Raw genomic sequence first — 52,885 nt, 5'->3', positions numbered from 1 at the left:
TACATTTCGGCGTGCAAAAAGCTACTTTAGTTTTATTTTTAGTCCTACTTTTCCGATAGCATAGCCAACATCTCTTAGAGGACTCTTCAAATTTAGCGACATGGGCTGTGTGGAGTGATGACGAAGGAGGGACTACAGGCTTTAGTGTATGCAAAGGGAAATTTGCATGAATATTGATACCTCCCAGCTGATGAGCCATGTTTTCTCTGAAATCTATTTGGGTTAAGTTCACTGGTCTATGCTCATCCCCTGGTGCTGCATGAATGTGTTGCCATTCCTTAAACAATATGAAACTATTGACGATGGCAATGTCTATGAAGTGAAAAAAAAAAGAGTCTTCCATCACTTGAGTTTTTTGTAGGACGTTGTAAGATTTTATCATTTGGTCTGACCTATCAACACTGACCATGTTTTTGTTGTAATCGCTGATGACAGTGGGCTGGAGGGCTACTTCTTTTGTCCAGTTGCCATCATTTTTTACAAACCTAGTAATTTCGGTTGAGCCATTCGCATTGTGGAAATTGGAGAGGCATGTAACTGCACGCGTTTCCTTCCAATGAATTACAAGTATATTCCCCTCAATCCTACACAACCTCATATTCCCAGCTGTCTTGCGTTCCCATCTTTTGATGTCTTTAAATGCACAGGCATTAGTTCCCATTTCTAACAACTTAACCATAAGAGCTGGGGACATGTAAAAGTTGTCAAACCAAACATTGTGGCCCTGGTCTTTGAATGGCTGCAGTAACGATTCAACTACTTTGGTGGCCAAGTCAGTGACACGCCCATCATGACTACCTGTGTAAACATTAAAGTTGAGAGTATACCCCGAGTCTGATGTTGCAATTACCCATAATTTAAAACCCCACCATGTATTGTTTTTTTTGTTTTTTTCACCCAATTTGGAATGCCCAATTCCCAGTGCACTTTTAATTCCTCGTTGTCGCGTAGTGATTCGCCTCAATCCAGGTGGTGGAGGATGAATCCCAGCTGCCTCCGTGTCTGAAACCATCAACCCGCACATCTTATCATGTGGCTTGTTGAGCGCGTCGCCACAGAGACATAGCGCGTGTGAAGGCTTCACGCTATCTACTGCGGCATCCGCGCTCAACTCACCACGCGCCCCACCGAGAACGAACCACATTATAGCAACCACGAGGAGGTTACCCCATGTGACTCTACCCTCCCTAGCAACTGGGCCAATTTGGTTGCTTAGGAGACCTGGCTGGAGTCACTCAGCACGCCCTGGGATTCGAACTAGCGAATTCCAGGGGTGGTAGCTTCATGTATTGTTTAAATCCTGACCGAGCATTAGACTTGACCATACATTTATCTATTGCGAGATTTTGGTTAGGCTGAAAGAGCTGCTGGCATTTTTGTTTGAGGTGGTCCATAAGATAACGCAACTTCCTAAGGTGATCCTGATTATCCTCTGTGGTAGGGTCTACAACACGTAGAGCTGCTAAAAAAGCCTTGTAGCAGTCACGCGACATAAATCACCTTGCCCACAAGCCCTGAAGTGACTTGGTTCCCCAATGACGATGGGAATCAGGGAGAATTGAAAACCCCATGTAAATGAGCAACCCAAGAAATTTGTAAAATTAATTGGGGGTCACCTCCATACAAGCTCCTTGGTAGCTGGAATATGACAGACAGTTTAGGACGAGCTCCCACCCCTGACGGTTTGTAAAGCTGCATATCTCATCAACTACAGCCTGAGTAAAAATCAGCATGAAAAAGTAAATTTTTCACAACATCACATTGGGGGTTGACAGCACAGCCTGACGCACGCTACCTAAGTCAATACCGAATAGACGGCTAGGCTTAAATGGGAGAGGTTTTGGTGCCTGTGAATCAAGGTCAAAGTACGAGGGATAAGATACAGAGTCAGGGAAGCGTTTACGCTTTCTAGCTGACTTGGGACCTGTGCGAGAATGGCTAGCCATACACAAAATAATAAGAGTAACAGTGTTAGTGTTACTGTGAGTATCAGTCATATGAGAAATAGAAACAAACAATACATACACATTCATATATACTCATTTGATGGTCTTGGCTGGGGATTAGGTTCCATCTCATCCTCCATCTCCTCGTGGTCCGGGTCTTCCTGCACTAGTTCCTGGTCCAGCAGATCTTCCTCCTGTGTGCTCATCCCCTCATGAGCCATGTCCTCCTCTGCTATGAACCTAAGCTCATCAGCAGTCAGCTGCCTCCTCCTCTTGAGGGTGCTGAGCAGGGAGCCATAGTCTCTATCCAACTCTGCAACAGAAAAAAAGTACACAATTGGTAGCCAGCAGTGTGTTCTTCACAAATCCGTACACTGAATAGTCACCAAAGGCTTGCAGACTAACCAGAGTGTCCAACTGCAGACAGCCCTCTCACACTTTCCTTGTGAACAGGAAGCTACACACAATCTAAAATCATGTCTGTGAGATGGATGGGTAAGGCTATCTGCTAAATTATAGAAAGATACACTCACAGAAATATTTAAGCCTATTTGTAAGATTTATGTAATTTAATTGCATATAACATTTCCATTAATTTGCATTACATAGTTTTAATATAAACATTTGTTTATATTAAAACTATGTAATGCAAATTAATGGAAATTTTATATGCAATTAAATTACATAAATCTTACAAATAGGCTTAAATATTTCTGTGAGTGTATCTAACAAGCTAGATAACTTATCTAACTAGCAGGCCAGTTTCCAGGCAAGTCTGAACAGCGTCTGCTCTCTGCCTCACATTACTTAAGGCGGCAGCAACAAAATTGGCCAAAAAAGTTATTGATATTTAGCTAAAAATGTACATAGTATTGCTAGCTAATGTTTATTTAGCATGTTTCACAGAAATAGCTGCTTGTCCGATGAACGCTGATGATCATGTCAATTTTTCCAGAAATAACTAGCGTTACTCCTACAAATAAATGCTTCGTAACTAAAATGTTTTGACTTTCAATTGACAATATTGACAACACATGTTAAATAACTTGTCTTACCTCGAAAGAACACCTCAGTTTTCAATTTGAAGCAGTAAGTCCAACACTTGAGGAAATCTCCCGGTGTATTCTCTCTGGCTCCGCTCAGGCAAATGGAGGATGATGCTGATGACGATACATTTATTATTCACGCCCAGTAACCCCTTAACCAATCATATGTGCTTTTAGCTTATATTGTCATGAGTATCTGGCAGTTTCCAGAAATAAAATCGGTGATTGGACGTCGAAGATATTGAGACAGGAACCATGGGAATAATTGTTCCCAAATTTGAACGCTCTGGCTGGAAAGGGATAATTATATTAGTCAATTATGGGAACACAAATGGCAAATTTCCTGAGAATGAACCTAGAATATTTAAATAATTTAATGTTCCCCATATTTTTAAGACAGAGTGGAGGAGTTACTGGAACATAACCCTTCATAAGCCTTTTGTTTGGGCTTTTGCATTCAGAAGGTCACCAATAAATATGTTCTAAAATATCTGATATATCTGTAATTAGACTGCTCATCTGTTTTGTCATTGTGAACTGCAGCTCAGTCCTTCTGCTGTGTGAACTGAAAAAGTCTCAGTGGAACGGAAGGGAAATTTAGCTGCCCCTCCGAGGCCCCACCAACAGAAACCCCAATTCACCTCATCTAAACTCTCTGCACATGAACACTTGGATGTTATTTTGGAGTTTCACACTTTTAAAAGGCCTCACTTCCCCATAGAAAAGAAAACTAACTAAGGAGATGTCTTTAATATCTAATTTGTTTCTCCTGTAGTCTATAACCTAGACAATATTAACATTAAATGGAGACTTCAGCCAAAAGCTGAAGTGTGTCATTTCTGCGCTACTAGCGCCACCGAACGCAATTGCAAAAATAAAGTGTTTCCCCACGTCTGCCACTGATCAAACAAACCGATAGCCCCACCCCCAACTCACGCCATTAGTTGAGTCAACGTTGTTGTGTCGTGCTAGACGGGTAGCTCAAAACAATCAGAGGAATTTTTATAGGTCCACAGAGACACAGTATTTACATTTTATATTCATTTTAGTATGAAATGTTCTCATTAAATTCTTCCAAGACTAAATTATCTGGACTGTGCTATTACATTAAATGAGCTATGCTATCCACAATAATTTTATAGCTCGGTACTCTAACTGCTTGTTAGTAATTGTCTCATTTGTATCTGTGGAATTTGAAGAGAAATATCTGAGACAACGTTGACACTTGTATCCTACTGAGAACTTCATAATATATTCTGAGCTATGAAAGAGCAACCTCTGAGTGATAAAATTGTCTTTTGGGCCATTATATTATCTGTAAAGCACAGAACTTGATTTTAACAGAACTGATGTCACAAGTTTAAAAAGTTTCTAAATGTTAATGAAGAAAATAGGTCAATATTTGCCACATCGGAGCAGTGTCCTACATCTGTGAATTCTAACCGCATGCATGCATGTTTAAATTCGGTCACCTCCGTAACAGTTGCTAGGGGTGTATTTGGTTGCTTTGTTGCTGCAGAAAGCAGGAAAAGAGAGGTGTTGCCACACGTAATCTGAAAAGGATAGTGGCTGACCTGTCAGTCTGGATTACTTTTGTCTTGATGCACTTTCATTTGCCATGACAGTTCGAGGCAGTCCACACACACACATTGCTCCCTGCCACTGCTGGCCTCTGTGTGCATGTTTAAACAAACTTTCTCCACACTAGAAAAGATTAGATGATAAATGTTATGATGCATTTGCATGCTAAATATAATGCTGAAAGGTGTTGTGACTTTAGAATGCTGGTAGAGCAGCTTTTCAGACATACAACCATACTGGACAGTGGCCCCATAAAATGTTTTGGAACTTAAGCCACACTTGATTTCAAACCAAGTGGCATTTATTTTAAAGAAATATTTCAACCAAAATTTAAAATTCTGTCCTAATTTACTCACCCTCTTGTCATTCCAATCCCTTATGACTTTCTGTCTTCTGTGGAACACAAAATAATGTTCCATTCTTTTCAATACAATGGCAGTGGATGATTCATTTTCAAGCTTCAAAATAACACAAAAGTATCATAAAAGATGCAAATCATGCATCATATTCTAAGTTTTCTGAAGGTGATCAATTTTGGTGAGAAACAAAAAAACTGAAAATGAAGTTATTTTTGAGTGAAAATCTTCATTAGACTATTCACAGTAGGGCTGGGTGATAAAACAATCTTGATATTTATTGCAATAAAAAAAAATCCACAACATCGATGATAAGCTTTTGAGTCATTTTCGATATTTAGACTATGTTTTACATCTAGACGGTCAGGTGCATCAGTTCGGCTTTTTCAGACTGTATGAAGCTGCTAACGTTAGCTGCCTTCCTAACGATTAGGCTACGCCGGTCACCGCGGCCCTGGTCCAGACTGGATTGATTGCATCTGGACTGCAAGACTTCATTACGACGGCTGTGCCCTCTCATCGTCTCTAGTGAGCAGCATGACAAAGCTGCAGTGCTGTTTACACCAGCTATGATCTTTCTGCACTGTATTCTTGAACATTTTTCTCTAGCACCGAACATGCTTCATTTATGCCTTGTCCCACTCCACACGTGATGCGCCTTTAGACCATATTATTTTTTCCTTCTAAGTTAAGCTTTATTAATCAGCATGTTACGAGCCTTTAATAATAAAAAAATAGATTTTCAAAAGGAAATGTGCAATGTGCGAATGTGAATGTATATCGTGATGAATATCGATATCGAACGATATGTAAATGAATATTGTGATAATATGTTTGGCCATATCGCACAGCCCTAATTCAGAGCGCTATGAGAGTGGCTTGTTTGCAGTTGTTTTGCATGCTTGCGCGAGAACTTGTATTCTTTTTAGTGCAGCAGAAAGAGAGTCATACTGTTTTGGAACAACATGAAGGTGATTCAATTATGACAGGATTTTAATTTTTGGGTGAACTAGTCCTTTAAAGAAACATGGAAAATGAAACATAGCAAGAGCGCACTTTTAAAGCAAATTATTTCACAATGACAGAAAAATTAGTTTGAGAAAAGGTATACCATCACTTGTTTGGAGATGCCACTTTCTTTTTATATTTTTAAATCAAGCAATAACATTTAGACAGTCAGACATTTGTGAATGCTTGTGATTAAATGCACAAACTTACCTCACTGACCGTTGCGTTCACTACAGTCATGAATTGGCTGTAGTTTTTCATTATACTCCCTGGGTTGATTATTGTTTGAAAACATTATTTCTTCAAGAGTTTTCTCTAATAAGCACATTTGCACAATGTGCTACAGCAACAGTCTAACTAGGAACATTTTCGTGAATTTATGAATGACATGCAAAAGGACTGTACTCTTGTCTCCATTGATAAATGGGTTTTTGATGTGTGCGAGAAGTGGAGTGCATGTGGGTGTGTAAGAGTGTGTCAGTCAATATAAGCTTTGTGAATGTTTTTACAAGGCAGCACATTTTGTTCTTTGTAGTTTACATTAACTTATGCAACCAGGTAATAGAATCAGTGTCAGTGTGAATAGAACATACCAAACTGGATTGGCCAGGTGTGGGGGAAGAGACGGTTTGCTCACACGCACACACATACACCAACATACACCCACATTACTGTTTTCTTTAATTATCTCTCATTTTATTCTGTGCTTGCCACCAAGACTGTGCAAACAATGAAATCAATGCAATGTGCAAAAAATAGCTGAAAGCTTGCACATCGACTGCATTGTGGCCTTATTCAAGCACATGAAAGCACATGTTGTGTGAGTCAGTTAGACAAAACTTTACTGTATTGTTATTGCTCATTGTCAGTGCACATGCAAGCTGAATTAAAGCTGTAATTGTGTCCTTATTGTCACAGTACTGCCATTACTTGTGTTTGCTCCGCCCTAGCAACTCCCTAGCAACTGTCTTCTCACGAAAGATTCAGAGAGGGAGGGAGAGGAAGGAATCTTTCTTCTATTCACGGTGTCATGGTTTTTGTGAATCTTTATAGACCAAACTGACTGACTGTCTATACATATACATACATTCATATATTTACATATATATATATATATATATATATATATATATATATATATATATATATATATATATATATATATATATATATAAAACTGCTGATCTCCTGGGATTTTCACACACAACAGTCTCTATAATTTACTCCAAATGGTGCCAAAAACAAAAAACATCCAGTCAGCGGCAGTTCTGTGGACGGAAATGCCTTGTTGATGAGAGAGGTCAACAGAGAATGGCCAGACTGGTTCAAAGTCTATAACAAAGTCTATGGTAACTCAGATAACCGCTTTGTACAATTGTGGTGAGAAGAATATAATATCAGAATGCTATTCTGAGATGCGGGTTTGCGCTGTTTTGGCAGCATGAGAGGGACCTACACAATATTAGGCAGGTGGTTTTAATGTTGTGGCTGATCTGTGTATATATATTGTATATACATTTTGCACATGCCTCAATTTATTACTAACGTAATATTTCTGTTTTTAATTTATGACATATTTATAGTTTTTCCGTGAAATTTGTGCAGTTATTTTTAGTGGTATTTGTTCTAAATAAGTTGTCCAAAAGTTTGAAACCACATTGAAAATGTGGGATTTTATAAAAAAATATATAAAGCTTTAGGATTTTAAAAAGTTTTAAACAAATAAAAGAAATATTTCAGATTCTGAACTATTTCTAGGCCACTAAACACCTTTCTCTTTGCAAAAAATGTCAGATTGCCTTGTTTACATTGAAGCACATAAGATACACTTTGGTTTAACATGGATCATCATGTTTTGCACAAACTTATGACGTTCATGCCAGCACGAATGCATGCTACTATTAAAGCAAAAAGAGATCATAGCAAATACTAAAAAAATGCAGTAATTCATGTACATTTTTAATTCAACTTTACAGTCATTGTTATCCTGATAACAGTATTTGTAAGAGTAAATTATATTGTATGTTTATATAATTATATATTTGTAAAAGTATATTAAATTAGAAAAAAGGTAAAATAGAAGCATTTTCACTAATGGTCTCATTTGCAAGCAAAAAGAGATCACGAATTTGAGAAGGGTAGTACAGTGATCTTCGAAAGTGAACTTCTTTTACCTCAGCCTCCTGTTCAACAACATAACTACAGTATCACATATCACAGTGTTTACAGTTATACAGACAGTGACAAGTAAAAAAGTCATGACTTGTATAGCCAACATCAACATAGTATTCCCACACTTTGTTACAAACCATTCATGTCACCTCTATTTACTGCATTTTTAAAAAAGTGTTTACTCTATCACTTGTGCGTCTTTGCTGTTTCCCATTTTAGAATGGCATTTTCTCATATGTTAATTCATACAACACTGAATGTTTTCCTTGGCATAACCTCTATTCACAAATACTATCACTCCAGACATCCGGTGGAGACAACAGTGGCAGCAGAATTACTTATTTTCTCAATTTCACTCAACTCCCTCACTCTTCATTTCAGGGCTTTTGGAACGCACAGGAATGATTTGCATTTTATTTAAAGTGTAGGGCCAGAAACATACTTCACGCAAGCATGCGAACACAGATGAGCACTTGGTCAACGCATTGCCAAAATGTTAAGGCCGAAACATACTTCATGCAAGTACGCAAACGCAGACGTGAGTGCTTGGCCAGCACATGGCCAACACGTCAGCTGCCAATGTTTCGTATGCAGCCAGGATGTGGTAGATGAGTCGATAGTTGAGGAGTGGGGAGAGACATGAAGTAAAAACAAGTTTGTTTGAATGGACTGGGGACAAAAAGTTGTATATATTTTTAGAAAATATTTCAACTCAAATTGCTGCCTGAGTTCGCCATGACAGTTGTTGATTGAAAGAAGAAAATCCACTCTAGAGGCTCTTGCTACAACGCTGAGAATGCAGCGCATACTTGCGTTGGGTTATGAACTGAGTGCTGACACAGTTCACAATGCAACGACGCGTGAAATCGAGCTTGTGTAGCAAGGTGCGTCTGCATTCACGTACATGCATAGAGTATGTTTGGGCCTTTAAAGTTGCTATTAACTTTAACTAACTTGCTTAGCAATATCTTCAAACTAATGCTCCGCCATTACAATAGTTGACTTGAAAGAGAAAACTCACTGGAGACAGTAAAGGTGGACATTTCACACCAATGTCCCCTATAGCGCCCCTTGAGGCAATGCTGAGAATGCAGCGCATATTTGCGTTGTGAACTGTCGCCTGACAAATTTCAGAACACATTAATGAACAAAATCAAGCATGCATAGCAAGATTGTGTTGTGTTCATATACTTGCATAAAGTATGTTTCGAGCCAAAGTGTGTAATTTCTGCACCAGTAGCTTCACTAAAATGGAATAGTAAAAATAATAATGATTTCTTTGAAACACGTTTCCAAAACACTCATTGATCGTGTTATTCTTGTGGTTTCTAATTACATGTTCATTCCAGAGCTTTTTTTTTGTTTTTGTTTTTTTTGAGGAAGATTTGATGGTTTACACAAAATCCACAACAATCGCTGTGCCAAGCTACTTTGCACTAAACGAATGAAGATGTAGATGCCTTACGGTTACCGATGTTTACTCTAGTTTTTTGCCTTTACCAGTCTTTCTGTCTTCTTGCTTGAAACAAGTTGCTTCAGACCTTTTTTTTGCTTCTTCGGCAGTACAGCTACTAGATCTCCCGTTGTCTCCACTGATAAAGCACGATAAATAAGTATGTTCCATTGTGTTCTGTTACCATGACAACTTCCTTGTGTGTGTAAGCATACTTGGCAATAAAGCTCATTCTGATTCTTTTCGCTCTTCGCATCACCAGACAACAATGTTCTAAGCATAACCAAGAGTATCTACACAGGAGGTAGCCAATGAGCACGAAGATTCTCTTCTTCAACGATTAGTGAAACACCGCGGGTCATGTGATTTCAACATGGCAAAACACATTGAAGGGGGTGACCCACACCATGTAGAATAAAACACTTTTTATTGAGAACTATTATGAGTACAGCCATCATCTCATGTGAGTGTACACCATTTGGATCAAACGTCACTAAAACACAATTTGTTCGTTAATGTGTAAAACTTTTTAAATTGGCTCCAAACTACTGAATTCACCTCAAGTCTCGAGATGTGTGTAACTGCAGAAGTGTGAAAAAGGCCATGTTGAAACAGTTGCAACAGTTACTATAGCACAGTGCAGACACCTGACTGTGATGTGCTGACATGCTAATGAGACACTCTCACATTTCACTTTCAGTGATTTCAAGGTCATCCACAAAAGGATGTAGTATTATCCATCTTTTCAATTTACCATCCTCTTTGCATCAGTTTTCATTGTAATTTATTTATTTTTTTATTATCCTCTGACTATATAATACTGGCCTTCCTTTTATTATTTAAGCTGTATGCTGTATTACCAGTTGCCATAGTGACAGATTTGCACTGTGTTAAATCTCTCCTCTAATTTACGGCAGGGTGATAAATTCAACACTTTCAGTTGGGCCTAGTGATGGATCTTTGTTTTGGCTTTGTTTGTGTGTTGCTAATTGATGTCAATGTCACAAGAACATTTGGAAAAAGAATGTTCAATAAAAAAAGAGAATGAACTTACTTTGTACACTGCTCTTAAATGACACTAGTCATGTGTTGCTGATCTAAGGTAGTTCATAAGACAAGTTATTTAGTATACACTGTTGGCCAAAAGTTTGGAATAATGTACAGATTTTGATGTTTTGGAAGGAAATTTTTATTTTAATTCACCAAAGTGGCATTCAACTGAACACAAAATATAGTCAGGACATTACTGATGTAAAAAACAGCACCATCACTATTTAAAAAAAGTATTTTTTGATAAAATATAGACAAATATATTTGATATTTATGATATTTACAGTGTTATAAATTATCTTGAGGTCATGCATTACTATAATTTTTCTGTGTTTGTGTAGTCAAGATAACTTGTATTGTCGAGATTTCTTTTGATATTATGAGACAATAGATTCAGTTAAATAAGCAGATAACTAAAAATCTTCTGAACTCGCAGGAACCAGAACAGTTATATGTCTTGCCTGATTAGGAGTAACACTCTAAAAAATAAAGGTTCCAAAAAGCGTTTTTTTTTTTTTTTTTTTTTTTGCAGAAATGCCATAGAAGAACCATTTTTTCACTAAAGAACCTTTTTGTAAAATAATAATTCTTAAAAGAACCATTTGGACAACTTTTTGTTCAATAGAAGGTTCCATAGATGTTGCATGCCAACAAAGAACCTTTATTTTTAAGAGTGATATGTTACTGAACCTTTGATTACACTATGTAACACAATTTTTGTTCCTGGGTAGTAAGTGTTATTTCCTAATTGCTTATGCCTCAAAAGTATAGAAAATGTCTATTATTCCCCACAAACTTTGCTTTTGTGACCAGGACAGTGATATTTAGAAATTTACCTATTTCCAAAGAGAAAACGGGCGAATTTGTGTCTTTTCGTTCACATAAAGTAACAACATATGAATCCAAAATCCTTCTTTATCTGTGATCCGACGAAGACACCAGCTTTAAGCTTTGCCTCAGACAGCTTAGGGAAGAAGTCTTGAATGTACTTGATGGCTGCTGACTCCTTATCTAGAGCTCTGACAAATTGTTTCATAAGGCCCAATTTGATGTGCAGTGGTGGCATCAGCACCTTCCGGGGGTCCACCAGTGGCTCCCACTTGACGTTGTTCCTCCCCACAGAGAACTCGGTCCGCTGTGGCCAGTCCTGCCTGTGGTAAAGTGCCTTGGTGTCCCTGCTGTCCCAAAGGCAAAGATAGCAGGGAAACTTGGTAAAACCGCCTTGGAGACCCATCAGGAATGCTACCATTTTGAAGTCTCCTATGACCTCCCAGCCATACTCATCATACTTCAAGGCATCCAGCAAGGTCTTGATGCTGTTGTAATCCTCTTTGAGGTGCACCGAGTGAGCCAGGGGAAGAGACGGGTACTTGTTACCATTATGGACCAGCACGCCTTTGAATATTACTTTAGTATAAATACATGTTAGTTTGGATTCATATGTTGTTTTTTTCTGACTTAAAATTCGCCCAATTTCTCATTGGAAATGGGTAAATTTCAAAATATCACTGTCCTGGTCACAAAAACAAAGTTTGTGGGGAATAATAGCCATTTTCTATACTTCTGAGGCATAAGCAATTAGGAAATAACACTTACTACCCAGGGAAAAAAATAAAATAAAAAATGTTACACAGTGTTATAAAGAAAAATCCATTCTTGTTTAAAATTAGCCTTGCATAGAAAGGTAGTCATTGTAATGGACTACAGACAAACAATTTTAGTTCATATTTTAAACTGATCATGCCTCGGGAAAATTATTTGCATTGACATCACAGTGTTTTAGGAAAATAACATTCAGCTAAAATTTTCCACGTGCATGTCATTAAGACGTCATCATTTAAAAAAATAAACACATTACATTTGATAAAACAAATGGTTTCTTATTCTGTTTTGAGCACAATATTCATCAGTGTGTAGGTTTCTTGGGAAATGAGCCAGTGATGTGATACAACACCAAGAAAGAGCATCATTGTTCCTGAACTGAAGTTCACAGTCACGACAGCAGCAGGAGTTTCCCTCATGTCAGGTTCATGTTTCTATCACTCAAGCTAGTGTTCACTGAATGGGACCCAGTGTCAGGAAGACATCTGTCATGAGATACCTTATCAATGTCCTTCTAAAAGCTCATAATGAAACATAGAGACCATGAGAACTCTAATAGCATCTGCCTGGTACCTCTTTCTTTGCCTCAATGTCTGCTGCATTTGGCTTAACAAGCTTTGAAAGAAAATATTTTCAAATTCCACTGTTTTATGTATATAAAAAGTTAAAGGTGATGTGTGTATTTTTTTTTCTATATTTTAAAATGATCAGTCCAATTTAGCAACATTTGGCTCAAGCAATGGCATGGATTTGGCGGACTCTTTGTTCAAGAAACCTTCCCTTGGACCAGCATGGAAGTTTATGATCTTTTCAGCAGGATCATGTACTGAAGATGTTTTTGGGTGCAATGTTGTTGGGAGTGTATGAGTGTATAGTTATTATCCATAACCCCATCTGGTTTATTATGTGCATGTATCACACTTGCTCCTTGACTATAATGGAAAACTTGACTCAGGTAGCTAAACAGCCTCAGAAAGGAGAAAACAGCCCATCTTTAGCTGGAGTGACTTAAGCGTTGAGTGATATACAATCACTGATCATAATGTTTGCAGGAACTTGCTGTCTGCATTCTCAGTCTTTGACTGTGGGCCTCCTTCACTTCTATGCAATTGTGCAGGTAAATAGTGATCATTTTTATTTACCTAACAGAAGCAATGACTATTACAACTAGACTTTAACATTTTCCAAATAAAATGTGAGGGGTGCCTGCCGATGCAAATCTCACTGGCATGATGCTATGGCAGATGCTAGGATGTTCTTGGTGGTTGCTTACTGGCCCAAGTCAAAAGAGCCCACCCTTAAGCCTCCTGATATTCTGTTCCCTACATATTGCTCAGGTCCCTCTTTCAATATAAGTACATGGGATTTTATTTGTTTTGTTTTGGTTTTTTGCCCATTTTATCATCCACCATGTGAAAAAAAAATAAATTCCAGTTGTTTTGAAAAGTAATAACACTCCTTAATGAGCCACATGATTTGAGGTATCATTCTTGTAGTAGCACAAACCGTGTGGAAGAGTTAAGCACCAAAGTGTAGTACTTCGAGTAGGGGTTTTGAAAGACCCCTAACCACAAGTATGAGCATCAGTAATAATGATGGGTGCTTTAGAAAGCACCACTAATAATAGGAGCTCATACATCAGTGATCACACCCTGATATTCTGACCACAGCTGGGGTTCAGTGGTTGGTCAGGGCAGCTCATCTGGAACAGAACTCTCTGTTGAGCAAAGGAAGGGACACGAGATAGGGGCTTCCACCTGGCAGAGGACCAACTGACTGAAAAAATGACACACACACACACACTTACTCAGTGACTGTCCATAAGGAAATTTTCTGGGAAGACAAATATTTAAAATTAGATTGATTGATCAAACCAGTACAAGGTTGCACTATGTTTTATCTTTTTCTTTTTTTTTTTTCTTTTTTGCTGAAAAAAATGCTCCCGTGAAAAGATGATCTCTCCTTGATATCTTAAAATAATCAATGCATTAGCGATGCATTATAACCATTCCGATCACCAACCCAGCACTTGTCAATCTACAAATGATCAATATCTATATTTATAAATGAATGGTGGGCCCCATTCAATCTAACATCTGCTCACCTATGTCTGTGTATAGAGCAACTCCATCCTCCGCTCCTTCATTGAGTCATATATGATACATGTATGATCCTGCTCCTCAGTCCTGTTTTAAGATCCTTCAACAATCTGGATTTCATTGATATTTTGGCTAAACTTTAAATTCTTCCTTCACCTGTTGCTTTGCGTTAACCACAAGCAGGCTTGATAATGCGCTAACATAATACTGAAAGCTGATTGGCTTGAAAGGTTACCTCTGATAAAGATTGGTTATAAATGTGGACGAAGGCACATTTTGCCTCCATTAGTCCTTTTTCGGACAAATTTTGGATGGAAGCAAATGATGTTGCGTTATTTGAATATCCATTCTGATTGGTCAGTTTACTAATGAGAGGAGGCTGTATGCCGTCGGCCTCCTCTGGTGTTCATATTAATTCATGGAGTGATTAAACTCGTCTGGGCTACCCTGCATTAAAGGAAGAAAAAAAAATACATTTTGTGACATTAAATGCATCTGAGTAATATATATTATTAATAAGTAAGTTGATTAAACAACTGTTTATTAAAACTGTTCATTTCATTTTTGTTGTTTCGTTCATTTTGTAATCATTTTTGAGGAGGCTCAGCCTCCTTAGCCTCCTCCGATGGGCCGCCACTGCACTGCACTGCCAATGCACTTGTTTATTTTTGAGAGACAACAGTGGTCTTCATCTTTATAATGACCCATACATCATCACTTGCTTTTGTCAGTTTGAAAACTGTAATTAATCTATTCCAAACTGAAGTGTCCGATAATAGGGGGCTAATGAGATAAAGTGAGGAAACTAAAATGTATCCTTATTTTGTCAAAAGTAGGCTACTGGTGTAAAACTTTTTTTTTGTGTGTGTGTGAAAAAATAAATAAAAAAATATCACTTTGCACCTTTAAGATTAACCAATGATATGCATTACCCATGAATTTCATAGGAAATATATAATGTTTGTGTGAAAGCAAAACATTACCATTTCAAAAAACAAAGGTCATTGCATGCAAATAGTAGTGTAAGTGACTATTTTTGGCATATTGTGTTACTATAATTATAAAATGGCATTAAGAGGCAGCAAAATCTGGAACTGCTTCTTCCAGTGCAAAACATTTTGGCGGTGACAATTGCATTTAAATGTTGAAGTGAACTTAACACATTTTCGCTCCCAAACCTGCAAAGTTTGACATAGTGCAAAAAAAAAAAAAAAAAAGGAAACTGTATTTTTGCTCTCCTTGGATGGTTCTGGCTTTGATTATATCACTCTTAAAGGGATAGTTCACCCAAAAATGAAATTTCTCTCATGATTTACTCACCCTCCTAGCATCCCAGATGTGTACGACTTTGTCTTCTGCGGAACACAAATGAAGATTTTTAGAGAAATATCTCAACTCTGTAGGTCCATACTGCACTGTTTGGACCCACAGAGCTGAGATATTTCTCTAAAAAGATGAATGGGTGCCAAAATATTTAAGCTCCAAAATCCACATAAAGGGAGAAACAAAGTAATCCATATGACTCCAGTGGTTAAATCCATGTGTTCAGACACAATATGATAGGTGTGGGTGAGAAACAGATGAATATTTAAGTAATTTTTATCATGAATTCTCCTCCCTGCCCAGAAGGGGGTGATATGCACAAAGAATGTGAGTCATCAAAAACAGAAGGAGAAAGTGAAAGTGAAGGAAAAAGGGCTTAAATGTTGATCTTTTTCTCACCCACACCTATCAGATCACTTCAGAAGATATGGGTTTAACCACCAGAGTCATCTGGAGTACTTTTATGTTGCATTGTATGGACCTACAGAGCTGAGATATTCTTCTAAAAATCTTTATTTTGTGTTCAGCAGATGAAAGAAAGTCATACACATCTGGGATGGCATGAGGATGAGTAAATGATGAGATACTTTTTTGGTGAACTAACCCTTTAATGTCATCGAATGACATTTATTGCAGAGTATTGCAATATTTCAACTGTGCAATTTAATGATTTAATTGTCAGCAATACAAGTTTTGACTTGCTCCTCACAAACAGACAGTGCTTTGTGTTGAGGCAAAATTTTCATGCTGAATACACTAGTTGTAGGTTTTGTCATGGACGAGAACAGATTTGTAAGTGTGCACTGAGATTCCTTCCAAAACCGCTAAGTATTCTTATATAAGGTGCTGAAAATGGCACGATTTCTGCCGATCTTGTGTTACATAAATGACACATTGACCTTGAGTGACACTGTCCTGTTGTTGACTGCTTGCTGTTGTTTTTGTGTGTACATGCAGGTCGCTAGGGATGGGCGATACCAGTTATTTTCTTTTTGATCTGATACCAAGTACTATCAAGGCCAGTATCCCAGATATCGATGCCAAAACAATACCTCTATTAAATGAAAAGCGTTTCATAATTTCTGGGGATAAAAGAGGTAATTATAGCCATTTAACATTAAAAAGCCATTATTAACAAGAGGCCTAATCTGAAAATGATCAGACTCCTTTTAGTTTTCCATTTATCAACAATTAAAGAACATGATCAATCAATCATTTAGCAACTCTTTTTGTTTAAAGTTATATCAAATACCACAAAAACTTTTTAACCTATAAAGAGTTGTGACCACACATGGATTTAGACTTTTTGTGATTTTTAGCATTTCTGAAGGAGGATATCTCCAATCCTACACAACTATTAGTAAACAAACGTTTTTTTTTTTCTTTTTTTACTTTACAGCTTCTGATGCTCATTAATTTTCCTACTAATGAATAATGAAATCATTAGTATTAAAAAAAAAAAAAATCTTTAGATTGATGTCAAGCTGATATATCAGCTGGACTGATTAATCTGATTATTGGCTCTGTCCGATCACCTGCATTGTTCTGATCCAAAAGAGAGAAGAACAGGGAATATCAAATCAGACTTCAAGAAACAAGATCTATGCCCCCATGCAACTGTTCGATCTCTTATTGCACAGGTGTTATCTGAGATATTTAAACATAAGGTGACCCAAACGCAGTGTAGTCTATGGGGGAGGCTTGTGCTGAACACAGAGATCGCGTGTGACTGGAGTCATGACCACCCACTGAGATCAAAGCAGAGCTCTGTGTGTCAGCTGGAGAAGACAAGCAAAACTATTTCCTGTGTCTTTTCTCATGCAATTGATATGCCAAAAATGTACAGTACAGCATGCAACTATGGCAAGCAGTTTTATTGCCCCTGGTGTTTCTGGTTGTAATGTAATTTTGACTAGTAATACTTTACATTAAAGATACAGTATCTACAATGCAATTTTGAGTATTTTTTTTTTTTTTTTTTAACTCCAGGCCAACATAAGCATGAATCTTTTTTTTTTCTTTCATTCTTTTTTTTTTTTTTTTTTATTTACTACAAAAACATGCATTTCTTACAAGTAAAATGTAATAATGACCATTTAAAATTAAAATTGCAGATATATTTATTTGGTATTCTTACTGGTTTACAAGTTAAAGTTTTGTATTTATTTTTATTTATTGTTACATGTTTATGTTGCCATCTGCAATTCAATTCAAGATATCTGCAACTCAGTTTTGACGAGTAAAAATGACTTTCTTACACAAATGAATCTATGACCACAGTTCAAATTAAACTGTATACTGTATAGCTATTGCATAGATTTTATTTTATTTTACTATTCAAATTTAAAATTTGTGGAAGTTTAATGATAAATGGTATAAACTGTAATTTTATGGTAAAAATGTTATTACAATAACTACAACCCCAATTCTGAAAAAGTTGGGACAGTATGAACAATGCTAATAAAAACAAAAATCACCCTTTGCTATATTGAAAGCTCTACAACTACACATTATATGATGTTTTACCTTGTGAATTTAATTGTTTGTTTTTTAAATGTACAGTAATTTCAAATCAGATGATTGCAACATGCTCCAAAAAAGTTGGGACAGTCGCGTGTTTTCCACTGTGAAACATCACATTTCTTCTAATAACACTTATTAAGCATTTAAGCATACAAGTTTGTTAAATTTAGAAAGTGGAATTTTTCCCCATTCATCCATTATGTAGGTCTTTAGCTGCACAATTGTACGGCGTCTTCATTGCCGGATGGTGTGCTTCATAATGCACCACACATTCTCAACTGGAGACAGGTCAGGACTGCAGGCCAGACTAGCACCCACAATCTCTGTTGACACAACCATGCACTTGTAATCCGGGCAGTATGTGGTTTGAAGGTATCCTGCTGGAAAATGCAGAGACGTCCCTGGAAATGACGGTGCTGGATGGCAGTATATGTTGCTCCAAAATTTGTACATATCTGTCTGCATTCATGGTGTTCTCACAGATGTGCGAGTTACCCATGCCATGAGCACTGACACACCCCTGGCCCATACAGACATTGGCTTTTGGACCTGACACTAATAACAGCTTGGATGGTCCTTTTCCTCTTTGGCTTGAATAACATGATGGCTGAGTTTTTCAAAAACATTTTGAAATGTGGACTCTTCGGACCAAAAAACACAGTTCCACTGTTCTACTTTCCATCTAAGATGAGACCGAGCCCAGAGAAGTCGGCAGCGCTTCTGGACAGTGTTGATGTATGGCTTCTGCTTTGAATAGTAAAGTCTTAACTTGCATCTGTGGATGCAGCAGCGAGTGGTGTTGACTAACAAAGGTTTACTAAAGTTATCCCAAGCCCATGCTCATGATATCCATTACAGATGAATGATGATTTTTAAGAGAGTGACGTCTAAGGGATCGGAAATCACGCGCATTCAGAAGTGGTTTTCGTCTTGCTCTTTACGCACTGAGATTTGACCAGATTCATTGTATCTTTTAACTATATTGTGCACTGTAGAGGGTGAAATGCCCAAAATCCTTCCAATTTGTCTTTGGAGAACATTGTTCTCAAAGTGCTGGATTATTTGCTGAAGCATCTGTCGGCAAATTGACAAGTCTTGAACGATCCTTGCTGTTGAAGGACTAGGCTGTTTTTGGTGGCTCCTTATATAGTATACAGTACTATGACACAATTTCCTCGCCTGTTTCACATCACCTTGTTATTTAAACTTGTCAAATTGTTATTAGTCTTAAATTGCCCGTCTCAACTTTTTTTGGAGAGTGTTGCAATCATCTGATTTTAAATTACTGTACATTTAAAAAAAAAAAAAAAAAAAATACCATCATATTATGTGTATTTGCAGTGCTTTCAATATAGCAAAGGGTGAATATAATTTACAAATCACTCCTTTTTGTTTTTATTAGCATTTTTCATACTGTCCCAACTTTTTTGGAATTGGGGTTGTAGTATATTATTAGTATTATACTAGTTAATATTATAATTATGTACAATTAGAGGGCTAATGCTGGTGGTGTAAAAAAAAAACAATGTTCTGTGTTAAATGAACATGTGCGTGCATCACAAGTCTATCAAGTCTTGGTTAGAGAGTCGAGATTTGAGCGTGCACAGCTCAGTCTGTGGTAGCAATAATTTCTGTTATGTTTGTTTTGGTAGCCATCATCAGACTCTCCAACTCTCTCACACTTCCACTCCCTGAAACCACTATTTACAGAACATGTTCTCTATGGGATGTTACATGAACAGGAATTGTTTAAACAGAGACTGGTATCCGTGCTATGAGCAGAATCCACATGCGTGAGAAATGCTCCAATTTCTGATCGTGCATAGAATGAGAGCAGAATGCAGTGACACATTTTTGCGTGTCAACATTTGGCGCCTGACCAGGTGTAAGTGCACGCAAGGTTACATAATGAGAGATACTTGAGAGCAAGTGAGAAGTGTCATTTTAATGCTTGAAGAAACAATACATGACACGTCCTCTGGATACGCTAACTGCTTGCAATGTCTTCCTCCATTCATGCAATGTTGCACATAAGTGATAAACAGATAAAAGATTTGCATGTATGTTTTCTTTTTCATAACACAGACAGGTGTTTTGATTTAGCACCCAAAAGAGTCCCAGAATACTTGCACATTCCTAGAGGATTTTTGTATGATTACATGAGGAAAAAACAACAACAACTGTTTATAACTTCAGAACTGAGCACTGATGTTGCTTTCAAAGTATGACCATTAGTATTTTTTTCCAAGCAAATCATCCATCCATCCATGAAGAAAGACTAAGCATGCAATTTTTACTAAGATCAAACCACAAAAACTGAATGTGAAAACATTAAGTGTTCATCAGAGGGAGTGAAGAGCCTTAAAGGTGTGTGTGTGTGTGTGCATGCGTGTGTGTGTTGATACTGCGAAGAGGGAAGATACTGTGAAATTCTGATCACAGTGAGGTCATATGAGGTGAGTTTTATCTGAGAATGCTGGTAAATGCACTGTGCTTGGCCACAACCTACTACTCTTCCTGAACATTACATGGCTTTGAATTTATAATAATGTGAAGATGTACAATTAACAAAACTAATATAAAACATGAACATATCTAACTTCCCTGGGTGTTCGTAGGGGGTACCTAAAATCAGGAGCTTGACAGAATAGATCAGGGGCTTAATCCCCCAAGCCTCTACCTCTTGCGATGTCACTGGTTAGGACAACACTGGTTAGTGTGGACAATATGGACTTAAAGGGCTTCAAATTAACATTTTGCAACCCAGATGTGAAACATCATGCAGTATCTGCGTTATTTGCTGATTTTCGGAAAATCTGCAGAATTCTCATACAGTTTGTTAAATGGAGCTTACAGCAGGGCTGGTTCTAGGATGTGATCTTTGGTGGGTCACTTGTATGTTTTTCGGGGGGTCAACGTTGATCATTTTGCTGTCAGTCCGGGAAGCGGAGTGCCCCTTGATCATTTTGCTGTCAGTCAGGGCCCCTTACCCCTATTTTATTTTTTATTTTTTTTTGCTGTGCTGTGCTGTGCTGAGCTAGGGTTAAGATTGTCATCTAGTAATGGCTGGAGGCCCTCATGTGGTCACAATTGCAAGTGCTTCTCAGTTGCTTGATAAAAATAACTGTAAGTAAATTCATCCAGACAGATGTCAATTAATTCCTGAATAACACACATTTGTTTCATGGGCTTAAATGAAAATGCTTTTTTTTAAAAAATGCATTTGCACGTTTCCAGAGGAAAATGAATGAATAAAATGTTATTAAGAGGTTGCTTTGTCACACTTAAAAAATAAATGTGAATAACATAAGCCCAGATCATTTGGTCCTGGAAGAATTTGATGGAAAAATATTGATGAGTTCATACTGAAATATCCTCAGTCTTTGGTATCTTGTTACCACTCCAGCTCGTCAGATCTGAGCACAGTATGAAACATTGTTGAGATCTCTTCTGAAGCTCTGAAGTTTCTGAATGCTGTTAACTATTTAATTTAGATGGTTTGGAAATACATTTACAGGAACTCAGACAGACATCCTCTGAATTCTTTGTGGAATGAAGACGTGCTTAGAATTTCTGTCATGCCGACCATTTATTTGAAATTTTTCCAACAAGACAAATGCATCCTATCATAGTTTGGTGCAAAGCAGCTCTGTGTGAATGGCAAGTGTAATAATAAGCGATTTGCTGTGAAATTGAAACTTTGAAATCAATTTTATTGATAATAAGGGTTCTAGTGTAGAGCCCTAAAGTACTGATTATATTGACAGATAATCTCTGGGATTTTACATGATTCTTTTTTATTAACATCAAGATTTTAGGTCATCATTTATATGAATGTACAGTGTGTGTGTGTGTGTGTGTGTGTATATATATATATATATATATATATATATATATATATATATATATATATATATAGTAGGCCTATATTAGGTGATGTGACTAGTTCCCATTTCTTTTTTCACCATTTTTATTCACCTAATGCCCTGTCTTCATATAAATTGTACAACTAACTCATCACATAGTAAAAAGTAGGGCCGATTTATCTGCATGAAAACAGCACATCTCACACGTACACCTTGATATGGAACCTAAGCCATTAGTTCACACACACACACAGGAGTTTCTCAAAGACCAGCTCATAATCTGATAAGAACCTGAAAAAGAGCATGTTTGTAGAAAGCCAGTCATCAGGGTGAAGGTTTACACGTAACCCAATTCATAGCTGCACGTATACCTACATCCAGCTGCTGTGAATTTTTCCACCTGATTACAATATTTTGTGCCATTTTAATAATGCTAGAAAAAAATATATCTCAAAAGTTAATACGAAAATACTTCAACTTCTGTTGCAGAATGCAGCTCATGGCAAGAGGCGAAAAATAAAGAACCATAAAAAGTCTAAAATTGATCTGATAGTCAGAATCACATCAGCTTCAGCAAATCCTGCCAATTTTGCCATTCAAATCAATTTAAAAGAAAAAATCACACATAATAATCTTCAACAATGCTGTTTCATGCAGGAGTGTTAGGTTATTTATAAGGCTGGGGAGCGTTGTTTTTGTCCATAACCTTAAAAAATATGGTGTTTCTTCTGTATGGTAGGTTAGATGGACAATCATCAGGATGTCCTCTATTAAAGGTCAAAAAACAATTTTTTTAATGTGCAGAACAGTTATTTTATCCTGTTCCGGTAGATTTTTCACGGGAACTACAGTTTCCAGTATGCAAAGTATACCTAACGTCATAACACCTGCAGTTGATAGATATTGGCTCGTGTGTGAAATATGATGGACAATCGAGGAGTTTTTGCGATCATATTTAATCTGGATAACACGCTGGTTGATACAACCGGCGCGGGACTTGAGGCCATTCAGAAGGAGAATGGTCATAAAATATTATTCCGCTAACACTTTATTAAAAAAGCAGCTCGACGAGGCTCAGAGATCAAAAATTTTAATATTTATAAACAAAAGAGCTGTGTGATAAGCGCTGCTGAAGCATGAACCCACACTACCACAAAAGTATCGCAACATACCGTTTTATCAACATGTAGATGTTTTCCCTCGGGAACTACAATTCCCAGGATGCAAAGCACACGTGACGTCACACCACCTGGTAGACGTCAGCAGCCGGAGTTCCGCGTGTCCGGAACTGTTGTCATAGAAGGCTTGTGTGTGAGATATGATGGAAAATCGAGGGATTTTGTCTATAATATTTGATCTGGATAACACACTGATCGATACTGCCGGCGCAGGACAAGTGGCCATTCAGAAGGTAAATTAATGATTTGTGCCTTGCATGGTAATAACACGATATTCTGTTAAATACTTTAAACTGTCCTGTAAATAAAATAAAAAAAGTCAAAGTACCTTGTCATATCATCACTGTTTGGTACCGCTGCTGTAGCTTACTTGGCTGGGAGTCACTTCCAAGAAGAATCGATTATTCGATCAAGCATTGGAAATCGAAAGTCGACTCCGCTCATGGGTGTGACATGATCTCTTGCCTTTCATATCAATGTATCAATTATACATAGTGTGAAATGGGCTTTATATTGCACTGTTTATTATAAGATTTTACTTTGCCTCCCTTTTTCTGAAAAATAAAAAAAATTAGTTTGGAACTGACTCTTGGAATCGATTCCAAATCCTGGAATCCGAGTCGATTTCAAAATGCCTGAAAAGCCCTAATATTTTGTAATACTACAATAAAACACATTCACATTTATTATTCTTTGATACTTTTTCTTCCCTCTCTTTTTTCCTCTAAGTTTTTTCATTTTTTATTATGGTTTTAAAACTTAGTAAAAAACAAAAAAAAACAAGGAGAGATATCAATTACAAAAAAGTGCCAAAAAGTACCATCATTTTTTTTCTTTCTTTTTTTCTTATTTGTTCCAGTGTAGTACCATGGTATTCTTTGAAGCAGCTTGGGGTACCATGTATATACCATGGGATATGTATATGGTAATCATTCAGTACCATAGTATCCATCAAAGTAGCATGGTTTTACTATCTACTAGATTCATAATAATCATCTTCCATCAAATGGTTATGCAACAGGGGAATTGCTTGAAGTCTCTTGGACAAGGTTATACTAATGAATGAGGATTTGATTGAAATACCATAACAAAATACAAATGCAAGTTTTCTGCCTTTTAGTCCATCTAACAGCTATGAGGCCTCCTAAATGCAATTATGCAATAGTATAATTTGGACCTCTAATTTGATTGTGCAAACGGTGTTACAGCAGTGATTATAAGTGTGCCAGTAGTAGCAAACATGGTTCACGCCCAGCCTCGCTTACTGTTTTGAACAGGAAATATGAAAATCACAGGAAAGAAAACTGGTCATCAAGCCATTTCATTGTCTTTAAATCCATTTTTATGTTTTGATCTCCAAAAGCTTGTAGTAGAGCTTACCCTTATGAGACATGTACAGTTGATGTCAGAAGTTTACACACACTTAGGTCATTAAAACTCATTAATTAACCACTCCACAAATTTCATATTAGCAAACTATAGTTTTGACAAATCATTTAGGACATCTACTTTGTGCATGAAACGAGTAATTTTTCCAACAATTGTTTACAGTCAGATTGTTTCACTTCTAATTGACTATATCACAATTCCAGTGGGTCAGAAGTTTATATACACTAAGTTAACTGTGCCTTTAAGCAGCTTGAAAATTCCAGAAAATGATGTCAAGCCTTTTGGCAACTAGCCAATTAGCTTCTGATAGGCCAATTGGCTAATTGGAGTCAATTGGAGGTGTACCTGTGGATGTATTTTAAGGCCTACCTTCAAAGTCAGTGCCTCTTTGCTTGACATCATGGGAAAATCAAAATAAGTCAGCCAAGACCTCAGAAAAAACATCTGTGGACCTCCACAAGTCTGGTTCATCCTTGGGAGCAATTTCCATATGCCTGAAGGTACTATGTTCATCTGTACAAACAATAGTAGTTAAGCATAAACACCATGAGACCATGCAGCCATCATACTGCTCAGGAAGGAGATGCATTATGTCTCCTAGTGATGAACGTAGTTTGGTGTGAAAAGTGCAAATCAATCCCAGGAAACAGGTAGACAAATATCTATATCCACAGTAAAACGAGTACTATATCGACATAACCTGAAAGGCTGCTCCAAAACTGCCATAAAAAAAGCCAGACTACAGTTTGCAAGTGCACATGGGGACAAAGATCTTACTTTTTGGAGAAATGTCCTCTGGTCTGATGAAACAAAAATTTTACTGTTTAGCCAGAATGACCATCGTTATGTTTGGAGGAAAAATGGTGAGGCTTGCAAGCTGAAGAACACCATCCCAACTATGAAGCATGGGGGTGCCAGCATCATGTTGTGGGGGTGCTTTGCTGCAGGAGGGACTGTTGCACTTCACAAAATAGATGGCATCATGAGGAGGGAATATTATGTGGATATATTGAAGCAACATCAAGACATCAGCCAGGAAGTTAAAGCTTGGTCACAAATGGGTCTTCCAAGTGGACAGTGACCCCAGTCATACCTCCAAAGTTGTGGCAAAGTGGCTTAAGGACAACAAAGTCAAGGTAATGGAGCGGCCAACACAAAGCCCTGACCTCAATCCGATAGAAAATTTGTAGGCAGAACTGAAAAAGCATGTGCAAGCAAAGAGGCCTACAAACCTGACTCAGTTACACCAGTTCTGTCAGAAGGAATGGGCAAATATTCCAGCAACTTATTGTGAGAAGCTTGTGGAAGGCTACCCAAAAAATTTGACCCAAGTTAAGCAATATAAAGGCAATACTACCAAATACTATCAGTGTATGAAATCTTCTGACCCACTGGGAATGTGATGAAAGAAATAAAAGCTGAAATAAATAATTCTCTTTACTATTATTCTGACATTTCACATTCTTAAAGTAGTGATCCTAAATGACCGAAGACAGGGAATGTTTTCTATGTTTTAATGTCAGGAATTGTGAAAAACTGAGTTTAAATGAATTTGGCTAAGGTGTATGTAAACTTCTGACTTTAGCTTTTGCGATTTTTATACTACTATTTTTTTTTTTCTTTAGGTGTGTGAGCTGCTGAAGTCTACACCTGTGCAGGAAAGCCACATCACAAACATCTGTGAGCTTTTCCTACAAAAGCTTCTCCATGAAACATTCGACCCAGCAGAAGGCAGAACGATCGATGAAGTGAGGATCCGTCACTGGTCTGAAGCCCTACATGAGAATCTGGGCACAGATCCTGATCCAGCCCTGGCCTCCAGCTGTTACTACACTTGGAAGAACACACGTCTACAGGCGCTTACGCTGTCTCCTGACATTCGATCTCTGCTGGAGGAACTTCAGAAAAACTACAAACTGCTGCTGCTCACCAACGGCGATTCTCAGACCCAGTGGGAGAAGATAGAGGCGGTGAGATGTAAGGGTCTCTTTAGTGCAGTGGTGGTGGGTGGAGATCACCCTGAGCAAAAACCGGGGCTCTCCATATTCGCTCACTGTTTTGAGTCACAGGGCATCCAGCCGCAGGACTGCATCATGGTGGGCGATTCTCTCAGTACAGATATCCAAGGGGGCATTAATGCAGGAGTGAAGGCAACAGTGTGGATCAACAGTGACGGTAAATCTCTCCCACAAGGCTCTGTGACCCCAGACTACACGTTAGCCAGTGTACTTCATCTGACTGATGTTCTAGCTCAGCTCACTTGATATCTGCTTATGAGGACATAAAGGTGTGCCAAGTAATTTTTTCCACTTAAAGGCAAAGTAATGTGTGCAATTTAATTTAATTTAAAAAACAATGACATTGTAAAAATTTCAAACACTCCTCTCGTCTGCCATTGGTTTACAATTTTTGGGGAAATCAACCTCTGAATGGCTTGCTTGCTTTTGCATATTAAGCTGGCATAGGAGAAAAAAAAAGTGTTTTACCATCGAAAATATTATACTCATTACCTTTCTGATTCGTCACACTCTGTAAGCCCAAGACTACTGTTGTATTGGCGCACTCAGTAATTTTTTCCCCATTTAAAATGTTTTGCTGCTAAAGAAATTAATTGTAATTTTGAAACATAAGTATAAAATCATGACCACTCACATGAGATGAGGACTTCAGTCATATCAGTAGCCTTATAAAAGCTGTTTTATTTTACATGGGGCAGGGGTGCCCTCATTTTAGAATCGCATGACCAGCTGAATACTGCTTAATCTCAGTAAACATCTTGTTAATGGACACTTTCACTCTTGGGTTAAATTGCTCATGGCTGATTGTGAATATGACACAAACAAAAAGTTACTGAGTGCACCTATAAAGTGAATGAATTTTCAGGGGGTTTTTTTTCTCACACTTTATGATTATGGAAATTGTACAGTGAAATGTCACAGATCTTTACATAATATTTTCACATATTGCTTAATTCTGTTTTACCAGTGAATATTATGGTGAATTAAATACATTTGATACATGATAATACATGTTTAATATTCATTTATTTCTATATCAAAATCTGGATGGTTATTAAGTTCTCACTACCATAAACTTGTGTTGTGATCAGATTTTTCTACAGACCAATACAAATCTACCTGCCATCTTTTGGTGTAAGAAATATGTATATTTATGTGCTAACAATAATAGTTTCATAAAGGTCCGAATGGTACTTAAAAAAACAACTAGATTTTAAATAAGAACACACTTCAAAGTAATAATATAATTGCTTTAATATTTTATAGTACTGAATATAAAAATGTACATTCAAAAGGCAGCAGAAGAAAAGTTCTGGACATCCAAACAGAAAATCACTTTTATACCTCTAATTTTTGTTGTCAATTTCTTACAAATGTATGCACTTGTACAGTCTTCTCAGGCAGATAAAGAACTTTACTGAAAATACAGAATGTGTCATTACTCCGTCTTGTTTGTGTTTGAAGAAATTTAGAGCATTACAATTGCCCTCTGTCTCTCCTGCTGAATGACACAAAGTTTAAACAGTCCAATTGATAAAACTTTCCACAGATTGCACTGTTTTGTAAGTTATTTTGGATAAATGCATCCGCTAAATTTAACAGTTTAAAACTATTACTCGATTCCAGACATAGTATGTCGGAAGGGTGAGACATGTGAACACTTGGAGAGAAAAAACAAACGAAAGACTTCTCATTATACATTGAGGCACGTAATTTACCATGTAGGCAAAGCAACTGAACAGTCAAATCATTTTACTTAACATCTAATTTTATTTTAATGTTCATGGCCGCAAGCTCTGCTACAAAGTATCGGAACACATACGGAACAGACATTCTCAATAGAATCACTCATTGCAGAACAAGCAGACAGTCTTCCGATGCTGTGTAGCTGACCAATCAGGAGGCGGATTTTCGAGAAGCGGAGAGAGCAGGCTGCTACAGTCGATGCAAACCTGAGCCACGGAACTGTCCAAGCAGTTAAACAGCTAATCGTGAACAGGAAAGACGTCCCGTGAGCCAGCAAAGCGTCGCGTTCCATCTCTCCAAACCGGATTCCTCCCTACACGTTGCTGCCTCCCAAAGGCTGATTGGTCACTTTATCTCTCGCTCCTGTAGTTTACACTTGGAACTTGTCGGAGACCATATGACGCAAGCGCTGGTAGTAAACCACCCCGATGAAGATGTCCGCTTCCGACTCCAAGCCGCTGACACCGTAGTTGTACCCCGCGGCTTTCAGCATCTCACCGAAGTACTCAAACGCAGAGCTCTCCTCGGAGAAGTTGAAGGGTGTGGCGTCATGGCACAGCCCGTGGAGGGCTGCCGATTTGCCAGCCAGGATCTCGATCAGCATTCCGATGGTCATTCTAGAGGGGAATCCGTGGGGGTTGAACAGGATGTCAGGGTGCATACCGCTCTCAGTGAAGGGCATGTCTCGGCGGGCCACAGGCGACTCAGAAATCCCTTCTGACCGTGTCGGCTGGCGAACCTATCGCCAATGGCGGGGTTCCTGGGAACGCGGTTTGTGATGCACACACGTTTGAAGCGGCCGTTCCAGTGTTATTGCTGCACACCTTAATGTTGTCCACCACGCAACTCTCTTGATACCTGTAAAGAAACAGTTAAAATGTGCAGAAACCAACAAAGTTAAAATCTAAAACTGGACTAACTGTAACTGCGAATTGGTTCTCTCAGACAATGATTTGCCTGCAGCTTGAATTAGTAGATTAGTCTCAACTATAGTCAGATTCAAAGAAAACGAAGTATGTACATTATAGTGGCTACAAAATCCACAAGTTAGTTTTATTTATATAGCGCCTGGAAATTCTACATTTTTTAAATGCTCCCAGGAGATGCCAAAGGAAAATGTAATATCTCATATAATGGAGGCTGAAATTGCTGCTATGGCCCTACACCACCAGTCTCTGTACACCCACTTTAACATCCAGCTGCGGGTTAAACACTTTCGAATGTAAACAGATATGTTGGAAGAATTGCTTTATTGTGAGAAGCGGAAAGACATGCACAAATGGTAAAATCACGTAATCATTTTGCGCATTAAGTTTTCCCATCACTTTATTTTGACTCACGCAGGACTCTAGAAAGCCATCTCTGCCAAGCGCATAAAAGTGAATTTTTGCTTTATTCGCATATCAAGCCTTTCCATTTTGGTTTTCTTAAAGGGTTAGTTCACCCAAAAATGAAAATTCTCATCATTTACTCACCCTCATGATATTCCAGGTGTGTATGACTTTCTATTTTCAGCAGAACACATTTGAAGAAAAATATAAAAACATATCAGCTCAGTGTAGGTCCTTAAAATGCAAGTGGGTGGTGATCTGACATTTGAAGCTCCAAAAAGAACAGACAGTCAGCATTAACATCATCCCTACGACTCCATCAGTTAAATTAATGTCTACTAATGCGACACGAACGCAAGTTTCCCGGCTTGTATAGATAATGCGCATTCTAGAGTTGATTGACAGGCGATGTCTGTAAGGCGGGACTTTCTTTGTCCATCCTTTGTACATTCTTTGTACAGCCGGTGACTGTTGAGTGCTCAGAGCTCCTTGGTTGAGCGTTCCAATTCCTCCCATTCATTTAAATAGAAGTGGCCCATCTCTGCTAAATAATCTCTGAGAGAACAAACATTTTGAGGGACAACGTAATGTAGGCAACTTAAATGTTTAAATACACCTTATTTTGTTCATTAATGTTTTTAAGATTATGAATTCATGTTGATGTACATTTTAATATTAAAATGGAATGTGTATAATATACCTTTTTGAGTGCAGAGTCCGAGTCCTATTTAGTCTTGTTGGTAGCACTGTTGTTTGCAGTGATTGCCTTGATTGACAATTGATTGTAAAGTTACAATAATGCAACACATGAACAGAAGCATACATTACAATACAGTAGTTATATTTGTTCTGTAAAGTTAAGGGTTATTTTGCTAAAAGCACTTAACAACACTGAATTAATTAATATGTATAAATATTTAGGGTTTGTATAACACATATTTATGGAGTGTCAAGCTTTTTGTTTACACACATTATGATAATGTCAAATAAGACCCTATCTTATTAGATGTCTTATTTGATTGAACTAAAATAAATGATGCTATATGTCAATGCTGCTTATTTGTGTGTGTGTGTGTGTGTGTAAACAGTCTCTCTCTCTCTCCCACACACACACACACACACACACACAGTTCAATTCAATTTCGATAAAAGTACATTATTGGCATCATTGTGTTTACATGCAATATTACCAAAGCATTAATTCACAAAACAATTACTGACAAGAAAATTAAATATGATAATAATAAAATAGGAGAGAATAACAGTAAACAAAGATTAAAATAAGGTGCCAAGCAATGAATAAATGAAAACCTTTTCTCCCACAATCACAAACAGACAACAATTGTAATTCTGATGTAGTCTATCTTTTGTAATTAAAAATAAATAGATACGCACACTGACACAGACATCATGGACACAAAGCATTCTCGTTGGATGGTAGGGTTTTATTGTAAATAAGTTAGGCTTTACTGTCTCCCCGTTACTTTATTACCACACACAGCAGCAGCCTAAGTTTAAATCTGTACGTTGAAGTTCAAGTGCTTTTATGATCGTTTCTCTCCTGTGTGGCAGGGGATTACACTGGCACACCACAGGGAAGCGTGCTGAGCCCACTACTGTACACCCTGTTCACCCATGACTGTGTAGCAAGACACAGCTCCAATTCCTTATTCAATCTTAAAGTTTGCTGATGACACCACCATAGTAGGCTTGATCACAAACAATGATGAGACAGCCTCAACATACCTCAACATACTGCTGCTATTTACAATTATTTATTGCACACTTATATACATATATAGATATTTACATTACACATTAATATATGAGTGCATATATGCATACTCATTTTACATATATTACACTACATATTCTCCAGGGGCAGAGTTGGCTAGCTCTGCTCTATACATGTTTGCACTACAAATTCTCTATGCACATTGCTTTATTGTGTAAGCTTATGTAAATTTGCTGTCTGTCACTCCCTGTTTGTCTTGCTTTCTTTGCACATACATGTTTTCTCAGTTGTGCGAGAAACCCCCAAGAATTTCATTGTACTTGGTACTCTGTACAAATGACAACAAAAAAGCTTTGACTTTGATTGAGCATTAATTACCTCTTCTGCTATTGCATTCACTTGCACTATCTGTATATAACAGATTTGTATTTGTACATACATGTGTGTGTGTGTGTGTATATATATGTGTGTGTGTGTGTCTTATTGTGTATTTCTATTTATACTTATATTTTCTATTCGCTTTTTTATTTTGTTTTTTATTATCTCTGTCTTGCAGATGTATGTTTGTGCACCGGAAGCTTCTGTCACCAAGACAAATTCCTTGTTTGTGTAAGCATACTTGGCAAAAAGCTTATTCTGAGTCTGATGTCTTATAAGAGCAGGCGCAGACAACTTTGCGACAGGTAGGTGTCAGTTTACGGCTCTCCCCATCTATTTGTATGGTACTCGCAAACGGTGACTTTCTGTCGTAACACGTCAGCTCTCTCTTTTGGTAAAAACGCCGCGGTTATTGTAAGTAGAGAAGATATCTGACCAAGCACGTGCACAAACCAAGGACTTCCATAAAGTTTAGATAAAAGTCATTTTCCGTGAAGAAACCCACGTTGTTCACGTTCACTGCGCAATTATTACGCTTCGTTAAACGCATTGAACTCTCCGCTCGGCCTTGAAGACGCTTGTGGGTCTCCAAATTATGAGCAAATAACAATAAGCTAATATAAATAAAACAATAAAATATGAGCACGTCAAGCTCCTTCAGTAAAGGTAAAGAGCTTTTTAAAGACTAATTCGTTACATAAATGTGAAGGGTTTTCATAGAGGTAAATTTGCTGTTTTGATAATTCTGTTCATGGCCAGAATTCTGCAGGAGTTTTAATAGAAACTAATATAATAAACAGAAATATTTAAGATGTGAGTCACAAACATATTTTAGCAGGTTGTTAAATCGAAATGAGAGTCTCTGGATTTCGCTATGTGTTTACTTTTAGTCCAATGTTTTGCATAAAGAATCAAATAAACTATAGGTTATATATCTCATAACTGGTTTCAATGTATTTTAAATACAGTTTATTACAGTTCCAATAATTAACATGGATGTAGTTACTTGTATGATTATTGAAATGGGTTTTGACATTTCATTAGTTTAAACAGTCGATTTGGCATTGTGATTTGTGATTTTATTGGAAAATCTGTGAATGGTAAAAATATTCATCTACCATTTTATATAATTATATGATTTATATTTGTATTACATATATTAATATGTATAATATAAAATTTAAGTTTTTAGCAGTGTAAACATTTTTGATATGATAAATATAAAACTTAGTATGAATTTTAAATAATATTTTTGATCATTTTATTTAATCATATATATATATATATACACACACACACACACACACTGATCAGCCATAACATTAAAACCACCTACCTAATATTGTGTAGGTCCCCCTCGTATGCCAAAACAGCACCAATCTAAGAATAGCATTATGAGATGATATTCTTCTCACCACAATTGTACAGAGTGGTTATCTGAGATACCGTAGACTTTGTCAGTTTGAACCAGTCTGGCCATTCTCTGTTGATCTCTCCTGGGATTTTCACGCACAACAGTCTCTAGAATTTACTCCGAATGGTGCCAAAAACAAAAAACATCCAGTGAGCGGAAGTCCTGCGGATGGAAATGCCTTGCTGATGAGAGAGGTCAACAGAGAATGGCCAGACTGGTTCGAACTGACAAAGTCTACAGTAATTCAGATAAACGCTCTGTACAGTTGTCTGTACAATTGTGGTGAGAAGAATATAATCTCAGAATGGGTTGGCGCTGATGCACACACTGTCGCGGGTATGCTCGTCCCTCGAGAGCGAACATTTGCTGCAGCTAGATTATAACGTGATGGCTCGCGGCTTATTGAATGATAATATATGCGTCACTGTGCGTTTCTTATCATGAAGAAAATTGGCAACACGAAGCTTTATTAATAAGAGAGAGTTCGTTTTTTTGTGAGTTAAAGATGGATTGAAGTGAACCAAAAGATGAGTCTTCACCCCATTATACACCGCAACAAAATACGTTTTTGATTTGTTTTTGTTTTGGCTTGTTTTCCAAAAATAATATCTAAATCTAATTTAAAACAATGCACATTTACTTTAGCAGCTATACTGCAGAAGAAAAAATTGTTATCTGAGAGTGTTGAATATAATATTAAAAATACAAATATTTTAAAATATATAAAAATCCTTTAAAAAAAAGATGCATTCACCTGAGAAGCAGCATATAAGATATTTAGACTTGCTTTTAGAGAATAGATCTTGAATACAAGTATATTTTGTCTTTACTGCACTTGCAGAAGTATAACAAAGTGAAAAAATACACTTATATACTAAAAACACTTATATTTAAGATACATTCTCTTAAAGCAAATCTAAATATCATATGTGTTGCTTCTCAAGTAAATGGATTTTTAGACCATTTTAAATGGAAAACAAGACAAAAACACTTGATAACAATAGGATATTTTGCAGTGAATTTTTTACTGAATTAAACTTAAAGTATTTCTTTCCTTTAATTCAGTGAATGTCATTTAGTGGTATTTTTAAAAGATGAGTTTGTCCTCTGTATTGTTAAGCATGTTTATTGCAACCTTTTAAGTTGGAGCACAAGCTGAATAGTCGGTTAAGAGCATTGCAATAATCGCAGAATAGTCGAATAATCGCTTGAATAATCGTTAGATTAGTTGATTATCAAAATAATCGTTAGGTGCAGCCCTAGTTGGTACGATCTGTTTTGTCCCCCATCAGCTGAGCTCATTACTGCAGTCTCTGTGTCAATTGGAGCTGCTGCAGTGGGAATTCTCATCTACAAAACATTTAGCAACAAAGACAAATGTGTGAAGGCAAAGGTGAACCTTGATCTGCAGAAAGACAACCCCAAAGTGGTGCATGCATTTGACATGGAGGACCTGGGTGATAAAGCTGTGTACTGTAGATGCTGGAGATCCAAAGAGGTGAGAGAAACACATCTAAGATATTATGTCATTAGAAATCAAATTAGGCCCATTGATAAAAATGACTCTTGCAATGTGTCACTTTTACAGTGATCATTGAGATGACGCACAACTTTTTTTTCGAAGAATATTTCAGCTCTGTAGGTCCTCACAATACAAGTGAATGGGTGCCAACATTTTGAAGCAACAAAAAGTACATAAAGGCAGCATAAATGTAATCCTTAAGACTCCAGTATTTATATCTCTGTCTAGATTGATCTGTCTATCTATGAAGCAATATGATACAGTAGGTGTGGGTGATCAATATTTAAGTCCTTTTTTATTATAAGTTCTCCTCCTTGCCCAGTAGGTGGCAATATGCACAAAGAACGTGAACTGCCAAAAACAAAAAAAGAGCAATGTGAAAGTGGGGATGTATAGTAAAAAAGGACTTAAATATTTATCTGTTTCACCCATACCTACTGCAGTTTTTTTATGCTTGACTTAAAAGTCCAACTATTTTTAGGGGCCACTGTAATTACATTTTTCTCTTTACAGTATCTCTGACAGTATCACTTTATTCTTTAGAATTCAGAATTAGGCACTGTGAACAGTGTTTTCTTTTTACAGTTCCCCTACTGTGATGGCGCACATGCAAAACACAATCAGGAAACTGGAGACAACGTTGGTCCTCTGATCATAAAACGCAAGGAGGCCTAAGAAATATGCTGAGCATTCCCACCGCTCACAACAATCCACTCTGTGATAGAGATAATTGTGTCTTTGCTTTATATTTGGTCAGGGTTGGTAATATTAAATGTGTGATTATGTTATCCTTCTGTGTGTGAGTGTGATCAAATACTATATCATACGGTTGACTGGTTCAAGTGATCTATTCTCAAACCAGAAGCATAACAGTATGTTTTGGTACTTGGTATACATTTTGACCTTAGAATTAAGGATCTGGGGATGATTGATAAGGTATACATATATTTTTCACTCCATCTCCTTGGACTTCATGGGGTGACTGATGTGTACTGGTTTATCCATGATGTGATGTATGTCTGCTTAAACACTGGTCATATGTCACTGTAGCAACAGTATCAGAAAACGTGTACTCCTTGGAGGAATGGAAACACATAAGTGGAGGTTTGAACTGAGTTTCTTTGTTTTAAGAGATACATGTGAAATCCATATGAAAACCATGTGGCAACCTGTGCTCTTTGTGTGTATTGCCTATTAAAATTCACATGTGACCTTATCTCTCTCAATAATTATGTATTTAAAGATAAATGTGGTGTTTTCTTCTAATCTGTATTTTGAACCATAGTCACTGAATATTTATTTTGTGAGATGAGATGTATTTATTCACACTAATATGAAATATATTTGTTTCCCTCTGTCATTCAGAAAGATATGCTTGTGGAAAAGCTCTGTATGTTTGTTGATGTGAGGAAATATATTTCTATAGCAGGGCAGAAAAGCTTACAGGAAGCAAAATCGAAAAATAAAACATTCTCTCTCTCTCTCTCTCTCTCTCTCTCTCTCTCTCTCTCTCTCTCTCTCTCTCTCTCTCTCTCTCTCTCTCTCTCTCTCTCTCTCTCTCTCTCTCTCTCTCTCTCTCTCTCTCTCTCTCTCTTAGAAAAATACACTGTACGTCAGGTGTAATATTAAATAAACAATGTCAAACAGATGACGAAGAGCTCCTGCGCAGTTTTGTGAGATGTTGATACGCACAGGCACAACCCGGTTTAACATGACGTGACTGAGGGTGCTAAAACTTTTATTAAAATAGCGCACAAAATGGATATATTTAACGATTTCACTGTCCGAATCGATGGAATAAAAATGACATTCTTGACATACTATAGACGACTTCAACAAATGGAAAGCAGCGGATATTATTTTCAAAGCACCATTCGCTTGCGGAGTTGAGTGAGGGGCCGTTCACACCGAAGACGTTTCGCGTTATTTTTGTTTTGTTTTTCAATGTAAACACGCGCTCCACGGATGTCTTTAACGTTGCGCCGCTAGACTTCCGCAAGAACGCGTTCAGTCTGAACGGGCTCTTAAATGCATAGTTTCAACTCAGAGATGTTACGCATAGTAAATTAGTGGGAAAACTAAATAATTGTACTAAGAACTGTTAATGAGTAATAAAAGTAATTAAACTGCAAGAGAGTGACGCGGCGAAACTAAAACGCGAATTATAATCACGGAACGTGTAGGCAGATTTGTAGAGTCACGCCCCTCGTGCTTGCGTTTAAAATGAGAAGAAGCGCAACGGAATAGAACCTGATAACGCGGGGGGTTTCGATATGAGTCTCGATAGACTTCAATTGGTAGTTCTGATCTGATGGCAGAGATATTTTGAGTTTTACATTAAAAGGTGTGTGTTCCTGTAAAATGCCTTCAGATCCTCTGGCCAATCATTAACTTTGGCCTGGAAAATCTAATCTGATGCCTGCGGATGGTCAACTCATGGATTCATCGTCTCGAATGTTAGAAAACTGGAATAAAATAAATATAAAATATGATTGGAATAAATGGAACGGGACTGTAGGGCACGGGCTGATGGATGGATGTGTGCCGTTCTCTCATCAGGTGGCGGGACATAAATGCGGGATCAATAACACTGGTCAGTTTAGACATCTTAATTTACTATGTTCTTAAAAATGTGATCAAAATGTTTCTGATCATTTTTTGTTCGGATAACTACAAATCAAACGTATAATATATATCAGACTTTTAAAAACACCCGAAACATTACTAAAATGTGCTTTACAAAACAAAAACTTAATAAAAACTGAAAATGTTATGTTTTAAATTCGGTTTAAATCCCATATTCACGTGAATTAGGGTTTAAAGAATGAATTGAACAATGCAAATCTAAATTTAAGATATACAGTTAAACAGTGAAAATTCCTGACAGATTAGAAGTCTTGTATTATCTTGTTTGGAAGTGAAAGAAGTAGCCTATTGGTTTATTGTGTTGGTTGGATTATATAAGGATGAAAAATATAGTTAAAAGCATCTATAGAGGATTCCTATTGGATTAATTTGGATCTGAAAGGAATATTCCGGGTTCAATCAAAGTTAAGAGCTATTGACAGCATTTTGTGGCATGATAAGAATAATCATTTCGACTTGTCGCTCTTTTATTTAATAAAAAAAGCAAAAATATGTTTCAGCAAGGTGCTTACATTGGAAGTAAATGGGGCCAATTTTTGGAGGGTTTAAAGGCAGAAATGTGAAGCTTAACATTTTATAAAAGCACTTAAATTAATTCTTTTGTTAAAACTTGTGTATAATTTGAGCTGTAAAGTTTAACCATGTTAAATCATCGTTTTTATGGACGTTTTGGGTTTATGACGTTACATTGTCATAAACTTTGTTACATTGTTACATTGTTACAATTGTTACATTGTTTACAACGAAGTTGTAAAATTAGATAACTTTACACAGAAAATATTAGTAAGCAATTTTATCACACTGAAATAATGTTAACACCCATAGGCTTGTTGTTTACGTATTACGACTAGACTTTTGAAACAGTCAGTAGTTTAATATGTACAGATTGACCCAGTTCACCTCAGTTTTGCCTTACTGTAACACTGTAACACAGATATTGGCTTTTGTAGGGACGAGTAGAAATACGTTTTTTGGTAATCAACATTATGCCACGAATGCTGTCGATTGAGCTTAAATAGTATTGAATACGGAATAAGTATCCTTATGGGATCAAATAAGATTACATTTTTTTCCCCCGTTTTTTGTAACACTTTACAATAAGGTTCCATTCGTTGGCATTAGTTAATGCATTAGTTAGGCTATCATGAACAAACAAAGAACGATATATATATATAATTTTTTTTACAGCGTTTAGTAATCTTTGTTTATGTTAGTTAATACAAATACAATTGTTAATTGTTAGTTAATAGTGAATTAACAACTGTTAACAAATACAACCTTTGAGATATATATATATATATATATATATATATATATATATATATATATATATATATATATATATACATTATTTTTATTTTTTATTTTATTAGTATAGTGTTAAATTAACATTAACCAAAACAGAACCTTGTTGTAAAGCGTTACTGTGGCAGGGAGGAGGGCGGGGCCGGGTCGTGATGCTTCACACCCGGCCCCTAATAAGGCTAATCAAGCATCACGACCCGGCCCCGCCCTCCTCCCTGCCACAGTTACCAATGTTTTTTTTATTTTTATTTATTTATTTATTTATTTTTTCTTAATTATGATTTCCTTAGAGTCCTGTTTATCCTGTGGAAGCAAAAATCCCATTTGGATCCTTTAGGGCTTGTTACTAAATAATGATCCCAATGGAAATACTGCATAAATTTAATTAAAACATTTACACATGTGGAATAATTTGCACAGGTTTTCCTCATAGGCTTCTCTGGTAAAAAGATGATTGAGACATGCAAGAGTTAAAAGTATTCATCAGTACTTCATTAAAAGTCACATGATTTGTTGTCACTCTTGTTTTAAGTAGAATATTGTCATGATGACTTTGATGAAAATAAACAATTACACTGCCTAGCAGTCAGATGATATCATTTCCTATGCTGTAGTAACTGTCATGTGTCAGTTGTGATTTTTTCATGGGGATTTCCTGATGAATGAGAGTGCACTAAGAGAGCTGTTATCTGATGGACTGTGTGCTGTCAGATTGTGTGTCAGCACTTTGTTTTTTTCTTGTGTTAAAGCAGCAAAGTCATGATCTTAGTGTCAGAGTGGAGGATATCAGGATTGCACAGCTTAAAAGCTGCAAACACGACAGTGCTCATCTTATCACATGTCATTGGGTTGGAATCTCAGACTGATTGATAAATTATCCAATCAGCCTAGACATACTTTAAAGGGGTCCTATCATAAGGAATCATATTTTCGAGGTTTTCAGTTCATTGTAATACGAAGACATACCTTAACTTTCAGAACTCAAAGTGAAAAAAGACGACTTGTTCTGATCTTCTGCAAATTCCTGATGTCAGACAGATGAATATATTTGAACACACAACCTGCATTTATACATTAACAGTGACTATTCAATATTCAGACAATTTTCACATGCGAAGAGGACATTTACATAGAAGTTTTCAAAGCACAGCAGGAAAAAATTTCCCCATTTAATTCTAAGGGCCAGAGAGAGGATGAAAAATGGTCATAAATAAATAAATACATTATTAACACTATAAGTAGACCTCATGTAAAAAATAAAATAAAAAATATGGCATGACCACTTTAAAGCACAAAAATTTCATACAATCAGTGCTCCATCCTGCCATCCCAGAGTGCGGCAGCCCTTTGAATATTGAATTAAAAGTTCTTTGGGACCATCAACATTTGGTATTGCTCCTCTAATGTGATTCCACTTAAAGTGACACTTATGAGTTTGTAGATTTATTTTCTCAAAAGTCTTTCAGATGTTTTCCTGCTGCCATAAAAGCAGTCACACTCAACAAAATAGTTATGAGTGGAATATCATGATGAAGAAATGCTTTCAGTCTTTGCTTCACTGCTGACACAGGTGTTCTGCAGCATCCTGATGGCACAATACTCAAACAGCTACAACCTCCTCCGAGAGGCCCTCGAGAGATGCTTTTCTACAAGCAGGTACTGTAAATAGCCTAACTGTTGCAACCTGTTGCAGATGTGCACATGATCAGATGAGAGATTTCAAATGCTTTCTTATAATCTTTTTGCTAAATTACTTTTATAGGGGTAATGCAATAATGCAACTTACTTTTAAAGGGATAGTTCACCCAAAAATTAAATTTTTCATCCCAGATGTGTGACTTTCTGTCTTCTGCAGAACACAAATGAAGGTCCATTCAATGCAAGTGAATGGTGGCCAGAACTCAGAAGGTTCAAAAAGGATATAAAGGTACAGGCAACATAAAAGTAATCCATACGACTCCAGTGGTTTAATCCATGTCTTCTGAAGCAATATGATAGGTGTGTGTGGGAAAGAGATCAGTATTTAAGTCTTTTTTTTTTTTTTTTTTTTTTTTTTGTTACTGTAAATCAACACTCTCACTTTCACATTCTGATGTGGAAGTGACTTTCACATTCAGCCACCTACTGATTGGGGCTGGTCAAAGGTGGAGATTTATAGTAAAAAAGGACTGAAATATTGATCTGTTTTTCACCCTTACCTATCATATCATTTCAGAAGACATTGATTAAGCCACTGGAGTCTTATTGATTACTTTTATGCTGCCTTTATGTCCTTTTTGGACCTTCTAAGTTCTGGCCACCATTTACTTGCATTGAATTGACCAACAGTGCTGCGAAATTCTAAAATCATTGTTGTGCAGAAGAAAGAAAGTCACACATCTGGGATGGCTTGAGGGTGAGTAAATGATGAGAGAATTTTCACTTTGGGGTGAACTATTCCTTTAACAATATTATTCCCCAACACTGCTTCTAAGAATTTATTTTGTAGTAGTTCACAGTAAACATCCACTGCTTTAAATGGAGTTTGTGCAGTTTTTGATAGGCTGCTAGTTGGGGTCAGAATGAACTGGAAACGTAGAAGTCTTGAATCTCTGGTGACTATATATGTGATCCGGAACTAAGCTGGATCCAAGCTTCATGGCACATGTCATTTTTTTCTGCAGGTATATGCTAAAGACTGCACAGATAAGAGGCTACTGGACTTGCAACAACATCTACCAAAGTCCTACGGCACATGGGCACCACAGGAGTCACCACATGGTGAGATGAAACTCACTGTCCAATACAATACTCACTGACCCAATGTCCAATAGTGTTGTACCAGTGCTGGGTATAATCTGATTACAAAGTAATACATTACTGTAATCTAATTCCTTTTAAAAGTTAAAAAGTACTGTGACACATTTCATTTAAAATTCTTATCATCAGATTACAGATACTGACTTTCAGTCAATTTAATGAAATTACTAGCGTTACACATACAGTATTTCTAAAATAATATTATTTATGTAGAATACATTTAAAACATGAATTATATTCATACGCACGTCTGTTTGCAGCTTAAGGTTGTGCGCCCCTTAACATGTCATTGCAAGGAAGAATTGTGGTGCTGAGTATATGGCTCGTGTGGAGGAAATATAGACAATATTTTTAATTTGTTGAGCTGAAAAATGTTTTAGAAAGTAACTTAAAAAGTAATAAGTAATGTAATTAATTTTACAAAGAACTAATCAGTAAAGTAATCTGATTATAATTTTTAAGAAAAGTAATTTAAACAATAACCGTGTACTAGATACATCTTGTATCTAGCACACGGAAGAGGGATTCTTGATTTCATCTGAAAAGAAACAACATTTAAGGGGCGGAACAAATATATATATATATATATATATATATATATATATATATATATATATATATATATATATATATATATTCACACACAAAAAATTTTTGAAACATTATCTGTGTCACAAATGACGTACTATACACTATACACTAACACTATGCACTCGGCCATCAATGCATGAATTTTCAAACTGTAGTACTGTTTGAAAAGTTTCTTGAAATGTTTAATTTTTTAAATCAGAGAAAGTTTTCCTCAGAATTTGGTGAATTTAGGTCAGGAACATACATCAGTTTATGTTGACATTAAACTATAATAACCTGCTGAGTCAATCCTGGATGAAATCAGCATTCATGTTAAATTTTTCCTTCAGCAGTCAGGTTTGAATTCTTTTACCTGAAGGTCATCTCGAGTTAATTTTATCTAAGTTTGGTAAATTCAGTTACTAATTAGTGAATAATTGATCAGTAGTTTGGTATTTATTATTGGATGTCTTCCAGTGGTGTTATGTTCTTTGGGAGTTAAACATAGCAGAAATTCATGAAACCTTTCCAATGTTATCATGTTCTTGGCATCATTGTGGGTGTTGTCATGTGTCCAAAGTACATGTGCTTGGTTAGTGTGATATGTTTATTTAGTCTGTATATAGTGTATGCACAATAAAGGAGTGTTCACTATCAGTATATGGACTTTAAACTACTGTTCTCTGTCTCTGTGCATCTTCTTGTATTTGCCAAGCGACTACACACAATAACTGAAAAAGAACTTGTTGGAAATACTGATTGTGGAGGATTATCAGTTAAAGGGTTAGATAACCCATCATCATTTACTCACCCTCATGCCATCCCAGATGTGTATGACTTTCTTTATTCTGCAGAACACAAAGATTTTTAGAAAAATATATCAGCTCTGTTGATCTATCCAGTGCAAGTGAATGGTGTCCAGAATTTTTAAGCTCCAAAAAGCACATTAGGCAGCATAAAAGTAATCCATACGACTCCAGTAGTTAAAACAAATTCTTCAGAAGCGATATGGTAGGTGTGGGTAAGAAACCGATCAATATTTAGTCCTTTTTTTATTATAAATCTCCACCTTTGACCAGCCCCAACCAGTAGATGGTGATATGCATGAAGAATGCATAGCATCAAAAACAAAAGAAGAAGAATGTTGAAGTGAAAGTGGGGATTTATAGTAAAAAAGGACTAAATATTGATCTGTTTTTTTACCCACACCTATCATATCGCTTCTGAAGATATGGATTTAAACACTGGAGTCGTATGTATTATTTTATGCTGCCTTTCTGTGCTTTTTGGAGCTTCAAAGTTCTGGCCACCATTCACTTGAATTGGATGGGCCAACAGAGTTGAGATATTCTTCTAAAAATCTCTGTTTGTGTTCTGCAGAAGAAAGTAAGTGAGACACATCTGGGATGGCATGAGGGTGAGTAAATGATGAGCGAATTTTCATTTTTGGGTAAATTATTCCTTTAGCATACTGTCCCCTGTCTTCTGAAACATCAGTCTCAACTACAAAGATGCAGTCCCTAAATGTGATTCTAAAATAAGGTTGTGAGCCAATCATCACAATGATGATTAAGTTTAATAATGTTCTCAAAAACTTGCTTTGTGCTTTATAGACTAATAATGCAGGATTATCAAAAAACAGCCTCTAATACATGGAATCTGAAGATATGCTCACTACACAAGTTCATAATAGACTTTACGTGTATTATTTATCTCAGAGCTGTCGTGCCATTGCCTCGTGTCTCATGTGTATCAGAGCTCTGGCTTCATGTCTTATGTCTCAGAAATGTGTCTACTCTCTGTCTCATATTTCACAGAGCTGTATCTGAAGCTGGAGGATGTGACACGTAGGTTTTTACAGCCCTGCATCATGGATGTAAAGATCGGCAGGAGAAGTTACGACCCTTTTGCATCACAAGAGAAGCGTGAACAGCAGATTAAGAAGTATCCTCTGATGGAAGAGATCGGCTTCTTGTTACTGGGCATGAGGGTAAGACAGCGTGTGAGTGGTTGTGTCCACATTCGTGTGCTGTCAGAATGTTCTGCATTTGATAAAGAATGCACTTCTCGGCCGGTAAAAAAGGATGTTCTATAGGAATGCAGCTGAGAAATTGGCATGCTGTTTTTCCATACTTTATAGCAGGGAAGTATACATATTCAAACGTAGCCTGTGTATGTCTGCATCTGTCTGTGTGTGTGTTTGGGCCTGAGTCTTCATCAGCTCAGTGTATTTATTAACTTTCCTAATCCTCTTTATATCTCATCTCTTTCACATTTTCAGATTCCACATTCATAGCCCTGCTGTTTTCACTCTGCATTCTCTTCTCAGCATCTGATTTCATTATTATGAAACGTGATGGTTCATAAACACAATATGAAGCTTTAGATCACCTGAGTGAGGTTTCTGAAGATTCGGTTTCAGTGCTGCAAAAAAGAAATTCCCATCTGCCCTCCAGTTAAGGCATGATCAATATTCAGAGCTTATCCACACACTCTGTTAATTACCACTGAGGAATTTTTTATAAGACATCTGATGATAAGATTGTAGTGAAACTAGCGGTCGGTACACTGCTCTGCTTTGGTTTTTTCCACCCAGCAGTTTTCCTCACTTTGTTGCAATTGTGCAATGGTAAACAAGGTCAAACTCGAGAAAGACTAATTAAACCCAAAATCTCGCTTTAGAATCTCTGATTCTGATGCCCGCTAAGGAGAAAGTGTAAACCTGAACAGTTAGAAAAGTCATAGCATCTTAAGTCAAAGCAGTATGAAAGTGTATGCCAAATTTGGTGGATGCATCTTGAAAGCTCTATAAGAGGAATTACAATTGATAATTTTGGTCTTGGTTTAGGGCTTTTGGAAAAACCCTAAAAAATGTCTGTAGAATAACTGTATATACGTTGGCTTTGTCAAGCCAACATAATTATGATATTGGTTCATTAGGTGTGTTCCAGATCGCACACTTCTGCACTATTTTATGCCATTTTGTAGTGTACAGTAAATAGTGAGAGTAGTGTGTTAACACTGAAAACTCAACAAAAAGAAGAGTACTACAAGCACCCAGATGATATGCATTTTGCAGTCGAAATATTGTTTGACACTTCATGCACTCAGCGGCAATACAAATAAAATAAAAAAGTTATTAACAATGAATGTGGCACCTGCTCAATCTTCTGTGAAGACAGCAGCTGACAAATGTTAGTTGAATGTTTTACCATCACCTCATGCTGTGTGAATATGTACATTATTTGAGATAAAAGTTTTAGATTGAGTTTGGCTAACGTGTTAAAGCTAGCGGCAACAGATAAATGTCACTTCCGTCAGAGGCAAAACGGTGAATGCTTCCATGTACTAAAAAACAAACATACTAGTGTTCTATTTGGGACAGTACTACAGTTTGAAAATTCATGCATTGATGGCCGAGTGCATAGTGTTAGTGTATAGTGTATAGTACGTCATTTGTGACACAGATAATGTTTCAGCATCGTATGAATTGTATTTTAGGTTAGGTTTTTGTAGCTCATGTTTCCCTCAGTAAACCATCTTGTGTTTTTACTCTCTGCTTACACTTGTTTCTTCCCATCTAATTATTTTCTGTCTCTAGGCTGAGACATGTTTGCCAGTTGCTGTCACCCTCTCTCTCTCACTCTCTCTTGCTCTGCTTTCTGTGTTATTTCAGTTTTTTTCATTTGTTTTGTAGTGCTGCTGTAAGAGTGTAAGAATCTATCCAGTGGGACTAGCTCTGTCTCTTGGTTTCTGTTTTTGTTCATGCTGATGTCTCTCCTCTGTTCCTCTCATCTTCTCATCTCAGGTGTACCAGATCAACTCAGATAGTTACATCACCCATGATCAGTCTTATGGACGCAGTCTTGGAAAGGACACTGTTAAAAATGGTGTGGGTCCACTTTCATGACTGACTTTTGTGGACGGGTGGAGTGGAATTTAAAAATTGTGATTTTCAGGCCTGGAAAAGTCATGGAAAGTACAATCATAACAAGGATATGGAAATATATATAGTGAATATAATGTTTTCCAGACTGATCACTCTGTATTTGGCAACAGTAAGTGGAAGTTTTGCTGCTGAAATGGTCTGTGCTTACTGAAATCAAAATCCCTGCCCCCTTGTGGCTGAAGCTGGAATTGTTGTTGAACATATGGGCACGTGAGCTCTAGTTTCCAGGTGAAATGTCCACAGAGTGGTGCCAAAAGCACATTGTATTTTAAGATGTAAATTATGTAATACAGTCAACAGGAATGCATATTTTATTAACTCTGCTCCCTAACTCCAACCCTAATCCTAACCGTCAGTGGAGTAAAAACATAATTTTAGAATGAAAATTCTATGTCCAAATCAAGCTCACCATTGTTTATGTGAATGCAATTACTTCCTGGTTCCCATGGGACGAGAACCTGGGGCTCGGTGGTTGGTCGGACAATGCACCATCAGTAGCAGAAGGAAACATGTTCAAGCTCGAATATATGCAAAAAAATTTGTTGGGGGATGGTGCTTCTCAGTAATTCGGATGATTTCAGGGTAAATGAACTTTTGGAAGCAATACGTTGATGTCCCATTAGATCATGTTGTGTGTCATAGTTATGCTTAGCACTGAAATATTTCATCAGATTAGGGTTCCAATGGTAATGGAAAACCTGGAACTATCCAACATGGTCACACGTGAGGTTGGCATGTTGTTTCAGATACTTTCAGTAACCTATGATTGGCCATAATATGGCGACTCGCAGACAAGCGGCATCTCCTGTCAGACATTTTTGCATCGGCTCCAGAGTGTTATCTTCTCTTGTGGTGCAACCGGACCGGATGAAGTCAGCAAAGTAGGAGACCCCGGTTGATACCGCGTTGAAACCAGGAAGTAATCATGTTCGCATTAGACGAGCGTGATTTGGAGGTTGCATTTTTCCCTCTAACAATACATTTTACTGCACTGATGGTTAGATTTAGGTTTGGGATTTGGCTTGGGGGATACAGTTTAGAAAACATGCATTCCTCTTCATTGCATTACAGCCTGTACAGCTGAAAACAACTCACTTCAGATCTTGCTTTTGGCACCCCTCCATGGACATTTCACCCCTGTGGCAGTGTTTTGCATTTCAATAAGCACAGACCAATTTTAGCTAAAGAAAAGTCAAACTACTGTTTTCAGTTTCGCTGTTAGATTAGACCGAACTATCAGCGATTTTTAGAATTGTGATTTCTAGGCCTGGAATAATCCTGGAAATCAATACATTATTAAAAAGTCATGGAAGAATGAATGTATTTTTTACAAAATTGCTATTTTAAGAGTGCAATCTCCATAAAATTATGATAAAAGTAATTGAAATCCATTTGGCAAAAGGTACTGTTGGATAAAAATTGCTCTTTGTAAACTCATTCTCTGATTTCTAACTGGAAAAGTCATTGGTTAGAAAAAGCTGTTTGTTATAACTTTTATAAAATTGAGTGGTTCCAATTTATCACGTAGTAACAACAATTAATTTGTCTTGATTTTCTCTACAGGCTTCATTAGATTCTTCCATAATGGTCAAGTATTGCGGAAGGATGCAATTTCCCAGAGTATCTTTAAAATTCAACGCATTCTCCGCTGGTTCGAGAGCCAAAGGCAGCTGCATTTCTACGCCAGCTCTCTGCTGTTGGTGTATGAAGGCTCTCCTCACACAGTCAATGGAATGAAGAACAAGAGAGCTGAGACAGGAAGACAACTTCTGCAGTCCAACGGTCACTTCCCCCATGAGGCTCTGAGTGTTCAGTGCAGTTTAACCCGAGTGGGCGGCACATGCAGTCAACCATTCTGCAGTGATCTTCCCCACAATATCCAGCATGACAGGACCATGAACGGAGTGTGTGGAGGGAGAGTAGAGGAGAAAGATGAGGAAATCAGAAAGGAAGAGGAAGCAGTGGAGGTGAAGATGATCGATTTTGCTCATGTATTTCCTAGCGACAGTCCAGATGAGGGCTACATGTACGGACTGAGAAATCTTCTCGCAACCTTAGAACAGATACTAAAGGACTCAGATCAGTGACATCTCTCTCTCTCTCTCTGATCTGATATGATCAGCCCTGCCCATATGTAATCATCCCATATTTTAGACATCAAACTGTTCTGACCCAAATTATGTTCCAGGGACACATAAACAAGGCCATGCTTATTTATTTTTTTTACTCTAAATGCAGCTGTATGACAATCAATGGGGAAAAAAATCTGTTTATGATTAGTTTTAATAATAATTTCCAATGTCCTTTTCACTTTGCAAAATGGGTCTGAAGGGGTTAAAGAAATTACTTTTTTTTTTCAGTTGTTCTTAGTCCAGTGCAACATCATCTCACACACATACACAAACCTTACTGATATCTTAATTTAAACAGGAGAATGTGTTTGGACATTTAAACCAGTTTTATCAATGCTGTCAAATATATATAAAAAATTTTCTCCAAAGAAATAGTTGAAATAATGCATGTTAAAAGCATGTTAACAGAAGATTTTGATGGAATTCTTAATGTACCACTGAATAAAACAGTACGAGCAACAGGCAGTCATTATTTATTCAGCTTTGTATAACAGCATCTACTCCTTTATTAAAGATTTGATTCATATGACTTTGAATATGCAGAATCGAAATGATCAGGTTTGTAAAGAAACATCAGACATGTTTCAGATGTCAAAGATTTCATGCTGCTTTATTCTTGAGAAGATTCTTTGTTAAGATCCAATTAAGTTGGATCTTTCTAATAACAAACTACTTTTCATCTGACACCCCTCTTCTCCCCACAATTACCCAAATCTCAGAACTTCTGCTAATATGTGTTTTAGATAAAAAAAAGAAAAAAAAGAAAAGTCTACGTCTAATGGAATAAAAATGTCTATACAGCATAAAGTATACTTAATGCATTCTACTGATGGAAAACTTGATTTTTCTCTTGTGGTTCCAATGCATAGCTTTTAAATTGGTTTTGTCCATAATGTATTTGAGTTTTTGTACTTTTTATTGTTCTCACATTTTAAAGTTCCACCTGGACTGTTATACACTTTGGCCTCCCTAATGCATCTTATGGGTGCTGTGGGATTTTATTGTTTTCTCGTAAATGTATATTATTTCCATAAAACATATCTCTCAGTGAATATATATATATATATATATATATATAACACATCCCCAAAAATGCTCTTATAATTAGTGAGTGAATAAACCCATAGACTTGTTCACTTGTTTATTGCACTGCATACTAATCTAAAAGCTTTAGTAATTGAACCAACTATTCAATTATGTCTGTGTCAGAATCAAATTGTATATATTTTCAATTAATATTAATAAAATTATGAAGTAATAGTAATATAATAAATAATATATAATATAAGTAATATATATATATATATATATATATATATATATATATATATATATATATATATATATATATATATATATATATACAGTTTTGAATGAATAAATCATACATATTTTATATTTATCTTTCTGACTGTGTAATTAGTTCCCATCAACGTTATTTGTCAGTGTGTGTAGTTCCACATAGCTTCACTTGGTGGCGCTGTGGCTCTTTTTTGCCAGCACAGATCGAATGACTGGAAATGGGGGGAACACAAAACTCAATCCAATGGCATCAGATTTGGGTAATAGATTCAACAAATGCAGTCCATGATATGTGAAGTAGCGTATGTAATGTAGTTGTAATATTACTTTGATATGCGCTTTAAATTATTTTGCTCTTGGATCTGTGTTGCTTCTAGGCTGAGAGTTGGATTAAGATGAACAGTGCTGGGTTTAAGAAAACCATTTAATTTGCATACATATACATATGTCATATTATTAAATGCTGGATATGGCTTTACCATATTCTTTCTGTATTGTATGTTTGTTTGGTATTGTTCAGACGGGGAGCATTATTGTGATTTGTGAGGAAGTTAATCAATACACACAGCTGGATCAAGAGGGAGCACAGGAGGAAAGGAGAGAAATTTTTATTAAAATGACAATCTCTATCTGATAGTGCTCAAACAGGTATACCCAAATCATTTATTCAGAGAACCGAAGCAATGCACTGCCATCATTCACTCTTGACCATTCACCTTCTGTTCAGAGTTCTCCAAATCACAATATGTTTGTAAACAAATATGTCTATACTTAGAGATAAAGCCTCCAGTTAGAACCAAAAAGGGGTTTCCTGCTGAAAATAAAAGAAATTATATATGTTTATATATAACTGTACAATATATGAAATTATATATATATATATATATATATATATATATATATATATATATACACTATATTGCCAAAAGTATTCGCTCACCTGCCTTTAGATGCATATGAACTTAAGTGACATCCCATTCTTAATCCATAGGGTTTAATATGATGTCGGCCCACCCTTTGCAGCTATAACAGCTTCAACTATTATGGGAAGGCTTTCCACAAGGTTTAGGAGTGTGTTTATGGGAATTTTTGACCATTCTTCCAGAAGCGCATTTGTGAGGTCAGACACTGATGTTGGACGAGAAGGCCTGGCTCACAGTCTTCGCTCAAATTTATCCCAAAGGTGCTCTATCGGGTTGAGGTCAGGACTCTGTGCAGGCCAGTCAAGTTCTTCCACACCAAACTCGCTCATCCATGTCTTTATGGACCTTGCTTTGTGCACTGGTGTGCAGTCATGTTGGAACAGGAAGGGGCCATCCCCAAACTGTTCCCACAAAGTTGGGAGCATGGAATTGTCCAAAATCTCTTGGTATGCTGAAGCATTCAGAGTTCCTTTCACTGGAACTAAGGGGCCAAGCCCAGCTCCTGAAAAACAACCCCACACCATAATCCCTCCTCCACCAAACTTCACAGTTGTCACAATGCAGTCAGACAAGTACCGTTCTCCTGTTAACCGCCAAACCCAGACTCGTCCATTAGATTGCCAGATGGAGAAGCGTGATTTGTCACTCCAGAGAACGCGTCTCCACTGCTCTAGAGTCCAGTGGCGGCGTGCTTTACACCACTGCATCCGACGCTTTGCATTGCACTTGGTGATGTATGGCTTGGATGCAGCTGCTCGGCCATGGAAACCCATTCCATGAAGCTCTCTACACACTGTTCTTGAGCTAATCTGAAGGCCACATGAACTTTGGAGGTCTGTAGCGATTGACTCTGCAGAAAGTTGGCGACCTCTGCGCACTATGTGCCTCAGCATCCGCTGACCCCGCTCTGTCATTTTACGTGGCCTACCACTTCGTGGCTGAGTTGCTGTCATTCCCAATCGCTTCCACTTTGTTATAATACCACTGACAGTTGACTGTGGAATATTTAGTAGCAAGGAAATTTCACGACTGGACTTGTTGCACAGGTGGCATCCTATCACAGTACCACGCTGGAATTCACTGTGCTCCTGAGAGCGGCCCATTCTTTCACAAATGTTTGTAGAAGCAGTCTGCATGCCTAGGTGCTTCATTTTATACACCTGTGGCCACAGAAGTGATTGGAACACCTGAATTAAATTATTTGGATGGGTGAGCGAATACTTTTGGCAATATAGTGTATATATACACACACCGATCAGTCATAACATTAAAATCACCAGCCTAATATTGTGTATGTCCCCCTCATGCCGCCAAAAGAGCGCCAAAGAGTGCCAGCCCACATCTCAGAATAGCATTCTGAGATACTATTCTTCTCACCACAATTGTACAGAGTGGTTATCTGAGTTACCATAGACTTTGTCAGTTCGAACCAGTCTGGCCATTCTCTGTTGACCTCTCTCATCAACAAGGCATTTCCGTCCACAGACCTGACGCTCACTGGATGTTTTTTGTTTTTGGCACCATTCGGAGTAAATTCTAGAGACTGTTGTGAGTGAAAATCCCAGGAGATCAGCAGTTACAGAAATACTCAAACCAGCCCGTCTGGCACCAACAATCATGTCCAAATCACCGAGATCACATTTATTCCCCATTCTGATGGTTGATGTGAACATTAACTGAAGCACCTGCACTGCACTGCTGCCACATCATTGGCTGATTAGATAATCGAAATTGAATGATTGTTGGTGCCAGACAGGCTGGTTTGAGTATTTCTGTAACTGCTGATCTCCTGGGATTTTCACACACAACCTTCATTGTGATTTATGCCATTAAGAAAACACAGTTTCACAATGATTAAGGGTGTATTCACACTTGTAGTTCGGTTCTCTTGGTCCTCTTGGTCCGGACCAAAAAAGAAAATGATACATTTAGTCCTGGTTCACTTAGCGTTCACACTGGCATTTTTAACACCGAACCTAACGATTAAAAACAAAAGGCATCAGGAAAAAGTCTCAACCTGATTGCACAGTTTTTATGACGAATATTTTGCGACGGAACTTGCCGAACATCCAAAACAATGCTGGCTGCTGGGTGAAATGTGCTCTTTAGATTTATATATGTATATATGGTGGTATTTTTACCAGCTGAGAACAAACGAAGAGCTAATAAAATGAGTAAAGGAGACAAAACAGCAGCAGGAATTACTCTGTTGCTTACACAAACGAAGATATGCTGCAAGAATGGCTGACGGCGGTTGCAACGCCTGTACCGAACTATAATGGGCAATATAGCTCCTATGATGAGAACCAGGTATGCTTGAGGTCAGTATTAGGCAAATTACTTACTGTTTTGGTCCGTTTAAACATCTTTGGTCCATGTTGTGTTCATAAATCAATCGAACCTCACCAGACTTCGTTTGGAAGCGGACCGAGACCCACTATTCAGGCGGTCTCGGTCCGCTTGTTTGGTGCGCACCACGGTTCGGATGGCAGAATTTATTTTTAAGGGTGTATGGTATGATTC

The 52,885-nt window shown here is 37.2% G+C and overlaps 3 protein-coding genes and 1 long non-coding RNA gene across 4 annotated transcripts; 3 read left to right on the top strand and 1 right to left on the bottom strand.

Annotated features, from left to right (window-relative positions):
* Positions 1–23,295: 23,295 nt before the first annotated feature.
* Positions 23,296–29,187, top strand: nanp (N-acetylneuraminic acid phosphatase). The gene is made up of 2 exons (XM_051652441.1): positions 23,296–23,436; positions 26,218–29,187. The coding sequence occupies exons 1-2, from the start codon at positions 23,344–23,346 to the stop codon at positions 26,854–26,856; spliced, it is 732 nt and encodes a 243-aa protein (XP_051508401.1). The 5' UTR covers positions 23,296–23,343; the 3' UTR covers positions 26,857–29,187.
* Positions 27,883–30,544, bottom strand: LOC127414424 (uncharacterized). Its single transcript, XR_007892795.1, has 2 exons — positions 29,832–30,544; positions 27,883–29,214 (listed from the first exon to the last, which is right to left on the bottom strand). It is a non-coding gene; the product is annotated as an uncharacterized LOC127414424 (long non-coding RNA).
* A 1,720-nt stretch (positions 30,545–32,264) lies between these two features.
* Positions 32,265–36,096, top strand: LOC127414422 (CDGSH iron-sulfur domain-containing protein 1-like). Its single transcript, XM_051652442.1, has 3 exons — positions 32,265–32,466; positions 34,507–34,712; positions 35,322–36,096. The coding sequence occupies exons 1-3, from the start codon at positions 32,439–32,441 to the stop codon at positions 35,409–35,411; spliced, it is 324 nt and encodes a 107-aa protein (XP_051508402.1). The 5' UTR covers positions 32,265–32,438; the 3' UTR covers positions 35,412–36,096.
* Positions 36,097–36,966: 870 nt separating this feature from the next.
* LOC127414416 (inositol polyphosphate multikinase-like) lies at positions 36,967–48,944 on the top strand. The gene is made up of 6 exons (XM_051652427.1): positions 36,967–37,329; positions 40,258–40,343; positions 41,351–41,447; positions 43,874–44,046; positions 45,865–45,946; positions 47,569–48,944. Exons 1-6 carry the CDS (start codon positions 37,152–37,154, stop codon positions 48,090–48,092), a joined length of 1,140 nt encoding a protein of 379 aa, XP_051508387.1. The 5' UTR covers positions 36,967–37,151; the 3' UTR covers positions 48,093–48,944.
* Positions 48,945–52,885: the final 3,941 nt, after the last annotated feature.

Source organism: Myxocyprinus asiaticus, chromosome 23, assembly GCF_019703515.2.
Source record: "Myxocyprinus asiaticus isolate MX2 ecotype Aquarium Trade chromosome 23, UBuf_Myxa_2, whole genome shotgun sequence".
Classification (NCBI taxonomy): Eukaryota; Metazoa; Chordata; class Actinopteri; order Cypriniformes; family Catostomidae; genus Myxocyprinus; species Myxocyprinus asiaticus.
This window is presented reverse-complemented; position numbering and strand designations above follow the sequence as displayed.

What these genes read in the sequence shown, in the direction of transcription:
- nanp (XM_051652441.1), top strand. Translation starts at nt 23,344, where the DNA reads ATGATGGAAAATCGAGGGATTTTGTCTATAATATTTGATCTGGATAAC. An exon ending in GACAAGTGGCCATTCAGAAG is followed by an intron (nt 23,437 to 26,217) that starts GTAAATTAATGA and finishes TTTTTTCTTTAG; the next exon opens with GTGTGTGAGCTGCTGAAGTC.
- LOC127414422 (XM_051652442.1), top strand. Translation starts at nt 32,439, where the DNA reads ATGAGCACGTCAAGCTCCTTCAGTAAAG. An exon ending in GTCAAGCTCCTTCAGTAAAG is followed by an intron (nt 32,467 to 34,506) that starts GTAAAGAGCTTT and finishes GTCCCCCATCAG; the next exon opens with CTGAGCTCATTACTGCAGTC. An exon ending in GATGCTGGAGATCCAAAGAG is followed by an intron (nt 34,713 to 35,321) that starts GTGAGAGAAACA and finishes TTCTTTTTACAG; the next exon opens with TTCCCCTACTGTGATGGCGC.
- LOC127414416 (XM_051652427.1), top strand. Translation starts at nt 37,152, where the DNA reads ATGCCTGCGGATGGTCAACTCATGGATTCATCGTCTCGAATGTTAGAA. An exon ending in AGATGCTTTTCTACAAGCAG is followed by an intron (nt 40,344 to 41,350) that starts GTACTGTAAATA and finishes TTTTTTCTGCAG; the next exon opens with GTATATGCTAAAGACTGCAC. An exon ending in ACCACAGGAGTCACCACATG is followed by an intron (nt 41,448 to 43,873) that starts GTGAGATGAAAC and finishes CATATTTCACAG; the next exon opens with AGCTGTATCTGAAGCTGGAG.